The sequence below is a fragment of the Mytilus trossulus genome, chromosome 11, assembly GCF_036588685.1.
Source record: "Mytilus trossulus isolate FHL-02 chromosome 11, PNRI_Mtr1.1.1.hap1, whole genome shotgun sequence".
NCBI lineage: Eukaryota > Metazoa > Mollusca > Bivalvia > Mytilida > Mytilidae > Mytilus > Mytilus trossulus.
In genome coordinates this window covers 8987645-9059733 of record NC_086383.1, presented here as the reverse complement: position 1 = coordinate 9059733, position 72089 = coordinate 8987645, and the positions used below count along the sequence as shown (strand labels likewise).

At 32.5% G+C, this 72089-nt stretch overlaps 2 protein-coding genes across 2 annotated transcripts; one reads left to right on the top strand and one right to left on the bottom strand.

Annotated features, from left to right (window-relative positions):
* Positions 1-28801: 28801 nt before the first annotated feature.
* Positions 28802-46795, bottom strand: LOC134690709 (large ribosomal subunit protein P1-like). Its single transcript, XM_063550732.1, has 5 exons — positions 46507-46795; positions 30248-30308; positions 29545-29676; positions 29098-29163; positions 28802-28870 (listed from the first exon to the last, which is right to left on the bottom strand). Exons 1-5 carry the CDS (start codon positions 46576-46578, stop codon positions 28857-28859), a joined length of 345 nt encoding a protein of 114 aa, XP_063406802.1. The 5' UTR covers positions 46579-46795; the 3' UTR covers positions 28802-28856.
* Positions 46796-46864: 69 nt separating this feature from the next.
* Positions 46865-68785, top strand: LOC134690708 (thioredoxin domain-containing protein 5 homolog). The gene is made up of 12 exons (XM_063550730.1): positions 46865-47076; positions 52515-52605; positions 57773-57931; positions 58705-58911; positions 59335-59421; positions 59951-60085; positions 60356-60438; positions 61285-61411; positions 62211-62372; positions 63040-63122; positions 63787-63913; positions 64361-68785. The coding sequence occupies exons 1-12, from the start codon at positions 46922-46924 to the stop codon at positions 64496-64498; spliced, it is 1554 nt and encodes a 517-aa protein (XP_063406800.1). The 5' UTR covers positions 46865-46921; the 3' UTR covers positions 64499-68785.
* The last annotated feature ends 3304 nt before the right edge of the window (positions 68786-72089 follow it).

Genomic DNA, 72089 nt, shown 5'->3' with positions numbered 1-72089 from the left:
GTGCAAAAACCAAGAATAATGCTTATTTGGGCCCTTTTTTGGCCCCTAATTCCTAAACTGTTGAAACCAAAACTCCCAAAATCAATCCCAACCTTTCTTTTGTAGTCATAAACCTTGTGTCAAAATTTCATAGATTTCTATTAACTTAAACTAAAGTTATAGTGCGAAAACCAAGAAAATGCTTATTTGGGCCCTTTTTGGCCCCTAATTCCTAAAATGTTGGGACCAAAACTCCCAAAATCAATACCAGCCTTCCTTTTATGGTCATAAACCTTGTATTAAAATTTCATAGATTTCTATTCACTTTTACTAAAGTTAGAGTGCGAAAACTAAAAGTATTCAGACGACGACGACGACGACTGACGACTGACGACGACGACGACGACGACGCCAACGTGATAGCAATATACGACGAAATTTTTTTCAAAATTTACGGTCGTATAAAAAGGTATCACTCAAAGGCATTGAAATTCTAGTTTGATCCAAATTTTGGGGGGATATGTGACATGTTTACCCCCTTTTTTGCAATATTTTATTGTAAATAAATGCAGAATGTTGCCATGGATACACATAAAAGGAATTATTTTTCACCCTTTTAACTTTGAAAAATCAATTCTATGGAAGATACTGATTACATACATATGCACATGTACAACACAAACAGTAAGGTTAATGTATTAGAAATCCAGGAATAGGAGATGACAAAACATTTTGTGGCTCATTTTTAATTTTAATTTCTAACTGTGGAGTGCTACCTTATGGCACATCAGAAAGCACAGAAATGCACTTTTTAAGATAAATTTCACCACAAGTCTTAAGTCTTTTATGTTCTTGTTTTAGTTCTGAATGTAAAAACTCTGCTAGGATTGCAATTCATGATTATTTTATTGTTTACTGTCCTTAGCAACCAAATATACACATTTTGACACTTAGACATGTTGCGGTCTTAAATTTGTACTCCATTAGCTTCGCTCTTGTAACCAAATATTGCGCTTTATATGATATCCTCAGAATGTATCGCTTTAAATTTTTGAATGCGAATAAGTCAAATAAACATTTTTAGCAAGATTTTATATTATAATTAGGCATTAATTAAATTTAATGATATATATGGAAGTGTTTAACGACCTTGACTGGCTTTTCAGCCCTCGCACGGTCGGCTCGGTACCCGAAGGCGATTGGTGAGCGTTTGAATATTTTGTGCCGTGGGTCAGGAACAGGTAGCAAAGGACGCCGAATGGAGGCCGCCATCTTGGTTTTGGTGAGTTGTTTTTTTTTACTTTTTTACTATTTTGTTGTTTTCTCTACTTCACAACGGCTGCTTTCAGGGCCAGTTTGGTCAGCTTGGCAGCCCGCTAACCTCGATGATGGAGTACTGGTAGATGATCTCGGACGTAGTTCAGAAGATGACAGGAAGCGTTATCAGGACCAAAGCCGTGAGGCAGTGAAATGAAGGTCGTATCACCCAACAGCCTAGGATACAGCCCTCGGACGTTAATCGGCATGACACTCCCCATAATAGACAATGGTTTTGGAGGCATGTTAACGCGGGTACGCCAACTACTACGTCTCTCTGTACGGCATGGATTGGTTTCTGTCATCTTAAGTAGTAAGTAATTTAATGATGCCAGTACTGTTAGAAATTTATACCCTGCCTGAGAGCTTCTAAAACAAGGTTAGGTATGCTATTTACAGCAAAATTGACATATAAGTGCATTCAAATACCTAAAAGTTGTATAATTTTTCCTCTTTCAATGTAGTTTTATGATTTTAAACAGAAAAAAGGGAAAAGTTTTTTAATTTTACCCCAAAAATGAGACAGACTTGAAGTTTTTCACTATGATCCAGCATTTATTTTTAAATCACTTTTTGTCGCGTTTCAACATCAACTGCTAACCTTCATAAAATCTTTATTACTGAACCAATTTTAAAAACTAAGGTACCATTTTAGTCGTAACAGCTAGTAGAACATGGAAAATACACTAACAATTGAGGCAGGAAGGGAAAAATTTCACCTTAAGGTAGCACTCCACAGTTAGATGTGTAGTTTCGCATTTTGGCCCCTGTGGATTTTTAAAATATGAGAGCTAGTGTGAAATAAAATTCATTTTTGGATAGCTGAGTACTAAAATAGCCTTCGTATTGGGTTTATATGAACATCAAGATTATTTAATGCATGTAATATAGGCTGTTTTCTGTATGACAGTCCGTATGTGCATGCCCATACCCTATATTGGTCCGGCAATTATTGTAATGTTTATTTCGAACTTTTTGTGGCACGAACTTTGTGATTAGATTTTACGAAAAAATGAGGCGAAAGACACCCACTTTTTATTTGATCATTAGGAAGATCTATGCAAACAGTTTCTAACCAGATGCTCCGCAGGGCGTAGCTTTATACGACCGCAGAGGTTGAACCCTGAACGGTTGGGGCAAGTATGGACACAACATTCAAGCTGGATTCCGCTCTAAATTTGGATTGTGATTAAATAGTTGACACAGCATAGGTTTCTGACACAGAATGAATGTATTCAAATGAACTTAAAATTTTTGTTTTCTCTTAGAGCAATTCACTATGCTGTTGAATATTAATCCTCTCAAAAAAATGTTTGAAGAAATTTTCTTTTTATTTATGAAATTTCAAATGAGAAAAATTGAACCCTATTTTTTAATCACATCCCCCTTTCCCTTATTCCAAAACTAATTTCAATTAAAATATTCTAATGGAGTTTGCAACAATTACTACTCATTTAAATACATCATAAAATATTAAGATGTAAAAAAACTGCTTGTTATCACTGAATGGTAAAGATTATTTAAATTTATCAGTTGGTAGTAAAAAGTGAATATACATTGTATATTGTATATAACAAAGATTTAAGTTGATTCTGGACAAAGAAAGATAACTCCAATTAAAAAAAAATCTTGCAGATATTTCTTGCTTACTATACTGGACAAAGAAAAATAACTCTTAATTAAAAAAAAATTTGCTATTTCACAATATTGTGAAATTAGATATTTCTTGCCATTGCACAATACTGTGCAATTGAAAAGACTTGCTATTGCACAATACTTAATATAATAATTTTAGATCCTGATTTGGACCAACTTGAAAACTGGGCCCATAATCAAAAATCTAAGTACATGTTTAGATTCAGCATATCAAAGAGGCCCAAGAATTGAATTTTTGTTAAAATCAAACTTAGATTAATTTTGGACCCTTTGCACTCTAATTTAGACCAATTTTAAAACTGGACCAAAAATTAAGAATCTACATACACAGTTAGATTTGGCATATCAAAGAACCCCAACTATTCAATTTTTGATGAAATCAAACAATGTTTAATTTTGGACCTCGATTTGGGCCAACTTGAAAACTGGGCCAATAATCAAAAATCTAAGTACATTTTTAGATTCAGCATATCAAAGAACCCCAAGGTTTTAATTTTTGTTAAAATCAAATTAAGTTTAATTTTGGACCCTTTGGACCTTAATGTAGACCAATTTGAAAACGGGACCAAAAATTAAGAATCTACATACACAGTTAGATTCGGCATATTAAAGAACCCCATTTATTCAATTTTGATGAAATCAAACAAAGTTTAGTTTTGGACCCTTTGGGCCCCTTTTTCCTTAACTGTTGGGACCAAAACTCCCAAAATCAATACCAACCTTCCTTTTATAGTCGTAAACCTTGTGTTTAAATTTCATAGATTTCTATTTACTTATACTAACGCTATGGTGCGAAAACCAAGAACTAGAGGCTCTAAAGGGCCTGTGTCGCTCACCTTGGTCTATGTGAATATTAAACAAAGGAAGCAGATGGATTCATGACAAAATTGTGTTTTGGTGATGGTGATGTGTTTGTAAATCTTACTTTACTAAACAGTCTTGCTGCTTACAATTATTTCTATCTATAATGAACTTGGCCCAGTAGTTTCAGTGGAAAATGTTAATAAAAATTTACAAATTTTATGAAAATTGTTAAAAATTGACTATAAAGGACAATTACTCCTTAGTGGGTCAATTGACCATTTTCAGATTTGCTCTAATTGCTTTGTTTTTTGAGTTATAAGCCAAAGACTGCATTTTACCCCCATATTCTAATTTTAGCCGTGGCGGCCATCTTGGTTGGTTGACCGGGTCACGCCATACATTTTTTAAACTAGATAACCAAAAGATGATTGTGGCCAAGTTTGGATTTATTTGGCCAAGTAGTTTCAGGGGAGAAGATTTTTGTAAAAGATAACTAAGATTTACGAAAAATGGTTAAAAATTGACTATAAAGGGCAATAACTCCTAAAGGGGTCAACTGACCATTTCGGTCATGTTGACTTATTTGTAAATCTTACTTTGCTGAACATAATTGCTGTTTACAGTTTATCTCTATCTAAAATAATATTCAAGATAATAACCAAAAACAGCAAAATTTCCTCAAAATTACTAATTCAGGGGCAGCAACCCAACAACGGATTGTCTGATTCGTCTGAAAATTTCAGGGCAGATAGATCTTGACCTGATAAACATTTTTACCCCATGTCAGATTTCCTCTAAATGCTTTGGTTTTTGAGTTATAAGCCAAAAACTGCATTTTACCCCTATGTTCTATTTTTAGCCGTGGCGGCCATCTTGGTTGGTTGACCGGGTCACGCCATACATTTTTTAAACTAGATAACCAAAAGATGATTGCGGCCAAGTTTGGATTTATTTGGCCAAGTAGTTTCAGGGGAGAAGATTTTTGTAAAAGATAACTAAGATTTACGAAAAATGGTTAAAAATTGACTATAAAGGGCAATAACTCCTAAAGGGGTCAACTGACCATTTCGGTCATGTTGACTTATTTGTAAATCTTACTTTGATGAACATAATTGCTGTTTACAGTTTATCTCTATCTATAATAATATTCAAGATAATAACCAAAAACAGCAAAATTTCCTCAAAATTACAAATTCAGGGGCAGCAACCCAACAACGGGTTGTCCGATTCGTCTGAAAATTTCAGGGCAGATAGATCTTGACCTGATAAACATTTTTACCTCATGTCAGATTTCCACTAAATGCTTTGGTTTTTGAGTTATAAGCCAAAAATTGCATTTTACCCCTATGTTCTATTTTTAGCCGTGGCGGCCATCTTGGTTGGTTGACCCGGTCACGCCACACATTTTTTAAACTAGATACCCCAAAGATGATTGTGGCCAAGATTGGATTAATTTGGCCAAGTAGTTTCAGGGGAGAAGATTTTTGTAAAAGATAACTAAGATTTACGAAAAATGGTTAAAAATTGACTATAAAGGGCAATAACTCCTAAAGGGGTCAACTGACCATTTCGGTCATGTTGACTTATTTGTAAATCTTACTTTGCTGAACATAATTGCTGTTTACAGTTTATCTCTATCTATAATAATATTCAAGATAATAACCAAAAACAGCAAAATTTCCTCAAAATTACAAATTCAAGGGCAGCAACCCAACAACGGATTGTCTGATTCGTCTGAAAATTTCAGGGCAAATAGATCTTGACCTGATAAACATTTTTACCCCATGTCAGATTTCCTCTAAATGCTTTGGTTTTTGAGTTATAAGCCAAAAACTGCATTTTACCCCTATGTTCTATTTTTAGCCGTGGCGGCCATCTTGGTTGGTTGACCGGGTCACGCCACACATTTTTTAAACTAGATACCCCAATGATGATTGTGGCCAAGTTTGGTTCAATTTGGCCCAGTAGTTTCAGAGGAGAAGATTTTTGTAAAAGTTAACAACGACGACGGACGACGGACGACGACGGACGCCGGACGCAAAGTGATGGGAAAAGCTCACTTGGCCCTTCGGGCCAGGTGAGCTAAAAATGCTTATTTGGGTCCCTTTTTGGCCCCTAATTCCTAAACTGTTGGGACCGAAACTCCCAAAATCAATACCAACCTTCCTTTTGTGGTCATAAACATTGTGTTTAAATTTCATTGATTTCTATTTACTTTAACTAAAGTTATTGTGCAAAAACCAAGAATAATGCTTATTTGGGCCCTTTTTTGGCCCCTAATTCCTAAACTGTTGAAACCAAAACTCCCAAAATCAATCCCAACCTTTCTTTTGTAGTCATAAACCTTGTGTCAAAATTTCATAGATTTCTATTAACTTAAACTAAAGTTATAGTGCGAAAACCAAGAAAATGCTTATTTGGGCCCTTTTTGGCCCCTAATTCCTAAAATGTTGGGACCAAAACTCCCAAAATCAATACCAGCCTTCCTTTTATGGTCATAAACCTTGTATTAAAATTTCATAGATTTCTATTCACTTTTACTAAAGTTAGAGTGCGAAAACTAAAAGTATTCGGACGACGACGACGACGACTGACGACTGACGACGACGACGACGACGACGACGCCAACGTGATAGCAATATACGACGAAATTTTTTTCAAAATTTACGGTCGTATAAAAAGGTATCACTCAAAGGCATTGAAATTCTAGTTTGATCCAAATTTTGGGGGGATATGTGACATGTTTACCCCCTTTTTTGCAATATTTTATTGTAAATAAATGCAGAATGTTGCCATGGATACACATAAAAGGAATTATTTTTCACCCTTTTAACTTTGAAAAATCAATTCTATGGAAGATACTGATTACATACATATGCACATGTACAACACAAACAGTAAGGTTAATGTATTAGAAATCCAGGAATAGGAGATGACAAAACATTTTGTGGCTCATTTTTAATTTTAATTTCTAACTGTGGAGTGCTACCTTATGGCACATCAGAAAGCACAGAAATGCACTTTTTAAGATAAATTTCACCACAAGTCTTAAGTCTTTTATGTTCTTGTTTTAGTTCTGAATGTAAAAACTCTGCTAGGATTGCAATTCATGATTATTTTATTGTTTACTGTCCTTAGCAACCAAATATACACATTTTGACACTTAGACATGTTGCGGTCTTAAATTTGTACTCCATTAGCTTCGCTCTTGTAACCAAATATTGCGCTTTATATGATATCCTCAGAATGTATCGCTTTAAATTTTTGAATGCGAATAAGTCAAATAAACATTTTTAGCAAGATTTTATATTATAATTAGGCATTAATTAAATTTAATGATATATATGGAAGTGTTTAACGACCTTGACTGGCTTTTCAGCCCTCGCACGGTCGGCTCGGTACCCGAAGGCGATTGGTGAGCGTTTGAATATTTTGTGCCGTGGGTCAGGAACAGGTAGCAAAGGACGCCGAATGGAGGCCGCCATCTTGGTTTTGGTGAGTTGTTTTTTTTACTTTTTTACTATTTTGTTGTTTTCTCTACTTCACAACGGCTGCTTTCAGGGCCAGTTTGGTCAGCTTGGCAGCCCGCTAACCTCGATGATGGAGTACTGGTAGATGATCTCGGACGTAGTTCAGAAGATGACAGGAAGCGTTATCAGGACCAAAGCCGTGAGGCAGTGAAATGAAGGTCGTATCACCCAACAGCCTAGGATACAGCCCTCGGACGTTAATCGGCATGACACTCCCCATAATAGACAATGGTTTTGGAGGCATGTTAACGCGGGTACGCCAACTACTACGTCTCTCTGTACGGCATGGATTGGTTTCTGTCATCTTAAGTAGTAAGTAATTTAATGATGCCAGTACTGTTAGAAATTTATACCCTGCCTGAGAGCTTCTAAAACAAGGTTAGGTATGCTATTTACAGCAAAATTGACATATAAGTGCATTCAAATACCTAAAAGTTGTATAATTTTTCCTCTTTCAATGTAGTTTTATGATTTTAAACAGAAAAAAGGGAAAAGTTTTTTAATTTTACCCCAAAAATGAGACAGACTTGAAGTTTTTCACTATGATCCAGCATTTATTTTTAAATCACTTTTTGTCGCGTTTCAACATCAACTGCTAACCTTCATAAAATCTTTATTACTGAACCAATTTTAAAAACTAAGGTACCATTTTAGTCGTAACAGCTAGTAGAACATGGAAAATACACTAACAATTGAGGCAGGAAGGGAAAAATTTCACCTTAAGGTAGCACTCCACAGTTAGATGTGTAGTTTCGCATTTTGGCCCCTGTGGATTTTTAAAATATGAGAGCTAGTGTGAAATAAAATTCATTTTTGGATAGCTGAGTACTAAAATAGCCTTCGTATTGGGTTTATATGAACATCAAGATTATTTAATGCATGTAATATAGGCTGTTTTCTGTATGACAGTCCGTATGTGCATGCCCATACCCTATATTGGTCCGGCAATTATTGTAATGTTTATTTCGAACTTTTTGTGGCACGAACTTTGTGATTAGATTTTACGAAAAAATGAGGCGAAAGACACCCACTTTTTATTTGATCATTAGGAAGATCTATGCAAACAGTTTCTAACCAGATGCTCCGCAGGGCGTAGCTTTATACGACCGCAGAGGTTGAACCCTGAACGGTTGGGGCAAGTATGGACACAACATTCAAGCTGGATTCCGCTCTAAATTTGGATTGTGATTAAATAGTTGACACAGCATAGGTTTCTGACACAGAATGAATGTATTCAAATGAACTTAAAATTTTTGTTTTCTCTTAGAGCAATTCACTATGCTGTTGAATATTAATCCTCTCAAAAAAATGTTTGAAGAAATTTTCTTTTTATTTATGAAATTTCAAATGAGAAAAATTGAACCCTATTTTTTAATCACATCCCCCTTTCCCTTATTCCAAAACTAATTTCAATTAAAATATTCTAATGGAGTTTGCAACAATTACTACTCATTTAAATACATCATAAAATATTAAGATGTAAAAAAACTGCTTGTTATCACTGAATGGTAAAGATTATTTAAATTTATCAGTTGGTAGTAAAAAGTGAATATACATTGTATATTGTATATAACAAAGATTTAAGTTGATTCTGGACAAAGAAAGATAACTCCAATTAAAAAAAAATCTTGCAGATATTTCTTGCTTACTATACTGGACAAAGAAAAATAACTCTTAATTAAAAAAAAATTTGCTATTTCACAATATTGTGAAATTAGATATTTCTTGCCATTGCACAATACTGTGCAATTGAAAAGACTTGCTATTGCACAATACTTAATATAATAATTTTAGATCCTGATTTGGACCAACTTGAAAACTGGGCCCATAATCAAAAATCTAAGTACATGTTTAGATTCAGCATATCAAAGAGGCCCAAGAATTGAATTTTTGTTAAAATCAAACTTAGATTAATTTTGGACCCTTTGCACTCTAATTTAGACCAATTTTAAAACTGGACCAAAAATTAAGAATCTACATACACAGTTAGATTTGGCATATCAAAGAACCCCAACTATTCAATTTTTGATGAAATCAAACAATGTTTAATTTTGGACCTCGATTTGGGCCAACTTGAAAACTGGGCCAATAATCAAAAATCTAAGTACATTTTTAGATTCAGCATATCAAAGAACCCCAAGGTTTTAATTTTTGTTAAAATCAAATTAAGTTTAATTTTGGACCCTTTGGACCTTAATGTAGACCAATTTGAAAACGGGACCAAAAATTAAGAATCTACATACACAGTTAGATTCGGCATATTAAAGAACCCCATTTATTCAATTTTGATGAAATCAAACAAAGTTTAGTTTTGGACCCTTTGGGCCCCTTTTTCCTTAACTGTTGGGACCAAAACTCCCAAAATCAATACCAACCTTCCTTTTATAGTCATAAACCTTGTGTTTAAATTTCATAGATTTCTATTTACTTATACTAACGCTATGGTGCGAAAACCAAGAACTAGAGGCTCTAAAGGGCCTGTGTCGCTCACCTTGGTCTATGTGAATATTAAACAAAGGAAGCAGATGGATTCATGACAAAATTGTGTTTTGGTGATGGTGATGTGTTTGTAAATCTTACTTTACTAAACAGTCTTGCTGCTTACAATTATTTCTATCTATAATGAACTTGGCCGAGTAGTTTCAGTGGAAAATGTTAATAAAAATTTACAAATTTTATGAAAATTGTTAAAAATTGACTATAAAGGACAATTACTCCTTAGTGGGTCAATTGACCATTTTCAGATTTGCTCTAATTGCTTTGTTTTTTGAGTTATAAGCCAAAGACTGCATTTTACCCCCATATTCTAATTTTAGCCGTGGCGGCCATCTTGGTTGGTTGACCGGGTCACGCCATACATTTTTTAAACTAGATAACCAAAAGATGATTGTGGCCAAGTTTGGATTTATTTGGCCAAGTAGTTTCAGGGGAGAAGATTTTTGTAAAAGATAACTAAGATTTACGAAAAATGGTTAAAAATTGACTATAAAGGGCAATAACTCCTAAAGGGGTCAACTGACCATTTCGGTCATGTTGACTTATTTGTAAATCTTACTTTGCTGAACATAATTGCTGTTTACAGTTTATCTCTATCTAAAATAATATTCAAGATAATAACCAAAAACAGCAAAATTTCCTCAAAATTACTAATTCAGGGGCAGCAACCCAACAACGGATTGTCTGATTCGTCTGAAAATTTCAGGGCAGATAGATCTTGACCTGATAAACATTTTTACCCCATGTCAGATTTCCTCTAAATGCTTTGGTTTTTGAGTTATAAGCCAAAAACTGCATTTTACCCCTATGTTCTATTTTTAGCCGTGGCGGCCATCTTGGTTGGTTGACCGGGTCACGCCATACATTTTTTAAACTAGATAACCAAAAGATGATTGCGGCCAAGTTTGGATTTATTTGGCCAAGTAGTTTCAGGGGAGAAGATTTTTGTAAAAGATAACTAAGATTTACGAAAAATGGTTAAAAATTGACTATAAAGGGCAATAACTCCTAAAGGGGTCAACTGACCATTTCGGTCATGTTGACTTATTTGTAAATCTTACTTTGATGAACATAATTGCTGTTTACAGTTTATCTCTATCTATAATAATATTCAAGATAATAACCAAAAACAGCAAAATTTCCTCAAAATTACAAATTCAGGGGCAGCAACCCAACAACGGGTTGTCCGATTCGTCTGAAAATTTCAGGGCAGATAGATCTTGACCTGATAAACATTTTTACCTCATGTCAGATTTCCACTAAATGCTTTGGTTTTTGAGTTATAAGCCAAAAATTGCATTTTACCCCTATGTTCTATTTTTAGCCGTGGCGGCCATCTTGGTTGGTTGACCCGGTCACGCCACACATTTTTTAAACTAGATACCCCAAAGATGATTGTGGCCAAGATTGGATTAATTTGGCCAAGTAGTTTCAGGGGAGAAGATTTTTGTAAAAGATAACTAAGATTTACGAAAAATGGTTAAAAATTGACTATAAAGGGCAATAACTCCTAAAGGGGTCAACTGACCATTTCGGTCATGTTGACTTATTTGTAAATCTTACTTTGCTGAACATAATTGCTGTTTACAGTTTATCTCTATCTATAATAATATTCAAGATAATAACCAAAAACAGCAAAATTTCCTCAAAATTACAAATTCAAGGGCAGCAACCCAACAACGGATTGTCTGATTCGTCTGAAAATTTCAGGGCAAATAGATCTTGACCTGATAAACATTTTTACCCCATGTCAGATTTCCTCTAAATGCTTTGGTTTTTGAGTTATAAGCCAAAAACTGCATTTTACCCCTATGTTCTATTTTTAGCCGTGGCGGCCATCTTGGTTGGTTGACCGGGTCACGCCACACATTTTTTAAACTAGATACCCCAATGATGATTGTGGCCAAGTTTGGTTCAATTTGGCCCAGTAGTTTCAGAGGAGAAGATTTTTGTAAAAGTTAACAACGACGACGGACGACGGACGACGACGGACGCCGGACGCAAAGTGATGGGAAAAGCTCACTTGGCCCTTCGGGCCAGGTGAGCTAAAAATGCTTATTTGGGTCCCTTTTTGGCCCCTAATTCCTAAACTGTTGGGACCGAAACTCCCAAAATCAATACCAACCTTCCTTTTGTGGTCATAAACATTGTGTTTAAATTTCATTGATTTCTATTTACTTTAACTAAAGTTATTGTGCAAAAACCAAGAATAATGCTTATTTGGGCCCTTTTTTGGCCCCTAATTCCTAAACTGTTGAAACCAAAACTCCCAAAATCAATCCCAACCTTTCTTTTGTAGTCATAAACCTTGTGTCAAAATTTCATAGATTTCTATTAACTTAAACTAAAGTTATAGTGCGAAAACCAAGAAAATGCTTATTTGGGCCCTTTTTGGCCCCTAATTCCTAAAATGTTGGGACCAAAACTCCCAAAATCAATACCAGCCTTCCTTTTATGGTCATAAACCTTGTATTAAAATTTCATAGATTTCTATTCACTTTTACTAAAGTTAGAGTGCGAAAACTAAAAGTATTCGGACGACGACGACGACGACTGACGACTGACGACGACGACGACGACGACGCCAACGTGATAGCAATATACGACGAAATTTTTTTCAAAATTTACGGTCGTATAAAAAGGTATCACTCAAAGGCATTGAAATTCTAGTTTGATCCAAATTTTGGGGGGATATGTGACATGTTTACCCCCTTTTTTGCAATATTTTATTGTAAATAAATGCAGAATGTTGCCATGGATACACATAAAAGGAATTATTTTTCACCCTTTTAACTTTGAAAAATCAATTCTATGGAAGATACTGATTACATACATATGCACATGTACAACACAAACAGTAAGGTTAATGTATTAGAAATCCAGGAATAGGAGATGACAAAACATTTTGTGGCTCATTTTTAATTTTAATTTCTAACTGTGGAGTGCTACCTTATGGCACATCAGAAAGCACAGAAATGCACTTTTTAAGATAAATTTCACCACAAGTCTTAAGTCTTTTATGTTCTTGTTTTAGTTCTGAATGTAAAAACTCTGCTAGGATTGCAATTCATGATTATTTTATTGTTTACTGTCCTTAGCAACCAAATATACACATTTTGACACTTAGACATGTTGCGGTCTTAAATTTGTACTCCATTAGCTTCGCTCTTGTAACCAAATATTGCGCTTTATATGATATCCTCAGAATGTATCGCTTTAAATTTTTGAATGCGAATAAGTCAAATAAACATTTTTAGCAAGATTTTATATTATAATTAGGCATTAATTAAATTTAATGATATATATGGAAGTGTTTAACGACCTTGACTGGCTTTTCAGCCCTCGCACGGTCGGCTCGGTACCCGAAGGCGATTGGTGAGCGTTTGAATATTTTGTGCCGTGGGTCAGGAACAGGTAGCAAAGGACGCCGAATGGAGGCCGCCATCTTGGTTTTGGTGAGTTGTTTTTTTTACTTTTTTACTATTTTGTTGTTTTCTCTACTTCACAACGGCTGCTTTCAGGGCCAGTTTGGTCAGCTTGGCAGCCCGCTAACCTCGATGATGGAGTACTGGTAGATGATCTCGGACGTAGTTCAGAAGATGACAGGAAGCGTTATCAGGACCAAAGCCGTGAGGCAGTGAAATGAAGGTCGTATCACCCAACAGCCTAGGATACAGCCCTCGGACGTTAATCGGCATGACACTCCCCATAATAGACAATGGTTTTGGAGGCATGTTAACGCGGGTACGCCAACTACTACGTCTCTCTGTACGGCATGGATTGGTTTCTGTCATCTTAAGTAGTAAGTAATTTAATGATGCCAGTACTGTTAGAAATTTATACCCTGCCTGAGAGCTTCTAAAACAAGGTTAGGTATGCTATTTACAGCAAAATTGACATATAAGTGCATTCAAATACCTAAAAGTTGTATAATTTTTCCTCTTTCAATGTAGTTTTATGATTTTAAACAGAAAAAAGGGAAAAGTTTTTTAATTTTACCCCAAAAATGAGACAGACTTGAAGTTTTTCACTATGATCCAGCATTTATTTTTAAATCACTTTTTGTCGCGTTTCAACATCAACTGCTAACCTTCATAAAATCTTTATTACTGAACCAATTTTAAAAACTAAGGTACCATTTTAGTCGTAACAGCTAGTAGAACATGGAAAATACACTAACAATTGAGGCAGGAAGGGAAAAATTTCACCTTAAGGTAGCACTCCACAGTTAGATGTGTAGTTTCGCATTTTGGCCCCTGTGGATTTTTAAAATATGAGAGCTAGTGTGAAATAAAATTCATTTTTGGATAGCTGAGTACTAAAATAGCCTTCGTATTGGGTTTATATGAACATCAAGATTATTTAATGCATGTAATATAGGCTGTTTTCTGTATGACAGTCCGTATGTGCATGCCCATACCCTATATTGGTCCGGCAATTATTGTAATGTTTATTTCGAACTTTTTGTGGCACGAACTTTGTGATTAGATTTTACGAAAAAATGAGGCGAAAGACACCCACTTTTTATTTGATCATTAGGAAGATCTATGCAAACAGTTTCTAACCAGATGCTCCACAGGGCGTAGCTTTATACGACCGCAGAGGTTGAACCCTGAACGGTTGGGGCAAGTATGGACACAACATTCAAGCTGGATTCCGCTCTAAATTTGGATTGTGATTAAATAGTTGACACAGCATAGGTTTCTGACACAGAATGAATGTATTCAAATGAACTTAAAATTTTTGTTTTCTCTTAGAGCAATTCACTATGCTGTTGAATATTAATCCTCTCAAAAAAATGTTTGAAGAAATTTTCTTTTTATTTATGAAATTTCAAATGAGAAAAATTGAACCCTATTTTTTAATCACATCCCCCTTTCCCTTATTCCAAAACTAATTTCAATTAAAATATTCTAATGGAGTTTGCAACAATTACTACTCATTTAAATACATCATAAAATATTAAGATGTAAAAAAACTGCTTGTTATCACTGAATGGTAAAGATTATTTAAATTTATCAGTTGGTAGTAAAAAGTGAATATACATTGTATATTGTATATAACAAAGATTTAAGTTGATTCTGGACAAAGAAAGATAACTCCAATTAAAAAAAAATCTTGCAGATATTTCTTGCTTACTATACTGGACAAAGAAAAATAACTCTTAATTAAAAAAAAATTTGCTATTTCACAATATTGTGAAATTAGATATTTCTTGCCATTGCACAATACTGTGCAATTGAAAAGACTTGCTATTGCACAATACTTAATATAATAATTTTAGATCCTGATTTGGACCAACTTGAAAACTGGGCCCATAATCAAAAATCTAAGTACATGTTTAGATTCAGCATATCAAAGAGGCCCAAGAATTGAATTTTTGTTAAAATCAAACTTAGATTAATTTTGGACCCTTTGCACTCTAATTTAGACCAATTTTAAAACTGGACCAAAAATTAAGAATCTACATACACAGTTAGATTTGGCATATCAAAGAACCCCAACTATTCAATTTTTGATGAAATCAAACAATGTTTAATTTTGGACCTCGATTTGGGCCAACTTGAAAACTGGGCCAATAATCAAAAATCTAAGTACATTTTTAGATTCAGCATATCAAAGAACCCCAAGGTTTTAATTTTTGTTAAAATCAAATTAAGTTTAATTTTGGACCCTTTGGACCTTAATGTAGACCAATTTGAAAACGGGACCAAAAATTAAGAATCTACATACACAGTTAGATTCGGCATATTAAAGAACCCCATTTATTCAATTTTGATGAAATCAAACAAAGTTTAGTTTTGGACCCTTTGGGCCCCTTTTTCCTTAACTGTTGGGACCAAAACTCCCAAAATCAATACCAACCTTCCTTTTATAGTCATAAACCTTGTGTTTAAATTTCATAGATTTCTATTTACTTATACTAACGCTATGGTGCGAAAACCAAGAACTAGAGGCTCTAAAGGGCCTGTGTCGCTCACCTTGGTCTATGTGAATATTAAACAAAGGAAGCAGATGGATTCATGACAAAATTGTGTTTTGGTGATGGTGATGTGTTTGTAAATCTTACTTTACTAAACAGTCTTGCTGCTTACAATTATTTCTATCTATAATGAACTTGGCCCAGTAGTTTCAGTGGAAAATGTTAATAAAAATTTACAAATTTTATGAAAATTGTTAAAAATTGACTATAAAGGACAATTACTCCTTAGTGGGTCAATTGACCATTTTCAGATTTGCTCTAATTGCTTTGTTTTTTGAGTTATAAGCCAAAGACTGCATTTTACCCCCATATTCTAATTTTAGCCGTGGCGGCCATCTTGGTTGGTTGACCGGGTCACGCCATACATTTTTTAAACTAGATAACCAAAAGATGATTGTGGCCAAGTTTGGATTTATTTGGCCAAGTAGTTTCAGGGGAGAAGATTTTTGTAAAAGATAACTAAGATTTACGAAAAATGGTTAAAAATTGACTATAAAGGGCAATAACTCCTAAAGGGGTCAACTGACCATTTCGGTCATGTTGACTTATTTGTAAATCTTACTTTGCTGAACATAATTGCTGTTTACAGTTTATCTCTATCTAAAATAATATTCAAGATAATAACCAAAAACAGCAAAATTTCCTCAAAATTACTAATTCAGGGGCAGCAACCCAACAACGGATTGTCTGATTCGTCTGAAAATTTCAGGGCAGATAGATCTTGACCTGATAAACATTTTTACCCCATGTCAGATTTCCTCTAAATGCTTTGGTTTTTGAGTTATAAGCCAAAAACTGCATTTTACCCCTATGTTCTATTTTTAGCCGTGGCGGCCATCTTGGTTGGTTGACCGGGTCACGCCATACATTTTTTAAACTAGATAACCAAAAGATGATTGCGGCCAAGTTTGGATTTATTTGGCCAAGTAGTTTCAGGGGAGAAGATTTTTGTAAAAGATAACTAAGATTTACGAAAAATGGTTAAAAATTGACTATAAAGGGCAATAACTCCTAAAGGGGTCAACTGACCATTTCGGTCATGTTGACTTATTTGTAAATCTTACTTTGATGAACATAATTGCTGTTTACAGTTTATCTCTATCTATAATAATATTCAAGATAATAACCAAAAACAGCAAAATTTCCTCAAAATTACAAATTCAGGGGCAGCAACCCAACAACGGGTTGTCCGATTCGTCTGAAAATTTCAGGGCAGATAGATCTTGACCTGATAAACATTTTTACCTCATGTCAGATTTCCACTAAATGCTTTGGTTTTTGAGTTATAAGCCAAAAATTGCATTTTACCCCTATGTTCTATTTTTAGCCGTGGCGGCCATCTTGGTTGGTTGACCCGGTCACGCCACACATTTTTTAAACTAGATACCCCAAAGATGATTGTGGCCAAGATTGGATTAATTTGGCCAAGTAGTTTCAGGGGAGAAGATTTTTGTAAAAGATAACTAAGATTTACGAAAAATGGTTAAAAATTGACTATAAAGGGCAATAACTCCTAAAGGGGTCAACTGACCATTTCGGTCATGTTGACTTATTTGTAAATCTTACTTTGCTGAACATAATTGCTGTTTACAGTTTATCTCTATCTATAATAATATTCAAGATAATAACCAAAAACAGCAAAATTTCCTCAAAATTACAAATTCAAGGGCAGCAACCCAACAACGGATTGTCTGATTCGTCTGAAAATTTCAGGGCAAATAGATCTTGACCTGATAAACATTTTTACCCCATGTCAGATTTCCTCTAAATGCTTTGGTTTTTGAGTTATAAGCCAAAAACTGCATTTTACCCCTATGTTCTATTTTTAGCCGTGGCGGCCATCTTGGTTGGTTGACCGGGTCACGCCACACATTTTTTAAACTAGATACCCCAATGATGATTGTGGCCAAGTTTGGTTCAATTTGGCCCAGTAGTTTCAGAGGAGAAGATTTTTGTAAAAGTTAACAACGACGACGGACGACGGACGACGACGGACGCCGGACGCAAAGTGATGGGAAAAGCTCACTTGGCCCTTCGGGCCAGGTGAGCTAAAAATGCTTATTTGGGTCCCTTTTTGGCCCCTAATTCCTAAACTGTTGGGACCGAAACTCCCAAAATCAATACCAACCTTCCTTTTGTGGTCATAAACATTGTGTTTAAATTTCATTGATTTCTATTTACTTTAACTAAAGTTATTGTGCAAAAACCAAGAATAATGCTTATTTGGGCCCTTTTTTGGCCCCTAATTCCTAAACTGTTGAAACCAAAACTCCCAAAATCAATCCCAACCTTTCTTTTGTAGTCATAAACCTTGTGTCAAAATTTCATAGATTTCTATTAACTTAAACTAAAGTTATAGTGCGAAAACCAAGAAAATGCTTATTTGGGCCCTTTTTGGCCCCTAATTCCTAAAATGTTGGGACCAAAACTCCCAAAATCAATACCAGCCTTCCTTTTATGGTCATAAACCTTGTATTAAAATTTCATAGATTTCTATTCACTTTTACTAAAGTTAGAGTGCGAAAACTAAAAGTATTCAGACGACGACGACGACGACTGACGACTGACGACGACGACGACGACGACGCCAACGTGATAGCAATATACGACGAAATTTTTTTCAAAATTTACGGTCGTATAAAAAGGTATCACTCAAAGGCATTGAAATTCTAGTTTGATCCAAATTTTGGGGGGATATGTGACATGTTTACCCCCTTTTTTGCAATATTTTATTGTAAATAAATGCAGAATGTTGCCATGGATACACATAAAAGGAATTATTTTTCACCCTTTTAACTTTGAAAAATCAATTCTATGGAAGATACTGATTACATACATATGCACATGTACAACACAAACAGTAAGGTTAATGTATTAGAAATCCAGGAATAGGAGATGACAAAACATTTTGTGGCTCATTTTTAATTTTAATTTCTAACTGTGGAGTGCTACCTTATGGCACATCAGAAAGCACAGAAATGCACTTTTTAAGATAAATTTCACCACAAGTCTTAAGTCTTTTATGTTCTTGTTTTAGTTCTGAATGTAAAAACTCTGCTAGGATTGCAATTCATGATTATTTTATTGTTTACTGTCCTTAGCAACCAAATATACACATTTTGACACTTAGACATGTTGCGGTCTTAAATTTGTACTCCATTAGCTTCGCTCTTGTAACCAAATATTGCGCTTTATATGATATCCTCAGAATGTATCGCTTTAAATTTTTGAATGCGAATAAGTCAAATAAACATTTTTAGCAAGATTTTATATTATAATTAGGCATTAATTAAATTTAATGATATATATGGAAGTGTTTAACGACCTTGACTGGCTTTTCAGCCCTCGCACGGTCGGCTCGGTACCCGAAGGCGATTGGTGAGCGTTTGAATATTTTGTGCCGTGGGTCAGGAACAGGTAGCAAAGGACGCCGAATGGAGGCCGCCATCTTGGTTTTGGTGAGTTGTTTTTTTTACTTTTTTACTATTTTGTTGTTTTCTCTACTTCACAACGGCTGCTTTCAGGGCCAGTTTGGTCAGCTTGGCAGCCCGCTAACCTCGATGATGGAGTACTGGTAGATGATCTCGGACGTAGTTCAGAAGATGACAGGAAGCGTTATCAGGACCAAAGCCGTGAGGCAGTGAAATGAAGGTCGTATCACCCAACAGCCTAGGATACAGCCCTCGGACGTTAATCGGCATGACACTCCCCATAATAGACAATGGTTTTGGAGGCATGTTAACGCGGGTACACCAACTACTACGTCTCTCTGTACGGCATGGATTGGTTTCTGTCATCTTAAGTAGTAAGTAATTTAATGATGCCAGTACTGTTAGAAATTTATACCCTGCCTGAGAGCTTCTAAAACAAGGTTAGGTATGCTATTTACAGCAAAATTGACATATAAGTGCATTCAAATACCTAAAAGTTGTATAATTTTTCCTCTTTCAATGTAGTTTTATGATTTTAAACAGAAAAAAGGGAAAAGTTTTTTAATTTTACCCCAAAAATGAGACAGACTTGAAGTTTTTCACTATGATCCAGCATTTATTTTTAAATCACTTTTTGTCGCGTTTCAACATCAACTGCTAACCTTCATAAAATCTTTATTACTGAACCAATTTTAAAAACTAAGGTACCATTTTAGTCGTAACAGCTAGTAGAACATGGAAAATACACTAACAATTGAGGCAGGAAGGGAAAAATTTCACCTTAAGGTAGCACTCCACAGTTAGATGTGTAGTTTCGCATTTTGGCCCCTGTGGATTTTTAAAATATGAGAGCTAGTGTGAAATAAAATTCATTTTTGGATAGCTGAGTACTAAAATAGCCTTCGTATTGGGTTTATATGAACATCAAGATTATTTAATGCATGTAATATAGGCTGTTTTCTGTATGACAGTCCGTATGTGCATGCCCATACCCTATATTGGTCCGGCAATTATTGTAATGTTTATTTCGAACTTTTTGTGGCACGAACTTTGTGATTAGATTTTACGAAAAAATGAGGCGAAAGACACCCACTTTTTATTTGATCATTAGGAAGATCTATGCAAACAGTTTCTAACCAGATGCTCCGCAGGGCGTAGCTTTATACGACCGCAGAGGTTGAACCCTGAACGGTTGGGGCAAGTATGGACACAACATTCAAGCTGGATTCCGCTCTAAATTTGGATTGTGATTAAATAGTTGACACAGCATAGGTTTCTGACACAGAATGAATGTATTCAAATGAACTTAAAATTTTTGTTTTCTCTTAGAGCAATTCACTATGCTGTTGAATATTAATCCTCTCAAAAAAATGTTTGAAGAAATTTTCTTTTTATTTATGAAATTTCAAATGAGAAAAATTGAACCCTATTTTTTAATCACATCCCCCTTTCCCTTATTCCAAAACTAATTTCAATTAAAATATTCTAATGGAGTTTGCAACAATTACTACTCATTTAAATACATCATAAAATATTAAGATGTAAAAAAACTGCTTGTTATCACTGAATGGTAAAGATTATTTAAATTTATCAGTTGGTAGTAAAAAGTGAATATACATTGTATATTGTATATAACAAAGATTTAAGTTGATTCTGGACAAAGAAAGATAACTCCAATTAAAAAAAAATCTTGCAGATATTTCTTGCTTACTATACTGGACAAAGAAAAATAACTCTTAATTAAAAAAAAAATTGCTATTTCACAATATTGTGAAATTAGATATTTCTTGCCATTGCACAATACTGTGCAATTGAAAAGACTTACTATTGCACAATACTTAATATAATAATTTTAGATCCTGATTTGGACCAACTTGAAAACTGGGCCCATAATCAAAAATCTAAGTACATGTTTAGATTCAGCATATCAAAGAGGCCCAAGAATTGAATTTTTGTTAAAATCAAACTTAGATTAATTTTGGACCCTTTGCACTCTAATTTAGACCAATTTTAAAACTGGACCAAAAATTAAGAATCTACATACACAGTTAGATTTGGCATATCAAAGAACCCCAACTATTCAATTTTTGATGAAATCAAACAATGTTTAATTTTGGACCTCGATTTGGGCCAACTTGAAAACTGGGCCAATAATCAAAAATCTAAGTACATTTTTAGATTCAGCATATCAAAGAACCCCAAGGTTTTAATTTTTGTTAAAATCAAATTAAGTTTAATTTTGGACCCTTTGGACCTTAATGTAGACCAATTTGAAAACGGGACCAAAAATTAAGAATCTACATACACAGTTAGATTCGGCATATTAAAGAACCCCATTTATTCAATTTTGATGAAATCAAACAAAGTTTAGTTTTGGACCCTTTGGGCCCCTTTTTCCTTAACTGTTGGGACCAAAACTCCCAAAATCAATACCAACCTTCCTTTTATAGTCGTAAACCTTGTGTTTAAATTTCATAGATTTCTATTTACTTATACTAACGCTATGGTGCGAAAACCAAGAACTAGAGGCTCTAAAGGGCCTGTGTCGCTCACCTTGGTCTATGTGAATATTAAACAAAGGAAGCAGATGGATTCATGACAAAATTGTGTTTTGGTGATGGTGATGTGTTTGTAAATCTTACTTTACTAAACAGTCTTGCTGCTTACAATTATTTCTATCTATAATGAACTTGGCCCAGTAGTTTCAGTGGAAAATGTTAATAAAAATTTACAAATTTTATGAAAATTGTTAAAAATTGACTATAAAGGACAATTACTCCTTAGTGGGTCAATTGACCATTTTCAGATTTGCTCTAATTGCTTTGTTTTTTGAGTTATAAGCCAAAGACTGCATTTTACCCCCATATTCTAATTTTAGCCGTGGCGGCCATCTTGGTTGGTTGACCGGGTCACGCCATACATTTTTTAAACTAGATAACCAAAAGATGATTGTGGCCAAGTTTGGATTTATTTGGCCAAGTAGTTTCAGGGGAGAAGATTTTTGTAAAAGATAACTAAGATTTACGAAAAATGGTTAAAAATTGACTATAAAGGGCAATAACTCCTAAAGGGGTCAACTGACCATTTCGGTCATGTTGACTTATTTGTAAATCTTACTTTGCTGAACATAATTGCTGTTTACAGTTTATCTCTATCTAAAATAATATTCAAGATAATAACCAAAAACAGCAAAATTTCCTCAAAATTACTAATTCAGGGGCAGCAACCCAACAACGGATTGTCTGATTCGTCTGAAAATTTCAGGGCAGATAGATCTTGACCTGATAAACATTTTTACCCCATGTCAGATTTCCTCTAAATGCTTTGGTTTTTGAGTTATAAGCCAAAAACTGCATTTTACCCCTATGTTCTATTTTTAGCCGTGGCGGCCATCTTGGTTGGTTGACCGGGTCACGCCATACATTTTTTAAACTAGATAACCAAAAGATGATTGCGGCCAAGTTTGGATTTATTTGGCCAAGTAGTTTCAGGGGAGAAGATTTTTGTAAAAGATAACTAAGATTTACGAAAAATGGTTAAAAATTGACTATAAAGGGCAATAACTCCTAAAGGGGTCAACTGACCATTTCGGTCATGTTGACTTATTTGTAAATCTTACTTTGATGAACATAATTGCTGTTTACAGTTTATCTCTATCTATAATAATATTCAAGATAATAACCAAAAACAGCAAAATTTCCTCAAAATTACAAATTCAGGGGCAGCAACCCAACAACGGGTTGTCCGATTCGTCTGAAAATTTCAGGGCAGATAGATCTTGACCTGATAAACATTTTTACCTCATGTCAGATTTCCACTAAATGCTTTGGTTTTTGAGTTATAAGCCAAAAATTGCATTTTACCCCTATGTTCTATTTTTAGCCGTGGCGGCCATCTTGGTTGGTTGACCCGGTCACGCCACACATTTTTTAAACTAGATACCCCAAAGATGATTGTGGCCAAGATTGGATTAATTTGGCCAAGTAGTTTCAGGGGAGAAGATTTTTGTAAAAGATAACTAAGATTTACGAAAAATGGTTAAAAATTGACTATAAAGGGCAATAACTCCTAAAGGGGTCAACTGACCATTTCGGTCATGTTGACTTATTTGTAAATCTTACTTTGCTGAACATAATTGCTGTTTACAGTTTATCTCTATCTATAATAATATTCAAGATAATAACCAAAAACAGCAAAATTTCCTCAAAATTACAAATTCAAGGGCAGCAACCCAACAACGGATTGTCTGATTCGTCTGAAAATTTCAGGGCAAATAGATCTTGACCTGATAAACATTTTTACCCCATGTCAGATTTCCTCTAAATGCTTTGGTTTTTGAGTTATAAGCCAAAAACTGCATTTTACCCCTATGTTCTATTTTTAGCCGTGGCGGCCATCTTGGTTGGTTGACCGGGTCACGCCACACATTTTTTAAACTAGATACCCCAATGATGATTGTGGCCAAGTTTGGTTCAATTTGGCCCAGTAGTTTCAGAGGAGAAGATTTTTGTAAAAGTTAACAACGACGACGGACGACGGACGACGGACGACGACGGACGCCGGACGCAAAGTGATGGGAAAAGCTCACTTGGCCCTTCGGGCCAGGTGAGCTAAAAATGCTTATTTGGGTCCCTTTTTGGCCCCTAATTCCTAAACTGTTGGGACCGAAACTCCCAAAATCAATACCAACCTTCCTTTTGTGGTCATAAACATTGTGTTTAAATTTCATTGATTTCTATTTACTTTAACTAAAGTTATTGTGCAAAAACCAAGAATAATGCTTATTTGGGCCCTTTTTTGGCCCCTAATTCCTAAACTGTTGAAACCAAAACTCCCAAAATCAATCCCAACCTTTCTTTTGTAGTCATAAACCTTGTGTCAAAATTTCATAGATTTCTATTAACTTAAACTAAAGTTATAGTGCGAAAACCAAGAAAATGCTTATTTGGGCCCTTTTTGGCCCCTAATTCCTAAAATGTTGGGACCAAAACTCCCAAAATCAATACCAGCCTTCCTTTTATGGTCATAAACCTTGTATTAAAATTTCATAGATTTCTATTCACTTTTACTAAAGTTAGAGTGCGAAAACTAAAAGTATTCGGACGACGACGACGACGACTGACGACTGACGACGACGACGACGACGACGCCAACGTGATAGCAATATACGACGAAATTTTTTTCAAAATTTACGGTCGTATAAAAAGGTATCACTCAAAGGCATTGAAATTCTAGTTTGATCCAAATTTTGGGGGGATATGTGACATGTTTACCCCCTTTTTTGCAATATTTTATTGTAAATAAATGCAGAATGTTGCCATGGATACACATAAAAGGAATTATTTTTCACCCTTTTAACTTTGAAAAATCAATTCTATGGAAGATACTGATTACATACATATGCACATGTACAACACAAACAGTAAGGTTAATGTATTAGAAATCCAGGAATAGGAGATGACAAAACATTTTGTGGCTCATTTTTAATTTTAATTTCTAACTGTGGAGTGCTACCTTATGTTGGCGTTTTCTAAATACCGGACCAGGACGGAAAAGTAATGATAAAAATCCGCGTTTTACAAAATTGAACAGCGATGATTGGGAATCCGTAACTACTCGACTATGACCGTAATAGCGTAGTTTTTTTCGCAAAATCAGAATCAAAGAGCAGAATGCTCTGAGGGATACGATTGCCATAGTTTTCATTGACACATGTATAGCAGTTCTGCCAAATTTTCATTAAACAAATGCATGAGATTTGGCCAAAATTCAAAAGATCAAAGAGGAAAGAAATAGATCCAAGAATACTGTTGCAAAAAAAGGCATGAACATGCGCGAGTCTCAAGCATGTTTGGCCGGTAACCCTGGTACAGCTGGATAGTATTATTCTCTAAACTAATTCAACTGCACATGCAAAATGTAACAATCTGAATAGTCACTCAACTTAAAGAATAGCCAATCCCCGTTACAAATGTATGAGCCATGTACTTATTGTGTTTTATCGAATTATAGTTATCCTGTAACATTGTAAACTCGTACCATTAAAAAAAAAAACCAAACTCGTACCAACTTATTTAAATGCATTCAAATGGTGTTAAATGATGAATATACATGATATACGTTACTTTCACCCAATACCTCTTAAGTCTGTAAAATGTATATAATTTGAAAGTACAATGACCAATTTGTAGCTTATGTTCCTTGTATATTGGATAAAAAATACTGTGGCAGATGTAGATAATTAAGGTATATACAGTTTCACCCGAAGAAAATTTTTCATGAATAATAAAATCTTAGCAGTTAGTCAAAATGATTGCCAAAATTATTTTTACTGTCTATAAATAAATGTAACAATGAAATTTAACTGATTCCTGTTAAGGGGGTCCGCATTTTCCCCGCAAAAAAAAAGCACATGGCTTTCAACAATTGTAAACATAGCATTCAATTTGTGATCATGGATTACAGCTTTAATTAACTTAAATTGGATATATACATATTCAACATGTTCAATTTTAATAAGGTACAGTTAAAGCAATGTTTTAACTTTCCTCTGGATTAAGTTCTACAGTGGCGGATCCAGAACTTTTCCTAAGGGGGAGCCCGCTGACTGACCTAAGAGGGGGCCCGCTCCAGTCATGCTTCAATGATTCCCTTTATTATCAACCAAATTTTTTCCACAAAAAAGGGAGGGTGGCTGGATCCGCCTATGTTCTAGTTTGAAAGATCAGTTAAAACATTAATGCTTTAAAACATTCTTTATTTTTGTCTAAGTTTTCATTTAACTCCTGTGTAAAATTCAAGTAATTCAACTTATTTCTATTAAGTTTACAAACAGAAACCCATAAAACATCATATTTTTTATATATTTTTCTGAATGTTACGACTTCCCAGTAGTACAAGTTAACTTTTTTGGTTCCAATGCCGTGGTACGAGTTAACTTGCTTCCGTATCTTATCAACGTAATTCTAGGAGGAACCCTAAACTGGACCCTTATCATATTGTGTTCACTTATCGCTACACTGACCTTCGGTGCGAAGCTATATATAGAACGGCGGACCAGTTTAGGAGGAACCCCATTTCTTACTCTTTAATTATTGAAGATCCTTTGGGTCAGAGGGCATTACTCCTTTCCGTACACACTCCTCTGTTTACATTGAGATCGTTCTTAATATAATACGACGTTTACCGGCATTAACGAGTTAATTCTTCTTGACGAATACTTCGAAAAGGGAGACAACTCGAAACGATAACATGGAAGATTCCATTTCTGCTGAAGGGGTGTTATAGGTAATTTTTACGATGAAACATTTATTTTAATTTAAATTATGCATGTGATTTAAAATTATGCAACAACAATAGCCCTCCATATGCAGACAGACATAGAAAGAATCCCATGAGTTTCAAATTAATCAATGAAGCGGGGAATCACTCAATCTGATACCCCTTGAAATCAGGAAAACTACACGCATGTGGGGTCTCACTAATTAGCAACAAAAAGCGTCAAGAAGCGACAAGAAGAAAAATAATAAGTGACAAAAAGCAACAAGAAGCTATTTAGCGACAAGAATACATTTTGTTATCACATACATTAAAAAAAAAATTAAGATTATATTGAAAGATGAAGAAATAAAAAAAAATCGATGAAGAGATTGTGTACTTTTTATTATCATATTGATAGATGTAGAAATTAAACATGTGTAAGAGCAAAGGAAATGTAAACGCTATAAAATGAAAATAAAAACAAAGATTTGTCACCTTCCTTTTGAAGGATTTAATAAAACAAAAACATGAAATATTATTTCCTTCCTAACTGTACAATTAATTTTTCCTGATATGACCAACATTAGCTGTGGCTTCACTCTAAGGTAATACACAATTAAGAGCAACAAATGAAATTAATGAGATTTCTAGGTGCGTGTCCTTTGTTTTAATGCAACAATAACATCCATTAACACCTTCATCAATTACACGCACCAGAATATAAAATTATTGTACCGAATAGTGAACACCTGTTGAAAACTCAAGATTGTCATCAGTTTCCTTTAATCTTCAATCTATATGCATAAACATGATAAATATCGTTAAATGAGACAATACACTAAATAAAATGATGAAAAATATTCACATTTTAATTATGTTTTCCTCTTGTTTGATTTCAGTTCTTAATTTGTATTTCACAATTTGTGTATGAATTTTCTGGACAAAACATGGTTTAAATAACAAATAAAAAGACAAAATATACTTCCTGTGATACCTTATAAAATATCATGTAAATAAATGTAGCAACTGAATTAGATTTACAAGTTTCATTTTCCCCCCTATCAAAATTAACTTTCCTGTCGTTGAAATTGTTTTCTTTTGCATATTTTTTTAATATTTATTTCGAATAAGTAATATAAATAAAAAAATGTTTTCTTGTCGCTAAATAGTTTCTTGTTGCTAATATTATTCTTCTTGTCGCTTCTTGACGCTTTTTGTCTCTACAATTCTTTTTGTCTCTAATTAGTGAGACCACGCATGGACATTAATACATAAACAAACCGCGACTTGCGATTTGGAACAAGACCGTTTATTAAATGATATGATGAATGGTTCTCCATTTCTTTATGAGAGTACAGTATCAAATATCAGTTTCATAACGGTAAAATATAGAAATACTCCACTTCAGTTCTTGTGACAGAAATAGAATTACCGATCAGGCTTTCAGAGAACTCTCGCAAGTTATCAAAATTTGGGAATTCCCTCTGACGTGTTTCTAAATTTATAAAAACACTAAATATAAATACTGTTTAATTCTGATTTTCCGTATTGTTAAAACACGCATGTAAGTCAAGGAAAATATCATACATGAAGATTATGAGTAAAACATTACAGGAAAGTTGTTTATGTTCAATTGTTATGCTTGTTTTTACCTTTTAAAGCAAGACAATCATAAGAATCTGAGATGTTGCCGAATGTTTAGAATAAAACGAATGACGTGAGGGAGTGTGTCATAGGGTCAATGGTAAAAGTCTACAGATTGCTTGACAGCAATCGTATCCCAAAAACTACGGAAAAATTGTAATGGTTGGCATCTATGGTGTAGAAACCAGCAAATATTTGATTATCACAACCCACAGCTATGTACATAAACTGCTATACAAGTAATTACAGAAACAGGAACCAGGCCAGTGTTGCACCATACAGCCTTCAACAATGAGAAAAACCCATACCCATATTAAGCTATAACAACTTATTGTCGGATATTTATCTTTAATAAAGATCAAATTTAAAACTAGTTTTATACGAGGAAAAATCTTAACCCCATTTTAAGCTATAACAACTTAAAACTAGTTGTCAGAGCTTTATCTTTAATGAATTTAATTTAATGCACATTAAAGATAAAGCTCTGACAACTAGTTTTAAGTTGTTATAGCTTAAAATGGGGTTCAGATTTCTCCTTGTATAAAACTAGTTTAAAATTTGATCTTCATTAAAGATAAAGATCCGACAATAAGTTGTTATAGCTTAATATGGGTATGGGTTTTTCTCATTGTTGAAGGCTGTATGGTGCAACAGAAGAAACTACATTTATGCTTTTACTATAAGAGGTTTAACAAAACAGCTTTGTGAAGTTTTTTCTTATTTATTAAAAGTCTGTTGTAGGAGTCTTTTCTTTGTTTAATCAAACAAACCTACAAAGAGAAAATACAATTTGATTACTGTTATGTTAAGTAAACCTTTGAATAATATATAAAAGTGTTGATTAAAACTAAATGTTAGATCCCAGAAAAAACAAAAAACTGCCACAATAAAATAAATCATTTGAAAAATTTAGTTGGTTAACAGTTATCCTTCCAAAATATGAACAAGTTATCTTATCTTCTTCACTTCCAATGAGATTTGTAGAAATGATACTTACCAAAACCCATGTCGTCATCAGACCCATCAGATTCCTCCTTCTTTTCTTCTTTCTTCTTCTTGTCAGCTAAAAAAAATCAGATAAAAGAATCAAAAGGAAGTATCATTACAGACTACATACATGCAAGTTGGTGCCTGTTAAAAATGTTTTAAACAGCTGCATTTGTTCAGGATCCTGTTGATCCAAGGTTGTCATGGTTCGCAAATGTTTCTGTTTTTTTGGTTGTTTTCCCCCCCTGTTTGAATGGTTTTACAATAGTCACTTTGGGACCCTTTTTAACTTGCTGTTTTGGTGTGAGACAATGGTCCTTTTTGAAGGCTGTACTTTACCGATAATTGTGAACCTATTAAACATTGCGACTTGGCTCAGTACAACATCTTATTTTTATACACAACAAAATGTATGATAGAATTAACATTTTTTTTAAAATTATAACTGTTATATTACCTCCTTTGGCTGGTGCTGCTTCTGCAGCAGCTGCGACGGGTGCACCTGCAGCTGGGGCAGCTCCTACTCCACTACTGATGTTGGTTATCAGTTCTTTTACATTGACACTTTCCAATGCCTTGGAGAATAAACCTGTGAAAATATAGATGCGTTACTTCAGATCCATGCCAGGACTTATTTCTGAAGCAATCTTTAACAAATTTTAAAAGTCTGGAGTCCTAGTAAAACAATTATAATATAATTGTTTTACTAGGACTCAAATATAAAACAGCATTACATGTGTATTAAATATAGGGATTTTATTCTATTTTGACAAAATGAATGTACTTGGTAGTATTAAATACTGAAGCCAGGCCAAAGGATCAGGTTTCCACATGTTAAAGGACATCTAACATGCCATGCGTTGGCAAAATTAGGCTCAAGATTTCACACAACTCTTTAGACTGGTTTGCTCCAAAAAATATTAAAGTTGTATTCATTTAGTTAAAATAAATTGGTTATCGACTATTTTCTGGTGCTGATATAATCAGTAGAATCAGAGTCAAAAGTTGTGAGTAATAATTAATATGTGTATAACTGTACATTAAGCATTTATAGTTTTCATCTTATTTGAAACCCTTTATACAGAAGTCCATATCCATTAGACTATATAGGCAAAAAATTAACATTCTGAAATCATAATGCAAATAATATGTAGTCTTACCAGGCCAGTATGGCTCAACATTGACACTGGATGCTTTCAGGATGGTCTTCAATTTCTCTGCCTGAAAAACAGAAGATAGCTAAATTAAATTTTGTGCAAAAGTCTGATATACATGCACGTACAACTTAAATAATTTTTAAACCACTTGCTGCCGAAGGGACACATATGTACATGGTTAAATTTATGCATGCTTCTCGTCAATGCTGTATCTCTTTCAATTAAAAGACCGATGATTAAACAGTGTTATGTTTTTCTCCAATGGGTCCCAAATGTTACCGTCATATATCGTATAACGTTGTTGTTTTACATGTTAAGTCACAAACATCGAGCTGTTGTATTTTCCGGCATTTGAAATGCAACCGTGAAAAACGGTCGGCAGCAAGAGGGTTAAGCAACAAAACTGAAAAATATCATTTACATGGCAAATCTGAAAATTATATACAAAATAGAACCATAGAAATTATAACTCTTTAAGAAAAGAATTTTATGATAATATTTCAGTAGGTTGTAAAAATTTTGAAAAGTTAAGCACAAGTGCCAAATTTAATTGGCTTTTTATTCATGAAAAAATAGAGGTATTGAAAAATATTGCTTTTTATATTAATAAATGTTTGGAAATGAGAAAATTATCAATATAGTATACATGTAGATATTGTTTTATTAAAGATTTTGAGAATATTTTCCTGTTAATAACAGATATATTGTTATGCCTTTTTTATGTATATGACTGATCTGGTTGTAGATTAACATCTAAGAAATAGTTAAATTCATGTTTATGATTTGTGTCATTATTGTTTTATTATTGTAACAATCATAAAAATCATTGTAATAAATTGCTTTGCTCTTCATGGGCCCTTTAATTGGAATAAAAATATCTCATCTTTTAATAGGCATGCAAGGGACCTTTTTCGTCAAGATTTTAACAAATTCTTCCAAGACATGAAAATCTTCAAATACAAATCTGCAGTTTAAAAATTTACTTGATAAAGGTAGATTTATAGCTGGATAGTTGCCTACATCTTCAAAATTTAGATCTGCTGGTTGATCAGTCGTTGGGAATAGTTATTCTATGAGCTTGTATACGCATATTCCATTCTCCATATATATCATCGTGTAATGTGTTTTCGTACTAATAACAATTTTTACTGCTTACGGTTTTCACTGTTGAGTTTTTATTCAGGTGTTTACTCAATTTAAAAAGCATGTCCTGTAGATTGATTTCATGTATCTAGTTTTTTTGTCAAGGCTTACTACGATTTTTTACTGTTTCCGATTAGGCCAAAATAAATAATAGGTTTGTTTGCCCAAACGCTACCTACCCAGAAAAAAGCTGCCTACTCAAATTCTTTTATTGTCCTTCAAATTAATTTGAAGAAGTTTTTTTTTAATCAAATAGGCATGAAGACTTAGACATCTGATACTACAATTTCTTTAAAAAAAAGAAAAAAAAGAAAATGCCTACCTACCTACCCATTGTCTCAACCTTGGGTAGGGTTTGGGCAAATCAAAATATTTTTAAGTGTGGCCTTACTTTGCGATTTTTGTATGTCAAAAAAACGGTGTCATATGTTTTCGTATGAAATAAAAATTGGATCAGTACACGGGACAGGAAATGACTATAAAATCCGGAAATTAATATTTTCCAAAGTCGTGGTTCTGGTGATCGCGTGAATCATAAAAAAAGTTATTTAATACTTTTCAGTACTAAAAATTACTAGGATATAGTTTTGGGTTGGTGTTTCATGTACTGAAATTGTTAGATTTTGATTAGTTTCAGATTGACACCTGGTTTGTACAAAATACAATATTTTTCTAAAATAAAATGCAGTTTTCAAAATTTAGGATTAAATATAAAAAAAGTTAAGACTGTATTCATCTTCATGTGTCAAGGATGTATAAAAAGAAAATATTGAATAATTAGATTTTGAACAACCATTTTATACAAGAACCCTGTTAATTTTAAATCGCTGGTTTGTAATTAAAACGGCCAAAAAACATACGACAGTCGTATGTCTTGAAGATCAGATGTCTGACAGGCAAAAAACATATCTGGACTTTATTTTAACCCTTCAGAATTTTTTTCCACAACTATTCTAGTGATGCATATTTTTGACATAAAATAAAAATGGCTAAATAGGTGTTTAAATAAATTTGTTCTAACGTCTTTAAAAAGCGGTTGAATATGTTTTAAATTTGTCAAACTGTAGTGGTGTTATTGTTCTAAATATAGAAACCGAAAAACACGCCACAATATATGCGTATGGAGATTTACTTTTAGTCGAGTAGCAAGTATCAAGTTATGAAAGGTGAGTATCGAGTTATAAGAAGTGAGTAGCGAGTAACAAAAAGCGAGTATCGAGTTATAAAAAGTGAGTAGCAAGTAACAAAAAGTGAGTAGCGAGTTATAAAAAGCGAGTATCGAGTTATAAAAGTGAGTAGCGAGTAACAAAAAGCAAGTATCGAGTTATAAAAAGTGAGTATCGAGTTATAAAAAGTGAGTAGCGAGTAACAAAAAGCGAGTATCGAGTTATAAAAAGTGAGTAGCGAGTAACAAAAAGCGAGTATCGAGTTATAAAAAGTGAGTAGCGAGTAACAAAAAGCGAGTATCGAGTTATAAAAAGTGAGTATCGAGTAACAAAAGCTATCATTTATATTTTGGGTTTTTCAACGAATGATCATCTCATGGTTTGTTTCCCTTTTCATTACTTACTAATTCTGAAGGCTTTCAATACAATTTGATACCATGCTATTTTATATGAATTCATTGCAAAGGATAGTCGTTTTACTTTATTTATAAATCACTCTAAATCAGGATAAATGTTTTTATTTCGTCATCTAACCTGATTATTTGTTTATAGTTTGCTTAGTATCGACCCGATGAGTTAAAACTTAAAAGCTGTTCTCTTCAGAGTTTTACTTGGTTGTTCTTATGTTGTGCTGTACCGGTAATGCCACTGTCCTATGTTAGAGGAAAGGGACAGATCCTACACATACTTTTAACCTCCCTAAATATATAAACGGTTTCCTAACTTACCTGTTTCAAGTAAGAAATCTATGATTTTTGTTGTCTCTTGTTACTGTAATTCATATATACATGTTTTAACATTGATGATTTTGTATTTAAATCTGGGTGTTGTTTAATCTCATCTGAATTGTTTTACATGTGAAGTTGGGGGGTTACAGCTTACTTTGCGGCACACGCCAATGCTCCATGTTGAAGGCTGTACTGTGACCTATAATTGCTTACATTGAAGAGATTTTGTCATGGATGGAGATATGTCTCATTGCAACCAAAGAGCGGAGCAAGGGGTTTAACTGTTATGCTGTTTTGGGGCAAATTGATTCTTTGTTATCTGTTATTCTGAAAATATATTTGCTGTTAGCTTTTATTGTCTTATTCATTGTTAGCTGTTATTGGACTAGTAGGGTTTTTGTTATCTGTTTTTGTGATAATATATTTGCTGTTAACTGTTATTGAAAATTGGAATGTTAGCATTTTTTTTTGACAGCCCATATTTGGTAGAAATTGAAGACTGTTGAACATTGGGGTCTACCACTAGTAATATTGTGGTCCCGTATTCGGTGAAGGATTTCATTAACATAGATCTATATACCCATCACAGATCAACACATAAACATATTAATATCAGTGAGGTCAAAGGACAATTCCAGTATAATTCATGAGGATTATCCTTTGTAATAAAATTCATCTTTTATGAACGTGTAGCTTGTTGTTCGGTGTGAACCAAGGCTCCGTGTTGAAGGCTGTTTTTAGCTCACCTGGCCCAAAGGGCCAAGTGAGCTTTTCTCATCACTTGGCGTCCGGCGTCCGTCGTCGTTAACTTTTACAAAAATCTTCTCCTCTGAAACTGCTGGGCCAAATTAATCCAAACTTGGCCATAATCATCATTGGGGTATCTAGTTTTAAAATTGTGTCCGGTGACCCCGCCAACCAACCAAGATGGCCGCCACGGCTAAAAATAGAACATAGGGGTAAAATGCAGTTTTTGGCTTATAACTCAAAAACCAAAGCATTTAGAGCAAATCTGACGCGGGGTAAAAATGTTCATCAGGTCAAGATCTAACTGCCCTGAAATTTTCAGATGAATCGGACAACCTGTTGTTGGGTTGCTGCCCCTGAATTGGTAATTTTAGGGAAATTTTGCTGTTTTTTGTTATTATCTTGAATATTATTATAGATAGAGATAAACTGTAAACAGCAATAATGTTCAGCAAAGTAAAATCTACAAATAAGTCAACATAACCAAAATGGTCAGTTGACCACTTTAGGAGTTATTGTCCTTTATAGTCAATTTTTAACCATTTTTCGTAAATCTTGGTAATCTTTTACAAAAATCTTCTCCTCTGAAACTACCAGGCCAAATTTAAACAAACTTGGCCGCAATCATCATTGGGGTATCTAGTTTAAAAATTGTGTGGCGTGACCCAGCCAACCAACCAAGATGGCCCCCATGGCTAAAAATAGAACATAGGGGTAAAATGCAGTTTTTTGCTTATAACTCAAAAACCAAAGCATTTAGAGCAAACCTAACAGGGAGTAAAATTGTTAATCAGGTCAAGATCTATTTGCCATGAAATTTTCAGATGGATTGGACAAACTGCTGTTAGGTTGCTGCCCCTGAATTAGTCATTTTAAGGAAATTTTGCCGTTTTTTGTTATTATCTTGAATATTATTATAGATAGAGATAAACTGTAAAGGGAAACAATGTACAGCAAAGTAACACCTAAAAATAAGTCAACATGACCTAAATGGTCAATTGACCCCATAAGGAGTTATTGCCCTTTAGTCAATTTTTAACAATTTTCATAAAATTTGTAAATTTTAACTAACATTTTCCACTGAAGCTCTTAGGCCAAGTTCAATATAGATAGAATGATTGTACAGTACAGTTCAAGAGTACCAACTCTCCCACACCCTACACCGAGGAAAATGTCGGAGCCACTCCGACAAACTCCGATATTCCTCCCAAAATGTTGGGAGGAATTTGGGAGTAATCTCTCCCAAAATCAGGTAAATGTTTATTGTGATAACGAGCTCACTCTCTACACCAAATTAATTGCCCTTATCCTACTTTGATCTATACCGGCACAAGACTGAATGGGTAATTGGATTACCTGACAGGTAAAGGTTGAAGTAATAAAGAGTTATATTTCCGGTCTACTGTACCAGTTTAAGTGTCAAACAGGTGTATAATTTTAAATGTCTTTTATACTAATTAAATTTCATTTGTGGTAATAAAAACTAAAGTCAAAATATTTTCGTATTTTTTGTCAGCCCATCTAAAAATATCTTAACCTTAATGTACTTGCTTTAAAAAAAAAACGATTATAAAATATAGCGGAATATGTGAAAAACAAAATATTCTACTTCAAAGTTAGTCTTTATTTAAAAATTATAAGTCTAAAAGTTTTATATATGCAAGTAAAAAGGAAAATTTATTCACCATTCATTAGACAAAATGATTGCCCCGTATTAATTGTGTAAATCTACGGCATTTTCTTTTTACGATTATCTAATTGCTGGAATGAATAAAAGATTTAAAAGCAAAATGTTGTTGTTAATTCTTTCAATTGTATTTAAGTTTTATAAAAAATGAAAACTACTTAATTTTGACCTCGATGTCTCCACCAGTAAATTAATATTTTATTTACGAAATGAGCATACTTGTGTAAAAATAACCTGTAACTTTCGCTAAATTAATCTGAGCAGTTAAATAAAATTACGTGTTTGAAAGTTTTGTATATTCAAGTTAAAAGGAAAATATTATTCACCATTCGTTATGCTTAACAATTACGGCATTTTCGTTTTACGATTTGTTGGCAGTACAGCAGAATAATAATACATTTCCGTTACAACAGGAATACTTCCAGCTGCATTAATTCGTCTTTGTTTAATATTAACTTTCGCACAATGAATGTAAATTTGTGTATTTTCAACAAAAGATTTTAAAAACAATTATTTGCCGTGCGAAGACAATTCCACGATACACATCTCAGTTATCAACAGTTTGGGTTGAACTTGAACTTGACTTACTTAACAATGTTAAATGCTAACCAGATGCTCCGCAGGGCGTAGCTTTATACGACCGCAGAGGTTGAACCCTGAACAGTTGGGGCAAGTATGGACACAACATTCAAGCTGGATTCCGCTCTAAATTTGGATTGTGATTAAATAGTTGACACAGCATAGGTTTCTGACACAGAATGAATGTATTCAAATGAACTTAAAATTTTTGTTTTCTCTTAGAGCAATTCACTATGCTGTTGAATATTAATCCTCTCAAAAAAATGTTTGAAGAAATTTTCTTTTTATTTATGAAATTTCAAATGAGAAAAATTGAACCCAATTTTTTAATCACATCCCCCTTTCCCTTATTCCAAAACTAATTTCAATTAAAATATTCTAATGGAGTTTGCAACAATTACTACTCATTTAAATACATCATAAAATATTAAGATGTAAAAAAACTGCTTGTTATCACTGAATGGTAAAGATTATTTAAATTTATCAGTTGGTAGTAAAAAGTGAATATACAATGTATATTGTATATAACAAAGATTTAAGTTGATTCTGGACAAAGAAAGATAACTCCAATTAAAAAAAATTCTTGCAGATATTTCTTGCTTACTTTACTGGACAAAGAAAGATAATTTTAATTAAAAAAAAATTTGCTATTTCACAATATTGTGAAATTAGATATTTCTTGCCATTGCACAATACTTAATATAATAATTTTAGATCCTGATTTGGACCAACTTGAAAACTGGGCCCATAATCAAAAATCTAAGTACATGTTTAGATTCAGCATATCAAAGAGGCCCAAGAATTTGATTTTTGTTAAAATCAAACTTAGTTTAATTTTGGACCCTTTGCACTTTAATTTAGACCAATTTTAAAACTGGACCAAAAATTAAGAATCTACATACACAGTTAGATTTGGCATATCAAAGAACCCCAATTATTCAATTTTTGATGAAATCAAACAATGTTTAATTTTGGACCTCGATTTGGGCCAACTTGAAAACTGGGCCAATAATCAAAAATCTAAGTACATTTTTAGATTCAGCATATCAAAGAACCCCAAGGTTTCAATTTTTGTTAAAATCAAACTAAGTTTAATTTTGGACCCTTTGGACCTTAATGTAGACCAATTTGAAAACGGGACCAAAAATTAAGAACCTACATACACAGTTAGATTCGGCATATTAAAGAACCCCAATTATTCAATTTTGATGAAATCAAACAAAGTTCAATTTTGGACCCTTTGGGCCTCTTTTTCCTTAACTGTTGGGACCAAAACTCCCAAAATCAATACCAACCTTCCTTTTGTGGTCATAAACATTGTGTTTAAATTTCATTGATTTCTATTTACTTTAACTAAAGTTATTGTGCGAAAACCAAGAATAATGCTTATTTGGGCCCTTTTTTTGCCCCTAATTCCTAAAGTGTTGAAACCAAAACTCCCAAAATCAATCCCAACCTTTCTTTTGTGGTCATAAACCTTGTGTCAAAATTTCATAGATTTCTATTAACTTAAACTAAAGTTATAGTGCGAAAACCAAGAAATTGCTTATTTGGGCCCTTTTTGGCCCCTAATTCCTAAAATGTTGGGACCAAAACTCCCAAAATCAATACCAGCCTTCCTTTTATGGTCATAAACCTTGTGTTAAAATTTCATAAATTTCTATTCACTTTTACTAAAGTTAGAGTGCGAAAACTAAAAGTATTCGGACGACGACGACGACGACGCCAACGTGATAGCAATATACGACGAAATTTTTTTCAAAATTTGCGGTCGTATAAAAATAGTTAACATCAATGTTATCCACAGCACGAGTTTTTTAAAGGGCGGGAAAAAATATCGCGTACTAGTAAACTCAGGTGACCTTTCTGGCCGACCGTGGGAAAGTCCATTCAAGGTTTCTAAAGTTGCAGAACGACATTTTTGTGCAATCGTATTGATGCTCCAGAAGGTCCTTTTACAATTGATTTATCGGGAAAATATAATTCTTATCCGAATAAACGTGAACACATTTTTAACTATTTGAATTTTAATGTTTTATCTTTCAAAAAAGAAAGTACATTATTTATATGTCCATGGTCAATAATATAGATTTACAGTTGGTGATGTATTAATTGAAATTACGATGGAAATTGTCCGGGGTGACTGATTGTATTCAAATGACAATAATCATGATAATACGATAAAGAAATGCCAATTGTAGGCGGTTGGGAAATTTTGAAAATAAAATGATGACTGATTTAACTGGAATAGAATATTATGATGGGCAATTATGAGGTTTGATAAATTTTATTAATAATTAAAGGATTAGTGACCTATCGGATAGCGATAAGCGGATTACTTATCATCACAACTTTTAACATCTTTTGTAAACGTAAAATGATTGAGCGTCATAAACTTGTCAAACACCGGTAGAATTATAGTACATTTATAATATAATTAATGTGAAAATATTTTTCACTTTCCAAATTCAAATGACGAAATTGATATAAATACTTTCGTCAATTTGAAAACCGTTCCGTAAAATGCGAAAATGACGAGCTCTATCAATATCACTTGAAATTATTTCCTTTGTCAACAGAGTTGTCATTTAACAGTTTCTGTTCGTAATTTGAATTATTCAAGTCTGTATAAATGTACCGAGGTGGTGAAACATCATATTTTACATTGCTCAATAAATTAAGTTTACTTGATAATCCGATGAATCGGGTTACCGAAAAAAAACATGATTTTATTAGCCAGTTGATTTTTTAATAATGAACAATTAATGCGCTGATATTGCTTATTGAATAAGTTATAAAAGAAACTAAATGTGGCAAAATCGTCCTTGCTGAAAGAACACAATGTATGACCTGACCGGACTGTAATAGAAACACAAAATAACAATTTTCTTCATACTTTTTCGTATGTACGTTCTATTTTAAAGATAACGGCATAAGACACAATAATTATCTTATTCTAAATGATATTGTCACATCTTTATCTGTCAAAGAAAGGAAAACATTTGTTCAATTTATAATACCGTGATTTTAAAGCACACCTGTGCAACCAAGATCGATTAAATGTTCAAAGGTAAATTATCTGGGTAATCCAATTATGTTGTCACGCGTCGTTAATTTGAAGTACATCCGATGGGCAATAAACCAATTAACAGCCACGCGGTGTTGGGAGAGAATCTTTGGAGGATTTTAGGAGTGAAATCCGCGGTACTCGGTGTGATTCCGAGAAAATCGGAAATCGGAGAAAAAAGTTATCGAATCGATATTTTTGAACAGTACTGTAAGCAGCAATAATGTTCAGTAAAGTAAGATATACAAACACATCACCATCACCAAAACACAATTTTGTCATGAATTCAAATGCGTCCTTTGTTTAATATTCACATAGACCAAGGTGAGCGACACAGGCTCTTTGGAGCCTCTAGTTTTTTTTACCTACAATGATTTACCTTTATAAATTGTTACTTGGATGGAGAGTCTGTCTCATTGCACTCATATACCACATTTTCCTATATCTATGTATTTAGAATCATTTTTTTTGTCTGGGGATAATGTTCCTTGTTTCCCGTACGTACATATTAACTTCGAGCATTTCTTTATATGACAAAAAGGAAAATATATGGCCAGGGATATCTGATGAGGATCTCAATTAAGAACTACATGTAGGTCCTTACTACCAATATTAATATGCATTTTTTAACAAAACTAATACAGATATAGTGTATGTTTCCTGGATTATTGCTTAACGTTTTGATAAATATTCCCATAATTAGCTAATTTGTAAATTTATTCATAAAAATACAAAGTGTAATTAAAAACCAATTGTTCAGAGAACAATTGAAAGTCTTTCCACACCAAAGAAATTTTCATAAGAAGATAGTTTTTGATATTGATGCGATAAATGATGGTTTGATTATCTTTTTGAGTGATATAAGGGAGATAATATGCTACTTCCGGTAAAATGAATGTCACATCCGGTCTCATATGATAGCTTCTTTCACACTGATTCCAATCAAAGAGCAGAATGCTCTGAGGGATACGATTGCCATAGTTTTCATTGACACATGTATAGCAGTGCTGCCAAATTTTCATTAAACAAATGCATGAGATTTGGCCAAAATTCAAAAGATCAAAGAGGAAAGAAATAGATCCAAGAATACTGTTGCAAAAAAAGCATGAACATGCGCGAGTCTCGAGCATTTTTGGCCGGTAACCCTGGTACAGCTGGATAGTATTATTCTCTAAACTAATTCAACTGCACATGCAAAATGTAACAATCTGAATAGTCACTCAACTTAAAGAATAGCCAATCCCCGTTACAAGTGTATGAGCCATGTACTTATTGTGTTTTACCGAATTATAGTTATCCTGTACCATTGTAAACTCGTACCATTAAAAAAAAACTTGTACCAATGCAAACTCGTACCATTGATAACTCGTACCAACTTATTTAAATGCATTTAAATGGTGTTAAATGATGAATATACATGATATACGTTACTTTCACCCAATACCTCTTAAGTCTGTAAAATGTATATAATTTGAAAGTACAATGACCAATTTGTAGCTTATGTTCCTTGTATATTGGATAGAAAATACTGTGGCAGATGTAGATAATTAAGGTATATACAGTTTCACCCGAAGAAAATTTTTCATGAATAATCAAATCTTAGCAGTTAGTCAAAATGATTGCCAAAATTATTTTAACTGTCTATAAATAAATGTAACAATGAAATTTAACTGATTCCTGTTTAGGGGGTCCGCATTTTCCCCGCAAAAAAAGCACATGGCTTTCAACAATTGTAAACATAGCATTCAATTTGTGATCATGGATTACAGCTTTAATTAACTTAAATTGGATATATACATATTCAACATGTTCAATTTATTAAGGTACAGTTAAAGCAATGTTTTAACTTTCCTCTGGATTAAGTTCTACAGTGTCGGATCCAGAACTTTTCCTAAGGGGGAGCCCACTGACTGACCTAAGAGGGGGTCCGCTCCAGTCATGCTTCAATGATTCCCTTCATTATCAACCAAGTTTTTTCCACAAAAAAAGGGGGGGCTGGATCCGCCTATGTTCTAGTTTGAAAGATCAGTTAAAACATTAATGCTTTAAAACATTCTTTATTTTTGTCTAAGTTTTCATTTAACTCCTGTGTAAAATTCAAGTAATTCAACTTTATTTCTATTAAGTTTACAAACAGAAACCCATAAAACATCATATTTTTTATATATTTTTCTGAATGTTACGACTTCCCCGGCAGTAGTACAAGTTAACTTTTTTGGTTCCAATGCCGTGGTACGAGTTAACTTGCTTCCGTATCTTATCACCGTAATTCTAGGAGGAACCCTAAACTGGACCCCTATTGTGTTCACTTATCGCTACACTGACCTTCGGTGCGAAGCTATATATAGAACGGCGGACCAGTTTAGGAGGAACCCCATTTCTTACTCTTTAATTATTGAAGTTCCTTTGGGTCAGAGGGCATGACTCCTTTCCGTACACACTCCTCTGTTTACATTGAGATCGTTCTTAATATAATACGACGTTTACCGGCATTAACGAGTTAATTCTTCTTGACGAATACTTCGAAAAGGGAGACAACTCGAAACGATAACATGGAAGATTCCATTTCTGCTGAAGGGGTGTTAAAGGTAATATTTACGATGAAACATTTATTTTAATATAAATTATGCATGTGATTTAAAATTATGCAACAACAATAGCCCTCCATATGCAGACAGACATAGAAAGAATCCCATGAGTTTCAAATTAATCAATGAAGCGGGGAATCACTCAATCTGATACCCCTTGAATTCAGGAAAACTACACGCATGTGGGGTCTCACTAATTAGCGACAAAAAGCGTCAAGAAGCGACAAGAAGAAAAATAATAAGTGACAAAAAGCAACAAGAAGCTATTTAGCGACAAGAATACATTTTGTTATCACATACATTAAAATGTTTTTTTAAATAGGATTATATTGAAAGATGAAGAAATAAAAAAAAATCGATGAAGAGATTGTGTACTTTTTATTATCATATTGATAGATGTAGAAATTAAACATGTGTAAGAGCAAAGGAAATGTAAACGCTATAAAATGAAAATAAAAACAAAGATTTGTCACCTTCCTTTTGAAGGATTTAATAAAACAAAAACATGAAATATTATTTCCTTCCTAACTGTACAATTAATTTTTCCTGATAGGACCAACATTAGCTGTGGCTTCACTCTAAGGTAATACACAATTAAGAGCAACAAATCAGATTAACTAGGTGCGTGTCCTTTGTTTTATTGCAACAATAACATCCATTAACACCTTCATCAATTACACGCACCAGAATATAAAATTATTGTACCGAATAGTGAACACCTGTTGAAAACTCAAGATTGTCATCATTTTCTTTTAATCTTCAATCTATATGCATAAACATGATAAATATCTTTAAATGAGACAATACACTAAATAAAATGATGAAAAATATTCACATTTTAATTATGTTTTCCTCTTGTTTGATTTCAGTTCTTAATTTGTATTTCACAATTTGTGTATGTATTTACTGGACAATTATGCACAAATAATGCATTTTGCAAGTTAATTATATATTGTACAAAAATGGTTTTAAAAACAAATAAAAAGACAAAATATACTTCCTGTGATACCTTATAAAATATCATGCAAATAAATGTAGCAACTGAATTAGATTTACAAGTTACATTTTTCCCCCTATCAAAATGAACTTTCCTGTCGTTGAAATTGTTTTCTTTTGCATATTTTTTTAATATTTATTTCGAATAAGTAATATAAATAAAAAATGTGTTCTTGTCGCTAAATAGTTTCTTGATGCTAATATTATTCTTCTTGTCGCTTCTTGGCGCTTTTTGTCTCTACAATTCTTTTTGTCTCTAATTAGTGAGACCACGCATGGACATTAATACATAAACAAACCGCGACTTGCGATTTGGAACAAGAACGTTTATTAAATGATATGATGAATGGTTCTCCATTTCTTTATGAGAGTACAGTATCAAATATCAGTTTCATAACGGTAAAATATAGAAATACTCCACTTCAGTTCTTGTGACAGAAATATAATTATCGATCGGCTTTCAGAGAACTCTCGCAAGTTATCAAAATTTGGGAATTCCCTCTGACGTGTTTCTAAATTTATAAAAACACTAAATATAAATACTGTTTAATTCTGATTTTCCGTATTGTTAAAAACACGCATATAAGTCAAGGAAAATATCACACATGAAGATTATGAGTAAAACATTACAGGAAAGTTGTTTATGTTCAATTGTTTTGCTTGTTTTTACCTTTTAAAGCAAGACAATCATAAGAATCTGAGATGTTGCCGAATGTTTAGAATAAAACGAATGACGTGAGGGAGTGTGTCATAGGGTCAATGGTAAAAGTCTACAGATTGCTTGACAGCAATCGTATCCCAAAAATATATAGTTTCTATATACTTTTGTATGTAGAATTGGAGATAATTGGGCACTTCCGGTTTGTTGGAAGTCATTTTTAGTCTTCAGTTATCTGTTTTGTGTATCTATATGACAAAATATATGGATTCTGGGTACTTTTAGGTGAAAAAATTGCAAAAATAGCTACTTCCGGTTTTCTAAAGGTCACTTCCGGTAGCAATTTTTCAAGGTCATTTGTCACTTAACCTTTTGTATGAGGTCAAATGTCTTTATAATGAACTTAATTGAAGTTATAATCAAATAACCTGATATCAAGACATTTCAGGGGCAACAACTCCTATAAGATGCCATTAAATTGTACAAGACTAAATGTAGCATATCTTCATTACAATAAAGCTGACATTTTGCACTTGTTCTTTAATATGTATCTTTCAAAGTGTCGGAAAAAATGCAAAAACAAGCAAAAGTCACAATTGAGAACTTGACCTTTGACCTTGACCTCATTTTCTAAGTTAGGACCTAGGGGACTCAAATAAAAACATTCCAGAGTTATACGGTTAACTGTTTATGAGTTAAATAAACATACCGACAAATTTATTTTGTAAAGGTAGATAACTCCTACAAAATTTCATCGAATCGCTCCGATCCAAATACGCCAAAAATTACTGAGGATGTAACGAACAATTTGTTAAAAGAATTTTGTCGCTATCTTGTTTTGTTACGAAGGAGATGCACACAGAGTGTAAACAGTGAAAAGGGAGATAACTCTTACATAGAAAATGGTTCAGCTTAGCAGGGTGAAATTCAAAAGCGCATAAACTATACGATACCATATGAGAAATATCTAAGCGACATATTGCGAAACAAACATTTATCGCAAGAACAAAATTTGGCGGAAGAAAAAAAAAAAAAAAATAATAATCAGAAGAAAAACAATAAGTCTTTCCACAGAAAAGTGGAAAGACTTAATTATGAAAAATCTTTTATTCAAACACCAATATACAAATTGAAATTAAAGCCTCAGTCCTCCCCGGAGTTATGTTGTTTTGTTTTCCAATACAAAGCACTAGCATGTCAAGAAGAATACTAATTAGACTTGTATTATTTTTAATTTTTGTTTCTTGTGTACAATTAGGAGTTGAGTATGGTGTTCATTAGCACTGAACTAGTTCATGTAGTATAGATATTTGTTTATGGCCCAGCTGAAGGACGCCTCCTGGTGTGGGAATTTCTCTCTGCATTGAAGACCTGTTTGTGACCTTCTGCTGTTGTCTGTTCTTTGGTCGGGTTGTTGCCTCTTTGACACATTCCCCATTTCCATTCTCAATTTTAATTCATCTCCAAACAAGCGTTATGGTATGGTTATAAAAATATTCTTTTACAATGGGACAAGTAATGAAATTCATCACCTATATCATTACTAGAGCAAAAATTACAGTCATAGGTTTTGAATCCTAAAATTACTATTTAAAGTTCCAATTGAGGATAACATATTATAAACCTTGTCATAAGTTTACAAATTCAAAATTTAATTTGAAAAGTAAAATTCTTTCCTTGTATCTAATTTCAGTTCCTTAATTGTAAAGAAAAGGTGTATTTTACAGATAGGTTTTCACTATTATTTTCATTATTTTTTTATACTAATTGGAAATTTCAAGCTTACGTACTATTTTAATAAAGATGTCTCTGTTTATAGTTTAATATAGACACATGATCATCTAGGGATAAAGTAGTTGGCTGTGACACAACGAAATGGGCGTAAGCAAACTTAAACACACATGGGGGTCTTGCACAGTCGTACTGCATTTATAAGAATGATATGTATTTTAGTATATTTCTTTAACATTAGTTCTTTCAAAATGGCAAACAAAATATATCAATTTAAATTAATGAATTAAAATGAATATCCTTTGCAATGGACTATGATGCGCTCATATAAAAATGATAAGTACCTTTTGTTACTCGCTACTCACTTTTTATAACGCGATACTCACTTTTTATAACTCGATACTCGCTTTTTGTTACTCGCTACTCACTTTTTATAACTCGATACTCGGTTTTTGTTACTCGCTACTCACTTTTTATAACTCGCTACTCACTTTTTGTTACTCGCTACTCACTTTTTATAACTCGCTACTCACTTTTTATAACTCGCTACTCACTTTTTGTTACTCGCTACTCACCTTTTATAACTCGCTACTCACTTTTTATAACTCGATACTCACTTTTTATAACTCGCTACTCACTTCTTGTTACTCGCTACTCGCTTTTTGTTACTCGATACTCACTTTTTATAGCTCGATACTCACTTTTTGTTACTCGATACTCGACAAAAAGAAATCCTCATGCGTATGCAGTTAAAAACCGAGAAAATGTGGTTGATACGAAAACATATGACACGACGATAAATATGAAAGGATGATACTGGCAGGGACAAAGTTTCACACTATAGTTGATCGCAACACCAACGAGAATGTTTGGATCTTTGGTTTACATGACAACAGAAACTTAACTGACAATATCTCAGATCCAATGTTGTACACTATCATATTAGCAAATAATTTCATGAATACACATGGGTTATGTCGACAATTTTATCATAATTACGAAATACGACGTATACCAGATTACAGACATAGTTTTTCTTTGGATATGACAATGGAAGAGGAAAGATTTTGTGATTGAATGAGCAAGAGTCATTATACACTCAAGAACAGTCGAACTCTGAATTGAAAGAAGAAAACGAAAGTAGATTTATAGCATAACACGTCGTCGCTCACCGTTACTGCTACTTCATCATCTGCCAAGATAAGAGCGGCATATACGCAGGCAAGTTCGTCTTTTGATGCCATTATTAGTTGTGTATTACAATTTATGGACGATGTCAAATAAAACAAAATGTAGGTCGCCGATTGGCCTTAGCTTTGAAAGAACACCACACTTTTGTTTTCAAGCAAATGTGAAAAGGACGGAAACGGAAGTAGAGTCTCAAACCTGAAAAAAGTTTTTGACTATTTTATCTAAGGGATTCATCAACCGAATGATATCAAAATATTTTGTTAAATGTATGTATGTGGGTTAACAAATATCTATTTGATATGGATACAAAACTTTGTTTTTTTTAGAGATTTATCAACGTTGCATTAGCGATCTGTACTTCCGTTTCCGGTTGTTGTTTCTGTTTCGAAAGTAAACATGTGGAAAGTAGGAGCTGTGTTGTTACTTGTTTTTTCTGCTGTTGTGACTTCTGACAATGATGATCATGGATCTGAAGCTGTGTCACATACAGCCGATAGTTTTGCTACCCAAGTGGAGGAGACAAAACAATTTGTTATGTTCTTTGCCCCATGGTGAGTGACTTACAAAATCTGTCTTTCATTTTATATATGTATTTTACTGGTTTATTTTTTGTTTGTTATTTTTTCCCTCAATTTGTTTAAAATTATTTGACACTTGTGAGATTAAAATACAACCAATTTGTTTGGACCACATAGACAAATTATTTCAGTTTATGACTGACAAATAACTGAACTGCCCTGGTTTACAGTTAGCCTGGATATATTTAGTAGAAAGCATGTCAAAAAATCAAACGACACTGTCACTTAAAGGCATTTACTTTCTGATGACATATTTTCCCAGAAGAACATGAAGAATAATATCATGAATATGAGGTAGGCATTACATGTTCCTGTGAAAAGGGACGAAGTCTGTACAAATTTTAATTCAAACATATTTTAACTTCAAAAGAAATGGAAATACTGTAATGTTTCTGAATTGGGTTTTGTTGTCAGGGATTTTTAGTTTTAGTTGTGACATTATTTAAGTTGTGGTGTCTTGCATGTATTCAATGTAAACAGAAAAGCTATCATCATTTATTAAAAATAAAATTAGTAAGTTCTTTCCTTATTTTACTAGACTGATAAATATATGTTTTAGTTAAAGTCTCATGACTAACAAGACCAGAAGAAGGAAACAGATTTCTGCACAAATGCGAGAAAATAAAAAAGTCTGACAAAAAATGTTAACTATTTTTGTCTCATATTGTTACTATAAAATTAATGGAAATAGAAATGGAAATCAGCCACCAATGGGTCTTCAACACAATGAGAAAATCCAGAACCAGGAGAGAAGCTTCATATATTTAAATTTTCGAATTGGATGTTATTTGATGGGTCTTTGGTGATTTTATGTATAAACTGCAACTCTAATATATCAATATGAAGAATCAGGTCCATAATACAAGTGCAACTACAGAAACAGAATAAATTCAAAATATTTGTCCTAGTTAGTTCTTTTTGATAAACAGTTATTGATAAACATTTGTTATATATATGGAGGAAATCATACATTTGTAATTTTGTATGAATTTCAACATGGCAGCATTTGTTTAATTTTGTCAACAGAATAATGTGTAAGCTCAACTGTATGAAAAAAATATTTTTGGAATTCAAGCATGTTTTAACTTAAAAATTTGTTGAAAACAGTATATAAAAAAAAGGGAAACATTTCCAATTTTGGTCCTGTTATTAGGGGTTTTAGTTGTGAAGTTGTTTTCAAAGTCAACTCAGAAACACTCTTATTATTCAGTTAATACTAATTTTAATTTTATATCATAGAATTTAAAACAATATATATATTTATATTGATGAAGATACAAAGTCAGCTTGTTAATTTTTAACAGATACTGAAAACTGCAGTTGATTTATCAGGTAAAGGTTCCAAAGAGAACACATTTTATGTGCTTTAATTTTTATGTTGAGAAAGGTCCAGACTCATTTTGAAATGTAAGGAATTTATTTAGATTTTTTACCTGGGAGTTTTTATACGACTGCAAAAAATGCATCTTTTAATGGTATCATGTTATCGTCGTCGTCCAAAGACACATGGTTTCCACTGAAAAATCCAGATATTAACTTTAGTATAAGTAAATAGAAATCAATAAAATTTATACACAATGTTTATAACCATGATAACCACAAAGGAAGGTTGGGATTGATTTTGGGGGTTATGGTCTCAAAGGTTTAGGAATTAGGGGCCCAAATAAGCATTTTTGTATTTTCCAGTCAATAACTTGTGTTTAAGTGTATAAATCTCTCTGAAATTATAGCACAAGTTGCCATACTACAAAGGGGTGGTTATGGGGAGTTATGGCTCTAATCCCTCAGCAATTAGGCCAAATTAAAGGGGCAAAAAAGGTGGAAAAACAAAAAAAAAATCTGGTTAATTAATAGTTATTGTTGCAAACTCCATTAGAAATTTGAATTTAGATTATTTTTGGAATAAGGGAAAGAGGGAGGTAAAAAAAATGGGGGCAGGGGGTACAATTTTTTTGATTTCAGATTTCAGAAATTTAAAAGAAAATTTCTTCACTAATTTTTTTTAATATCCAACAGCATAATAAAATTTTAAGTTCATTAGACCACATTCATTCTGTGTCAGAAACCTATGCTGTGTCAACTATTTGATCACAATCCAAATTCAGAGCTGTATCAAGTTTTGTGTCCATACTTGCCCCAAATGTTCAGGGTTCCACCTCTACGATCGTATAAAGCTGCACCCTGCGAAGCATCTGGTATATGTTTAAAAACAACAAATTTGCAGGAAACCAAATGATTCTCATTCCACCATTTTACTGAGTCTCTTGATAAACAAGACATAAAGAAAGAAAGAGGTTGTTCCACAAAATAATTAAACTCAAAGTTTGAAGAAGTAAAAGTTGTAACCCCCCCCCCTTTTTCTTTTGATGATCAATGCATTTGAATGGAGGCATGTGGTTGGAACCGCCCCTTTATCCTATATTAGGAACCCCCCTTTTCAAAATGGCTGGATCCGCCCCTGCAGGGACTTTCCCCCCATATAATGTGATAATTATCAGGTCTTGAATTGGATACATTGTATATGATAAAACAGATGCTTCATGATCATGAGCTTTTGGATTTGGAAGTAGAAAGAAAGAGATAAAATTGCAGCAATTGCCAATGATTACCATTAAAAAAGATGATACTTGATTTTATATAAAAAAAAAAAAAAAAAAATTCTTTGGCCTTAAATCATGATTTTGAGCAATGATCAATTTTTGCGGCTGACGTGGCTTAATTTCATACAGTTTTAAAATTTAAAAATTCCTAGTATTATCATTTATTCAATACAAAATTTAAAAGCCATTTGATGGTTGTATTTAAATCATAGACTCACAATAACTTATCCCATTTAAATGCTGATGAGAAAAGGTGATTTATTATGAATATTTCATGAATTTTAAATTTTTAATGACTGAATGGTATTATATCTGTACAATTGAAAGAATTGTATTTCAGATTTTTCATTTGTTTTTAATTGATTTGAATTATTTTATGGGTTTGTACATGTGGAATCTGTAACAATTAAATTAATTGTGACTATTTTCTCAGTGTACGTATATGTATACTGTTTTTGATATTTGTTTCTAGATTTTAATGTTAAGGCTAAGCTGTATAATAATTTGCTTGGTTTTGTCACTAAGATGGCATTAAAGTCAGTCATTTTAAATTGGATAACCTTTTAAAGATTTTTTTTATTGTTTATGTGCACAACTATAGAACCACTTAAACAAGGTATACACATGTACATGTATTCCCTTTAACTTTAAAAAATGAAAACTTTTAAAGTGGATGATAATTATATTCATCCAAGCATATATAGGCTTATTTTCGATGATTTTAAAAAAGATATAAAATTACACATGTTGTGTCTTGTGTATTAAAATTTAAAAAAAAAAGTGATGTTAAGATCTATATCATGATGATCATAAACCATATGAAAGCTAACAGAAGCTATCACAGTATTATTACATGTTGTTTGCCAAAAGCTTTATGTTTAACACGGAAGCTTTTTTATAGATTTATTGACATAAATAGGCACAGTGAGAGTGAACTTTATCATATATTTTTCCTTAAGGATATTTGTTCTACCTGGAGGATATTTGTTTAACATTAAAAAATTGTATCCATGACCAGTCATTTCTAAAACTGAAATATTATCATGCTTATGATCTAGATGGGTTTTAAAACCTCTTTTCTTAAATTTAAAAAATTGGAAACTTCCATAATGCATTGATATATTATATATATATACATGTATTTAAAAAAAAATCTGTGATGCCACTTTGTGTTTTATGCTTGTATATATAGTACCTGGAAAAAATAATAATCCCGACTTTGAATCATACTTGTTGCTAACTTTAATATTTTTTGAATTCTTACTCTTAGATTATTATGTTGAGCTACAGTCATGACAGTACAATTCTTAAGTTCATAGAAATTAAACAATTCTTGTTTCAAATGAATTTAGGCATTTATATTATAATATCCATATATCTGCATGTATATAAATAAAATTATATTTTTAATTTTTTATATCTTTTCTATTTTACTGTTATTTCTTTGTTCTTTCAAGTTCTTGTGACATTAAACATAGAATTATTGAAGAATGGCCTTAGATAATATTTTTACTGATGAAATGACATATTTTTAAAAGAAGATTTTGTGTAACAGATGTTCCTGTCATCTTTTTTTACTTTCATTGACTTTATCTGTGAATTATTGACTTTGTTAAGTTTGTAACATATTTGCCATGTCAGCTTAGTTAGTATATTGATTTGAATTCTAATGAAATATACAAGTTATATAGGTTATTTTTTTTCAAATAATGTGGTTAATTATTTGTGCTTCCATGCATAACAATAAAACCTGTGCAAAATTAAATAACACAATAGTGGTGAACTGGTGATTCAACAATTTTACTGACCTTGTGAAACCCTCAAGAAAACACCACACACCGGTAGCCAGGAGGGGCTTGAGGGGTCAGTATGACCCCCCCCCCCCTTGAATACAATTTAAAAAAAATAACTTTGTTTATATACTGCAATTGAAAAATTATCACATAAAAAATACCTTCCAGTTAGTATAAAATGAATTATTAAACATTTGACATGCATTGGTAAATTTATGGGTTATCTCAAATAGCTGAGAGCAATGTGAAGAAGATACCTGTATTTGTGTTACATGCTGATGTGTTTCAAATCTGCAACACCTCCAAAACAATGCATGTTGTCATTTCAAATATACACCTTATTATTGTAGTGGTCCATCTATTTACACCATGAGAGATAATCTTCCAAACTTATTTTTCAAATATCTATACTTATTGTACAGTATACTCATGATACATGTATGCTTTTTGCTAGATTTTGAAGCATGATTATTTTCCTCTGTCTGAAAAAGTAACTCAGCTGAGCAGTGGCCCTCAAGAACTTTTTATAAGAGGTCCCACTGACTAACCTAAAAAAAGGGGGAGAGGGCAGCACCAGTCTTGCTTCAGTGATTCCCTATTTAATCAAAAGACTAGCTCCAACATGGAATGAATCGGTGAAAATATATTATAACAAAGAAATGTTTATTTTAATAGGTGTAACCATTGTATATGTTGTAAAAGACTAGAAAGAATTGGCCAAGAATATATGATAATAAAGAATTGGCCAAGACTATATGATAATAAAGAATTGGCCAAGAATATATGATAATAAAGAATTGGCCAAGAATATATGATAATAAAGAATTGGCCAAGAATATATGATAATAAAGAATTGGCCAAGACTATATGATAATAAAGAATTGGCCAAGAATATATGATAATAAAGAATTGGCTAAGAATATATGATAATAAAGAATTGGCCAAGAATATATGATAATAAAGAATTGGCCAAGAATATATGATAATAAAGATTGTGTGGTTCATTATTTATTTACAGGTGTGGCCATTGTAAGCGACTAGCTCCCACGTGGAATCAATTGGCCAAAGTTTTTAATGACAAAGAAGAACAAGAAGTGGTCATTGCAAAGGTCAGTTTCTTTCTTTATCAAGATATATGTATCTGTATATTTCCTATAATTGCAGAAATTAAATATAAAAAAGAAGATGTGGTATTATTGCCAATTAGACAACCCTCCACAAGAAACCAAAATGACACAAAAATTTCAACTATAGGTCACCGTACAGCCTTCAACAATGACCAAAGCCCATACCGTATAGTCAGCTATAAAAGGCCCTGAAATGACAATGTAAAACAATTCATACAAGAAAACTAACTGCCTAATTTAAACTTTGTTTACTCTTAAAAATTTGCAATTAATCAATGCACACAATAATTTCTGGATTTACAGTATGTTCCTTAAGCATGTTAAGTTGTGTGAATTTATTCATCAAGGAACTGATATTTAATATAGTTTTGTATGTACCCAAACTTTTTAAGAACATGATGTTTACTTCATGTAAAATGTTTTTGCCTGTGGTAGATTAACCTTAAATACTACATATTAATTTAAACAAGAAATAGCTTCAAAGCAAAAAAAAAGGAGATGTTACCTAAGGTTATTTACTGACATTACCTACATAAAACTTACACAAATTTATTAAGTCAAGAAAATGAAGGTATTTTTACGACATTCAACTCTAAAAAAGATGTACACATACAGATCTATACTATTAAACGAGAAGACCTCATTTTTGGTGTCGCTTCTCTTCCTTCCACAATAAATCAATCATCATGCCTCTGTGTCCTATAGGTAACATGCATAGTCGCATTTGTCATCCATTTTTATGATTATTCAGATTGAGTTATTTTGGGAGAAAATCGACAAAAAAGGAGTCCGGATATGATTCCGTCATCGAACTAACTTTTAGTCATAGATTAGATTTCCGGTTTGAAAGATGCACAAATACAACCAATCGTATGATAGATAACTAAATATGAAAAATAAATAAGCCAATCAGAGAGTTCTCCATAGCATGGGGCTTAGATCGCATGAACCACAACTATTTTACCTCCTTATAGAGGACAATAATTATTTTTCGCGTTTATCTATATGTAAACTACGATTATGATACTTTAATATACAGAGACTCTCTGTATTCCGTCTACTGTTTTCTTTGAAATGTTTACTATTCAAGGGGTCATACCAGTTGTATATATATATATTAAAATAAGTAAAATATTTGACACAAGTACAACCAATCATATATATATGATGGATAACAAAAATAGAGAAAAAAAATAGCCATTCAGAGCGTTCTCAATATCATGGTGTTTAGATCGCAATAATCACAACTATTATACCTCCTTAGAGAGGACAATTATTTTTCGCGTTTCATATGACGGTGTTTAGATCGCAAGAACCACAACTATGATACCTCCTTAAAGAAGATAATTATTTTTCGCGTTATCTACAAGTAAACTACGATTATACTACTTTAATATATAGAGACTATCTGTATTCTGTCAGGGACTTTCTATGTTAGTATAGAATGTCGGCCCTGATTCTGTCTACTGTTTTCTTTGAACTGATAACTTAAGGGGTCATACCACTTGCATATATATTAAAAGAAGTAAAACATGCTTAACTTCATCTAAAACTACCTCGATCAAAAACTTTAACCTGAAGTGGGACATACATGGACGGACGGACGGACAGACTAGCCTGAAAACATAATGCCCGTAAATGGGACATAAAAATGTATTGTTGAAAGGGAAAATAGTGAGTTTGGCAAAAATGAAAGTAAGGTAGAGATTAAAAGTAGGCGAGCATTTTTCGGGGCGACGGGATCGTGTGTTTTTAAGCGCGGGATTTGGGGATTGATCTTGACTGGATCCGGGAATATATTTTCAATTTCGTGATTTCAGGGTATGCTTTTCTCTTAATTCTGCATCTCTGGATTTCATGGTTTTAAGCGCGTGATTTCGGGATCAGGAGCCCTCCGACCACTCCTCAAATTAGCCTAAGTCATTTATACAATATGCATATCCTACCATTGACATCTTAATAAGGCTCTCAAAAGAAAGAAAAAACACTGACGGATTGTCCTAGAAGCATATTTTATTAGACTAATAAAGGTCTATATATAAGCAGTTAGATTTATTTCATGTTTGAAACGGTGCAAATTGTTAATTTTATTTGACTTTTACCAAAAGCAGCATTGTAGCAAAGGAGAAGAATAATTGTGGTCTGAGACCAGACACACGTATTTATCTGAATTTAACAGATAGGAAACGAATATTGGACTTTTAAACAAGGGAGAAGGCTGTTGATATCTTTTATGAAATTTCCCATACATACTATCTTTTACAAAAAAAATCATCCTACAACAGTCCACAAAGCTGTACTATACCCGCGATTTCGCGGGTGTGTTCTAGTAGATGTAGATAACAATGGTGAAGAGATCTCAGGTTAAAGGATGAGAGGTTAGAAAGTCTTATTAAGATTGACAAGAGTGTTCTTAATTATATAATTATTATCAAGTAATAAAAGAAGTAATATGCAGGTCATTCGATTGATGTGTTTCACTTTTTGATCTTGCCATTTACCTAAGGACATTCTGTCACACTTAATTTAGATGAGGGGTGTAAAAAGGGGGGAGGTACAGTACAGCCTGTGACTTCCTCTTAGTAATGTCCACCCTCTTGCATGGTCAACATCCAATGGTGGACATTTATTGGGGTATTCAATCTTGAGATGTTGGCCATTTATTGGGGGTCATAAATCATAGGCAGATTTTTATCTAATTATGTTACCTGTTAAAATCAATTAGGGTTGAAGTTTTCAGCTGGTATGTTTCATTAAAATTTACCTGTACAGGTAACTTAGGTTTCTTTTAAAATTGACATTTTACCTTTTTTTGAAAATGTAGAATAAAATATTGTTTTAGTCTGTTAATTTATTTTTATTTTTTTGTCTTTAATTTTATTTATTTTTTAATTGTTTTTTTTCTTTCTTTTTTATATATTTTGTTTCTTCCTTTTTTTCTTATTCTTTTAATTTCTTCTTAGTAAGAATCTTGAATAGAAATGGCAAAAAGTCAAAGATCAAGTTATTGACTAGCATTTGAAATAAACATACTTTTAATAATTGTTTTTTAAGTAAAAGGTTTATATAAACGTACAGTATGTACATTGTATTCAATTGTTTTTGAATTTCTTGTCATCATGGTCATAATCACAGTTATTAAATTTGACAAACACATACATGTACATTTTACCTGAGACACCTGACGGGACAGACCTGTAAGTTATATAATTTTAACACTTCAATGCATTCAAGATTTCCCTTTATCCTGGACTAGTTTTTGACTAATACCTTGTGTATTAAAAAAGCACCATGGGGTATGATGATGGACGTATAGGGCCACCATGGTCAACATATTTTTTATGGCCACCATTAATAAGATAAAGTCACAGGTAGTACTGTATCAGCACGGAAGAGTGTGAAATAAAATTGCCATTCACGCTGAACGAACAATTAAAAATTTCCTGCACCATGATCTTTTTACCAATTTCAAGAAACATGGTTGATAACTAACCTTTTTCATGGCTGCACGTGAATTAAAAATGGCAAAACTTGTTGCACGAAAATAACCCTTTACCAGCCTCTTAGATTTTGATCTTTGATTTAAAGACCTCTTATGCATTTACCGTAGTCAAAATATTGGGTAAATAAGAATTAAACTGCTATAAATCACTGTATGCAATTTTTATCTTTTCTGCACTATAACATGGTATATTTCAACATTTATTTGAATTCTGACGAATTTAATTTCATCAGTCTACCAAATTATGTGTTAACACCTAGTAAAAATGTCCAATGTATAATAATGTACACATATCTTTAACTTACAGAAAAAATAATTCTTGCTAGCCTAATATGCTGACAAGATTATTTTTGTCACAAAGAAAATATTTGTTCACAGTGATGAAAAAATAAGTCAACTCAAAACATATGGGGAAAATTTAATATAAAAGAAGAAAAGAGATGTTTCAAGCACCATCTGTTAAACAACACATGTGCAACACATGTACAACATCAGTAGTTAGCTATTGACAACATATACATTTTATTGTAGCCGAGTGTTCAAATTCAGGAAGGTTCATTAAATATTTGATCAAATTTGATAAAAATCAATTAAACATGTTCAAACAGATTTTAACATGCTGGTTTTTGTGTGGAGGTGTAAAATTATGGAAAATACATTTTTTTCAAAGGGAGACAATCAAAAATGAGATTTCAAAGAAAAGAAAGATTACACCTTGGCCATCTGACAGTAATACAACAAAAAAGACAAACAAACAACGTAGTGGAGGGGGCATTAAGTTTTACCCTTGTTCATTTGTACCTACTGAAATTTAGCTTTATCAAGCTTAATTTTGCCTCAACTAAATGACCAAATGTTATGAAACTTATACACAATGCTTATTTAATACCACAAAATCTCAGTATAAATTTGGGTAGTGTCACTTTTATAGTTCTTGAGTTATGTCCCTTTATAATGTTATATGCAAGCAGGGGCATCATCCATCTGTGTGCGATGGAAACATTTCCAATTTATTTACTAAATGTCCATTCATTCATTTTGTCATTAACTACTGTAGCAAGGAATATTTGATTAAGTACTAAAATTATTCCCATTAGTTACTACATAAACAACATATTAATTGAAATTTCACTACAAGGTCATAATATACAGGTCAAGTTTCGATTTTAATCGTTTTGACATTTACTGTTAAAGAGTTATTCGCCTTAGTAACCTTTAAAAAACAAAATTTTGGTCCCTTGTGATGATAAAATTCTGTCTTATTTTAGTTATATTTGATATATTGTTCCTCAATTAAGGAATGACTGTAATATTTTTTTTGTCTATGAAGAAATAACATAAAAAATGTGGTGCACACTGAATAACTCGTGTTTATTTCGAACGTTGAAGACGTCACGATCACATGACTAAATTATGTTTATGAGCTGATAAACAAAATGACATCAGCCAATCAGAAAACGCATTGCATCCAAAATTAAATTATAAGTCCATAACAAAACAGTGTCACTTTTCAGTAGTTTTGGTTTTTAATTGTTTTAAATGCATATGACACAAATAAATGTAAAGTAAAATCTGGCTGGTCGTCATTTTGACAGCCTGTTGTTGAACCATAGTCTGCAGTGTATTTGATCCTTTGTTCCATTCCAGGTTGATTGTACTGTAGAAACAGCCCTCTGTGCTGACAATGATGTAACTGGTTACCCAACCATCAAGTTCTTCTCTAATGGTAAAGATGGTGCTGTCAGATACAAAGGTGGGAGGGATCTGGAAGCTTTACAGAGCTTTGTTGAGGAACAGCTTGGAAAGGTAAATTACAGAGATACAGGGAAACATCTTGGGGGGGGGGGGATTTGGAAGCTTTACAGAGCTTTGTTGAGGAACAGCTAGGACAGGTAAGTTATAGAGACAGAAAGAACTAAGTCTTTGGGGATCTGGAAGCTTTACACAGCTTTTTTGAGGGACAGCTAGGACAGGTAAGTTATAGAGACAGAAAGAACCAAGTCTTTGTGGATCTGGAAGCTTTACAAAGCTTTGTTGAGGGACAGCTAGGACAGGTAAGTTATAGAGACAGAAAGAACCAAGTCTTTGGGGATCTGGAAGCTTTACACAGCTTTGTTGAGGGACAGCTAGGACAGGTAAGTTATAGAGACAGAAAGAACAAAGTCTTTGGGGATCTGGAAGCTTTACAAAGCTTTGTTGAGGAACAACTAGGACGGGTAAGTTACAGGGATAGAAAGAAACATGTCTTTAGATTTACAAAGCTTTGTTCAGGAACAAGTAGTATGGGTAAGTTACAGAGACAGAGAGTTCTTTAGGGGTCTGGAAGCTTAGCAGTGCTTGTAGGTGACATTAAATCAAATTACAAGTTCCAAATGACAGAATGTATATAACTCTAAACATGCTAAATGTTAAAGAAATGATGAAGTTCCACTCAAAATTTCAGTAAGAATTTCAAGGATATTAATTTTGATTTGGATGATATTTCAAACATAATAATGTCATTATCCAATCCCGAATCCTAATAAACAAATGTACATAACTCCTTTTGTATCTGACTAACTATGATAGTTTTATTGTAGGGAGAGGAGGAGAAGGTAGAGGAAGAGGAACTGGCAGGACCACTGTATGAGCTTAATGATAAAAACTTTGCTGGCTTCACAGAAACAGGGAACCATTTCATTAAGTTTTATGCCCCCTGGTGTGGACATTGTAAACGTCTGGCTCCAATTTGGGAAGATTTAGCCAAGGAATTTGATGAGGATGATAGTCCAGCTACTATTTCTAAGGTTTGAAAATTCTATACTTAAGCTAATATTGTGACAATCATTTTTTACACTGTAGACCACACGGTATGAAAATAAATTTTCTCTTATTCTTACATGATTTATTCTTTTTCTGATCTGTAGGTTATTTTTATTTATTCAACATGTGGTTGGTTTAGATCTCACTTCTACATCGGACAAAATTTGATTATGACAACAAATTTACTTTCTTTCCTCTGAAAATTTTATTCTTTGCATAGTTATACCTATAAAACTAGGTGAATTTTCACTAAATTAAATCAAAGTATTTTAGAAATTGTATTGCTTAATATTGTTGAAAATATCTGAACATTTTTACAGTTTATCCACATCCCCAAAATGTGTCACCCTTTCATATATTATTTTAACACTATGAGGGTGATTATGTTTTATTCATGTTTTATTCAGGTTGATTGTACAGTTAGCCAACAGTTGTGTAGTTCCCATGAAGTGAGAGGCTATCCTACTCTCTTATGGTTCAAAGATGGACAAAAGGTTTGTATAGTGTTGACACTGTTCATGTCACAAGACTTAATTAGTAGAGCTCCACCAAAAGTGGCAGTCAAATAGTATAAAGTGGTCAAAACTACAGATATAAAAGGCATGTAAAATGAGATTATGCCTTAATTGATATAGTGCCTATTTCCTGAAGATATGTGACCTATAGTCTATAAACATGGAATTTTTCATGCTGGGGTTATTTTGAAAATCTAGAGAAATGGGAAAGAATATCCACATGCTTACAAGTTTCGAACAGTATTGGTTTATTGGACACATTTTTGATCTGATGCAGTTACTTAAACCTTTTGCCAATAATTTTTAATAAAAAAAAAATGCAAAAATATGACGATACACAATGTACATGAAAATTTCCACATTTACAGTTATAGTAATGATTTAGAATCAGGGGTTCTTCCATACAAAGTCCTATATAAAATTAGTCCTTAGTTATATCCAAATAATCATGACTTCACTCATGAATTCCTGACTTCAACTCCAGTTAAACTTGATTTACATTTTATAGGTAGAAAAGTATGCAGGTCAAAGGGATCTGAGTTCCTTTAAGGAATTTATCAAGAAAATGGTGGATCAGAAAGATGACAATGCTGAGAGAGAAGAGGAAAAAGTGCCAGAAAAAGTTCCTACACAAGAAAGTGAAGTAAGTGTTTTTACACAGCTTACAAACTACAAACAAAAATTATCAAAACGCCTCTAGAGGATCTTGAGAAATTTCTGATACTGTAATCCAAATATTTATTTTTGGAATTTTTAAAATTAATAGTTTATTTTACAGTCTGCTATAAAGAATTAACAAAACGTAATCACAAAAAATAAGTTGATGGTAACTTGCATTAAAATCAACTTTACTCTTGACCTTACCTGAGTGTCAGTGATTAGAAATTGATGAACTCTTTGACCTGTTTTTTAGGATGGTGTTGTTGAGTTAACTGCTGGCAGTTTTAAAGCAGCCATTGATTATGGAGTTACATTTGTCAAGTTTTTTGCTCCATGGTATGTATTTATGTAGAGTAATAGCTTTATATCTTTTTTTGGGTATAGATTAAAGGAAATGCATTCAAAACCCATTGGTACTGACTTGACATCAAAATATTCCAAGGTTCATCACCACTTTGTCCTAAATGAAAGACTATTTATATATGACATAAAATTATGCAGAAGAATAGACATAATATTTATTCTTATCATGTGCCTTGTATAATGTAACGTTTGGTCCTCTCAATATTTATTCTTATCATGTGCCTTGTAAAATGTAACGTTTGGTCCTCTCTTTTAATTGCCAGGGCTTTCAGTAGGAAAAATAAGAAAAGACTTTGCGAAGAACTGAGCTTCAAAGAACTAAAGCTATTCTCCATATCAAATTTCCCACACTTTCCCTATGAATTTATATGTTTATTGACCTTGCTATGCATTGTTGTTCGTATTTTTTTAATTTGAACTTTGACACATGCATATTTTAATTTATATTTTGCTACTGACCCCTTATGGATCCATAGAGTGTTAGTAAATCCATAGGGGGGAGGGGGAGGGCGAATCCCCTATGAATTTTATTCACCCACTATGAATCCGTAGGGGGTCAGTAGTTAACCGTATAAGGTATTTATCACACCCTTGACTTTTTCTGCGGTGTTTTGTTGAAAAATAGACCATGAAACACAACACCATTAATAGATTACATCATCATTAACGCATCATGAACCCCATATGAAATTTACTAACCCCCTACGGTCTCATAGGGGGTCACCATGTGACGGCTTTAAACCAATCACAACATGATGTTTACCCGTGGTGCAATAAATGCTCATATTATCTTTAGTGACACATTTATTATTTTTGAAGGTGTGGACATTGTAAAAGACTTGCTCCTACTTGGGAAGATTTGTCCAAGAAGTATGCTGATATTGACAGTGTAAGGATAGCCAAGGTTGACTGTACACTTCATAAAGAATTATGTCAGGAAAAAAAGGTATTGGTTGCTATCTATTGCAAATTAAGAAATTAAGGTGTGCATTTTATTGTTGCAATTTTTTATGAATGGGTAAAAATGCAAGATTAGTTATTGCGATTTCAGAAAAATCAGCATACTGATATATGCCTCAGTTATCACAATGTGGGTTCTTATTTTTACAATACTTGACCAGTGGCATTAATTACATTTATAAAAGCCTTGCAATAACTTCTGAATTGTCTGTATTTGATATATACCCATTCTGCTTTCAAAAGATTGACATTGATGTCATTGTTTTAAATTACTTTCTATAACACTTAATTATTAGTTCAGTTTAACTGAAGCTTATTGGAACAACTATATATTGTTACACAAACTATGTCCAATGGATGTACAGATAAAAGAAACACAGTCAAAGATCACTATTTGTTAAAGATAAAAAAAAATGTGGAATGAGACAAATCTCCACAAGAGCTATAGGTCACTGTATGGCCATCTAAAATTATCATAGACCATACCCCATAGTCAGCTATAAAAGGCCCTGAAATCACAAATGTCAAATAATTCAAATGAGAGAACCTACTGCCGAATTAATGTACAAAAAAATAACAAAAAACAAATATGTAATAAAAGCATGGGTCATTTTGTGTTTACTTCTCCATTTTCTTGTGTTTCAATGCAGTATGTCCTACTACACATTATTTTGCTTTTTTAACATTTTGAAATACTGTTAAAAATTTTAGTAGAAGAAGATTATTTATTTTGAGTCAATGAAATTATGAAATTATGAAATTATGAATATTTCTATAATTTGTAGGTCAGAGGTTATCCTACATTGATAGTGTATAAGAATGGAGAGATGAAAGAAGAGTATAGTGGAGGAAGAGATTTGCCCAGTTTGGAAACATTCTTAGATAAATTTGTCTTTACTGGTGACATGAAAGAAGAAATACCATCAGAAATTGCAGAAGAATTCAATGTATGTTGGTTATTATTTTTAATTATTTATTATTCCAAAATAAAATTAACAATTTACAATTTCATTTTGCAGTTTTAGATATGGTAGATAATCAGTTGTGAACTATTTCACTTTTTTTCTTTTCTTAGAAACACTGTTATTATTAAGGAGAATTATGAAAATAAGCTAGGTTCTACGACTGCCTTCAGATCTCTTTTATGTGAAAAATGATAGAATAACTGTCATTTTTAATAAAGGACCAGCATTGACTCAACAAACTACAAAAATATTTAGAAAGGAGATGTGGTATTATTGCCTATGAGGCAACACTGCACCAGAGACCAATTATATTCAGGAAATCATTTTCTGTTATTTCTTGAAACAGCATTTTATCCATTTCTAAATCTATTAAAAAAAATTAAGAAAAATAGAATTATCTCCCTTCATCTTAAAATTTAAGGGAGGTAATTAATAAGGTAAACAGAAATGTATTTTATGTTTGTAAATAACTTTTACAGTTTGACCATATTATGATAATAATAATAATAATAATAAACAAGAGTACAAGAGATTGATTACCTCATATTCATTTACCATGTTTGAATAAAACAAATAAGATTTTAATTAACCGTACCAGTTTACATGCTTTTTAATAATGGTGTGATTAGAAGGCCTTTTTAATTTTCAGTCACCTGTCTTGGAATTAGATACAGCAAGCTTCCAACCCACCATTAGTGAAGGAGTTACATTTGTCAAATTCTTTGCACCATGGTGAGTTGATTATAAAACAGACATATCTGTTCTCTATGACAGAACTTTAAGATTTGCTTAATACAATTTGAATTCTGAATTTTCATAACCTTAAAATAGATATAGTAAGATCTGGTATGAGTGCCAATGAGAAAACTCTCCATCCATGTCACAATTTATAGATTAAAAGTAAACCATTTTAGGTCAAGGTATGGCCTTCAACAAGAAGCTAAGCATGATTGTATATTTATACCTGTTTTCCAATTGTATATTTTTGTGATACCTCATGTAAAATTAAAAGTAATTATGAGATTCCTGACATATGACACTCAGACAGGCACAGATATATATGGCAGGTTTAAACTAGACAAGACCATAAAAAAAGCTGCACAGAATATCAATGCAGTATATCAAAGAAACAGTTATGATAATAAGGAGATCTGGTATAAATATTTCGTCTACCTTTAGTTGATCATCAATGTTCCAGTGTATTTGGTTTGACATCTGATTGTATACCTAGTTCTAATTAGGGGTAGGCTAGTATATTGATTTAATTTACAGAACCCTATGTTTCCTCATGTCTCGTCTTGTCTCATAAATGTATTTTAATTATCATAAAAAATGTCATAAAAACTGTTTATGTTAAACAAAATTTATAATTTTTATAACATAACTTTTGTTGCAGGTGTGGCCATTGTAAAAGCCTTGCTCCAACATGGGAAGACTTATCTAAGAGATTTGAGGGTGAAAAGACTGTGAAAATAGCTAAAGTAGATTGTACTGTGTATAAAGATATTTGTCAAGCAAATCAGGTTAACTTCTTATCATGCTTTATTATGATACATATCCAGGGTCTTTTAAATGGAATAGTAGAATAACTAAAAATTATCCCTGAAGAATTACAAGTTTGTTGAAAAAGTTATAAAAATCTACTTAAATTCAGAAATTATTGCGATGTTTTTATTATTGTGAAAAATGCCACAGGGATATAATCGCAATAATTTGAACTCTCATTTTGATTTTTTTTATATGAATTAAACAGCATTTTACCAAAGCCCTATTGATCAATTGGAAGAAATAATCAGCCCATGTGTTTCTATCTAGATTGCTGTCTCAAATCTAATCCCTATCTTTAATACTTTCAAAACTTTTAAAGTGTTGAATGAAATTTGTCTCGATGTCAACTCTTCTACATCTGCCCTCACTTTGTTCACTTCTTATTGGGTAAATTGTAATGTGATGTTATTTTCTACTTCCAGGTCAGAGGTTATCCTACATTACTTATCTTTAAGGATGGAGAGAAGAAGGAAGAATATGGAGGAGGGAGAGACTTGGACAGTTTAGGTTCTTTTGTTGAGAAACATAATTCTGACAGTGACAGAAAAGAAGAATTGTAATCATATTGGATCGAAATGTAGAAATTAAGGTTTTATTGGTCAATATTGGTTAACAACTGGCATTAGGGAGTTACCCTGTAAACATATAATTATAAGGGTAGGGAGGAAATGTAATTATTTGGGTAGGGGGATAGGGCAGACATTTTCTTCTTAATTTGTCTTTTTTAAAGATTTATTAGAACTTTAAATAAGTAAGAAAGTCTTTGTCTGGTATCTGATATTTTATCAGGGTTAATTGATTTTAGAATCCCCTTACAAAGGACGATGTACTGATTCAATGACACTCAATGATGGAACATTAGTATACTATGAGTACAGACTGATAGTAAGAGACCGATAAGTCTAGACTGGACTAATTTTAGAATGTCCAATAATAAATATATAACAAAAATAAAGAAAATCTTGCATAATTTGTTTGGTTATACCCTAATTTTATGAGTATTTGTAGTGTTATCGTCTGTAACTTTTAAAGTGGTTCATTAATTTTTCTCTTAGTGCAAAAATTAACATAATTCAAAATATATGTCACATTGTTGTAATGTACATCAATAAATTGAGGTCTGGATGGGGTTTATAGAATAGAGAATAATAAAGGAAAAAAGAATAGAGAAAACTGGCCAAAAAAATAAAGTGAACAATGTAATGGGCAAAAGATTAACAAAAATTTTATACTCTGAGTAGTTATTTCTTGATTTAGTTGAAATCTTTGAATCAAATGGAAAACCTCTATGCATTTTATGTGTGTGTGACTTTTATATCAACAGAAATTTTTACAATTAGAACTATGGGTATAAACATGAGTTTCAGTTACTTCCCTTGTCATCACTTTTGAGATAAACAGTTGATTTTCTTATTGAAAAATCAAATTGAAATACAAACAAGTCTGATAAGAGATCATTACTTACTTGTGTCAATCGAAACCCATCTTCTGTACATATGTTAGCACATATCTTTCTTTTCATTGATGAACCATCTTCTAGGTTCTTTTTATGGTTTAAAACATGACAATTTAAATAACAATTTTAGGGTTGTATATTTGATGGTATTAGTGATGTATGAAATCCAGGGATATTTGTAACTGACTGCGGTATTTTCTCAGTATGTGATAAAAGATTTTTCAAGTGATGATGGCATTACTTTTTTTTTTGTGGGCATAACTCATGTTATTTTTTATTTAATAATTTTATTGATCATGTCATAAAATGTTGGTGATACATGTATCTCATAGTGTGTACTATATACTCAGAAATCCATGTTGCCTATCGTTCAATGTTATCGACATATGTGCCATTCTTTTCATTTTTCTTCCATTGTATACAGAATTAATTTTATATTGGCTGACAATGGCTACATTGTATATACAAATATGTTACACAATTTTCATTTTGAATGTTATACATGAAAGTAAATAGCAGTATTGAACAAATAGAGATAAAAAAAGGATAAGGCCAATAGCATATTGAGATTAGTGCTGCTCCATAATTAACATTATCATCTTTTATAAACAAATTTAAAACTGTAAATTCAGAAATAATTGCATGCATTTATTATTGCGATTTTTCAATAGTGGAAAAAAATGCGAGTTTAACTATTGCGATTTCGATAAAAGTCTCCATACAGGTCTTAAATATATATTATTGCAAAACTTATCCAGTCGCATAATTTGCATTAATAAAGGCCTTCCAAAAATTTCTGAATTTACAGTAATATTGGATTTGTTCAGCAATGACCATATCTTGTACTAAGTAGTTGTGTGGTTTGTTAGATATGTATATACAGGGATAATTGTGATTGGATGGTGTGGAATTTATTATTTGTTGGGATTAAGTGTTTAAATTTGATACATGTGATTTATATTTATGAATGAAACTGTCATTATATCAAATAATATCAGTTTAACAATATAAACAAATCATGTGTTCACCAAAATTTCCAGTCATTGGTGATGTTAATTTTGATTTTATTGAGTCTTTGAACAAATTGTTAGATGCCAATTTTACTTTCAACATAGGTTTTGTTTGTTTAATTAAATATAATTTGAAAATTGGAGAGAACACATGGATACTGTGCTGTTATTTACTCAATAAGACCTAATCATTTGATTTGTACAGTGGTATTTATAGTCTTCTTGCAATAAAAAATAACATAGTGAATTATAATATTAGAACATGTTATTTGTTTTCTATGGATTATTTTTTTATTTATGGAGCAATTTCTGTAAAACATATCTGATATTGTTATTTAGCAGGTACCATGTGTACTCTTTGTGTTTCTTAAAAGTATTATGTGTGTGTAATTGAGGGGAGACATGAACATGAAAGAAATACAAAATATAATTTTAATATGATTTATAGATGAATGAAAAGTAACATTTAGGATAAAATTGTGCAATTCTACTTATTTCCATGACAATGCAAACATTCAATTTGAAAGCAGTATGGTGACCTATAGTTGTTAAATTCTGTGTTATTTAGTCTCTTGTGTAGGGTTGTCTCATTGACATTCACACCTCATCTTATTTTTATTTCATTACAAGAATGCGAAAAAGAAAAAGAAGAATGTTGCACTTACTTCCCTTTGTGTTTGTTATTCATAGATTTACTAACCTTTTTTATTAAGCTTTTTTAATACCAACTTTTGGTTTTGGAAAGTGTGAACTTGTGTCTTGAACTGAAATGCTCCAATCTTACACATGTATTTTCTTGCAATTGATCAAATGATCTACTTTATATACAATAAAAACTACTTAAATAATTAAGTAATAATTATGAAATCAAAATTTCTCCTAAAAGTGTACTGTACGGGCAAATCTTTTTAAGTCTTATTAATAGAGAGGCAAAAATTTATGTTGTTAAAATTATCTTTTGCTGGGGAAAAAAATTAAAAGTTGGAGGATTTTGGTTTCAAGACTTTTTACAGTAAGAAATCCATTTATTAACAAAATGTTCTACTTATGTGTTTAATTGTTTAACAGCTATTCTTATTTTATATTCTAACTACATTTATAGCTTAAGTTATTTGTAAAAATTATTGGTTTATAAATTAAGAAATTATTAGGAAACTAAAGGAACCACTTCAGAAAATGTTGATCATATGTGAACTCTGCTATTATTTTTTTGTACCCTATATTTCAATTGTTGCAGTATTTTATACATTCTGTGTTTAATTTTTGTAACTTAGAGCTTTTTTTTCTGGAATGCAATAAATTACTGGTATAATATGTTATTTTCATACTAAAATATTCAACATTTACACCAGGATATACATTATTCTATTAATGTCAGAAAATTGTGAACGTCTTTTAAAATGAACTGAAAAAACTACTTGCAGGAAAAGTATACAGTTAAAAAACTTTAAAATTGTGATTCAGGCCAAAAAAAGCAATATATTGCAAGAATATTAACATATCATTACATGGTCATTTCTAATTTTTGATGTTGTTTATTCAGTTTCTTAGGTTTGAAGTTTTTTTTAAAAGATTGTAACTGATAAAATACTAATAAAGACGTCTAATTTATACTTGTTTTATGTCATATTAATTTTTTTGTCATTGGAGGAATTCGTTGTTGATGATAGATCTTGCATAGTTTCTGTTCAATTTATTTTTAAATTTTGTAGAATGGGGTTGATTTAGAGGTTGAAATGTTTTATAGATACCTGTTTATTTTGGAAGACTGAGTGCTAATCTTGAGGTTTCTGTTAGTTGTTTGGTTACTGTCTCATCAACGCGTACCCTGTATTCACTTTATACATACGTATACCATACCCTTTAGCTATTTTAAACCAGCTTCGTCTTCAATCATGTTAAAAATTATCACAATTGAATGACGGATTCAATTTACATTTTATCAATGTCTATTTGAAAATAAAATTGAATTCCCTCGATTAGCTAAGTTGCATTGAGCAATTTGCAATAAATTAAATAATAGAATGAACAGAAGGCAAAATCACAGGTGACAATAGTGCTAACAATACTAATTTACCAGTGTACAACAAATCTATCTTAATAATTTAAAACTGGCCAGTTACCAGAGAATTTAGAAAAAATAAAACGTCTTTTGTCATATATTTTATTTTAGCCATCAGCTTTGTATGGTTAGATCAGTAAGTTAGTGGACAAGACAATCTGAACTATATAAAGCAATAGTTGTATTGTAAGATCAGTAAGTTAGTGGACATGACAATCTGAACTATATAAAGCAATAGTTGTAATGATTTGATATAAATCACTCATTTCTTATTTTATTTTATTTCATATATATATATTCAATAAACATTAGATTTGTAGTCTTTGTCTTTTCTCATGACCATAAGATTAAATAAGTTTCGTGTCTACATGGCTACACCATTGGTATTGTTTATTTCTTTGAATGTCCATTTGTTTGGTACATTAAGTGTATTTTCAAAAAAATTATGATGGAAATGTGGAATATGTCAAAGAAACAGCAACTTGACCAAAAAACAGTGGAAGGCCAAGAATAGGTATCCAACACAGTGAGAACTCCCACACCACGAAACAGGATTTTGCTAGCCCTTAACAAAATGTGTACTTGTGATGAAAGTGGACATCATACCTAACCAAAAAACTATTTTAAAAATCATACAAGACTAGCAATGGCCAGATGCTTGGGACAGGTACAACAATGCGACGGATAAACATGTTTTGTGAAATTTCAACCCTCCCAATACTTTTAACCAATGTAGAAAAGAAAAAAAACACACAGCTAAACGCACAGTAAAACTCAATTTAAAAGAAGTCTGAGTTCGATGACAGAATAGTTCACAACAGAAACTAAGCAAAATGATAATGATACATACATTAACAAAGGACTACTACAGTTACTGACATGCCAGCTCCAGACCTCAACTAAACTGATTGAAAGAAAATGTTCATCATATAAAAATCAAAGACCATCCCTCTCATTAGTGGTTTAGTATCATATCATCATAACATATATGAGAAGAACATAACTCGTGTCATGCCAACAACTGGTTTTAGAATAAATGTGTTTATTTCCCATGAAAGATCCCAAGAGTGAATCAGTATTAATAAAAAAAAAACCTATGCTATCGTTAATGACCTGACAACAGCATCGTAGATACGGGTATATCCCTTCTTTATAAGTCTGTTTATAGGTCTGGTTAGCTTTTGAGGTGAATGCCGACATTTTTGTGCTTTGTAAAAAATAATAACAAAAAAAGAATGGATGTGAAATAACTGAACATATAAAAGGTCTGCATGTTGATTTATATTTACGAACGATATCCTTATACCGATGATAACATTTAGTAAATATTTTTACTTATTTATGATATTAAAAACCATGGTGTAAATTTTAAATAATACAGGGATTTCTTTTGTTAAAATCAAATACGTAGTTACATAAACGTGGCAGATCTTCTAAACACCATAAGATCACCATTTGAAAATGGATGAATAACAATAGGAAATGATATAGCATCTCTTTTATCATTATGCTTCCAGTTAAAAGTAAAATCACAGAAATACTGAACTCCGAGAAAAATTCAAGTTGGAAAGTCCCTATTCAAATGGAAAAATAAATCTCTTTAGTGAACATGCTAAAGTCGTTATTATTGAGAGCCAATACATCATCCATATATCTAAAAGTGTTGTAAAGTTTTTGTATCAGATGTTGTTTCGATGAGGCTTTGATGATTTTTAGCATAAATTGTAACTCATAACAATACAGAAACTTGTCTGCAATCAGTGGTGCACAGTAAGTCCCCATTGAAATTCGGCCGGATAACTTCACACTATACAGAATCTCAATTGTGAACAAAAATATCTAGTAAAAATTCAAGGTCGCTTATAGATTATAAGAAAGCAGGTCCAATTGACATAATCCTTTTGTTTCTTGTTACAAAAATTATGACCCAAAAGAGTTTAAACATATATATTCACATTGACATTGATACTCACTGTATCTTTACATCGACATTAGATAGGTTCTTGTTATGTCCTTACATTCATGCCCATTATACTGTTAAGTATACTTTGTATTTTACACAGCCATTATATTGTCACTCTTTGTGTCTTTACATGACCATTAGATTGGTACAATTGTTTTACATGACTATTATATTGGTACACTTTGAATCTTACATGACCATTACATTACATTGGTACTCATTGTGTCTTTACATGCCTATTATATTTGTACTCTTTGTGTCTTTACATGCCCATTAGATTGGTACTCTTTGGTTTTTTTACATGGCCATTGTATTGGTACTCTTTGTATCTTAACATGGCCATTATATTGGTACTCTTTGTGTCTTTACATGCCCATTAGATTGGTACTCTGTATTTTTACATGGCCATTATATTGGTACAATTTGTATCTAAACATGGCCATAGATTGGTACATTTTGTATATTTATCATGTTTATATGGTCATTAGATTTGTACACTTTGTATCTTTACATGGCCATTATATTGGTACACTTTGTATCTTTACATGGCCATGATATTGGTACACTTTGTATCTAAACATGGCCATTAGATTGGTACTTTTTGTATATTTATCATGTTTATATGGTCATTAGATTGGTACACTTTGTATCTTTACATGACCATTATATTGGTACACTTTGTATCTTTACATGGCCATTATATTGGTACACTTTGTATCTATACATGGCCATTATATTGGTACTTTTTGTATATCTATCATGTTTATATATGGTCAGTAGATTGGTACTCGTTGTATCTTTACATGGCCATTATATTGGTACTCTTTGTATCTTAACATGGCCATTGTATTGGTACACTTTGTATCTATACTTGACCATTATATTGGTACTTTTTGTATATTTATCATGTTTATATGGCAATAAGATTTATATCGTTTATATATTTACATGGTCATTAGATTGGTACTCTTTGTATCTTTACACAGCCATTATATTGGTACTATTTGTATCTGTACATGGCCATTATATTGGTACACTTTGTATCTATACATGGCCATTATATTGGTACTTTTTGTATATTAATCATGTTTATATGGTAAGTAGATTTGCACACTTTGTATCTTAACATGGCCATTTTAATCGTACTCTTTGTAGCTTTACATTGCCATTATATTGGTGCTCTTTGTATCTTTACATGACCATTATATTGATACACTTGGTATCTAAACATGGCCATTATATTGGTTTTTTTTTGTGTATCTTTATCATGTTTATATAATCATTAGATTGGTACTCTTTGTATCTTTTCCTGGCCATTATACTGGTACACTTTGTATCTAAACATGGCCATTATATTGGTACATTTTTATCTTTACATGGCCATTATAGTGGTACTCTTTGTATCTTTACATGGCCATTATATTGGTACTCTTTGTGTCTTTACATACCCATTAGATTGGTACTCTTTGTATTTTTACATGACCATTATATTGGTACATTTTGTATCTAAACATGGCCATTAGATTGGTACTTTTTGTATATTTATCATGTTTATATGGTCATTAGATTTGTACACTTTGTATCGTTACATGACCATTATATTGGTACAATTTGTATCTTAACATTATCAGGAGATTGGTACTCTTTGTATCTTCTCCTG

Bases quoted from the DNA above. Each gene is read 5' to 3' on its own strand.
- LOC134690709 (XM_063550732.1), bottom strand. From the start codon at position 46,578: ATGGCATCAAAAGACGAACTTGCCTGCGTATATGCCGCTCTTATCTTG. The intron at 30,309-46,506 runs GTGAGCGACGAC...TCTGTTTTTCAG, and splicing joins ATGATGAAGTAGCAGTAACG to GCAGAGAAATTGAAGACCAT. The intron at 29,164-29,544 runs GTAATATAACAG...GATTTTTTTTAG, and splicing joins AGCAGCACCAGCCAAAGGAG to CTGACAAGAAGAAGAAAGAA.
- LOC134690708 (XM_063550730.1), top strand. From the start codon at position 46,922: ATGTGGAAAGTAGGAGCTGTGTTGTTACTTGTTTTTTCTGCTGTTGTG. The intron at 52,606-57,772 runs GTCAGTTTCTTT...GTTCCATTCCAG, and splicing joins AAGAAGTGGTCATTGCAAAG to GTTGATTGTACTGTAGAAAC. The intron at 63,123-63,786 runs GTGAGTTGATTA...CTTTTGTTGCAG, and splicing joins GTCAAATTCTTTGCACCATG to GTGTGGCCATTGTAAAAGCC.